This window comes from Gracilinanus agilis, chromosome 3, assembly GCF_016433145.1.
Source record: "Gracilinanus agilis isolate LMUSP501 chromosome 3, AgileGrace, whole genome shotgun sequence".
Lineage (NCBI taxonomy): Eukaryota > Metazoa > Chordata > Mammalia > Didelphimorphia > Didelphidae > Gracilinanus > Gracilinanus agilis.
The window spans coordinates 27,208,642-27,277,833 of record NC_058132.1 but is presented as its reverse complement, the minus strand read 5'-3'; the positions used below and the strand labels follow the sequence as shown (position 1 = coordinate 27,277,833).

Sequence of the window (69,192 nt, the reverse complement as noted above, 5' to 3'; positions counted from 1 at the left end):
GAATGATATAAATATGAATGAAATAAATATATAAATATGAATGATATAAAAATGAATGAAATAAAACCCAAACCCCAAATCATATGCCCATATAAACAAGTAATAAGTCATGTTTTTCTTTTGTGTTTCTGCTCCCACAGTTCTTTCTCTTGATGTGGATATTCTTTCTCATAAGTCCCTTGGGATTGTCCTGGATCATTGCATTGCTACTAGTAGCAAAGTCCATTACATTGGATCATTCCCTTAATGCTTCACTTTCTGTGTACAATGAAGAACATTTATTTTAGATAAACTTGAAGTAAAAATTTTAGAACCCATTAGGATAAGTAAGTAACCAGGAAACTTGTTTGGGTTATGGATTTTAAAAGAATGAAACTGAAACACTGAGAGAACAAGTTTTCTCTCAACTGTAATGAGTGGGATTTTTTTTTTTTTTTTTTGCCATTTAAGACAAAAGGTTTATGGGAGGCATACCTCTTATTACTGTAAGTTTTGAATTACAATTAAAGATCTTTTCCCCTGCCTTCCTTTGGTGATAAATTCCTATAATCAGCACAGAATGCAAAACATAAAATGAAAGTTTCCACTTTCCATTAAATGCAAGGGAGCTGATATCTCAAGATCTCTTTATCATCTCCGATAATCTGATAAGGACAGTTTAGTTGATAAGGAAGTAAGGGACACTGAACATCTTTTAGAGTGATTCCAGATCATCATGCCACACACTGCTACTTCATTTAGTGACCTCATCAGCTCCCTTGCATTTAATGATTACCTCCATGCTGATGATTCTCAAATCTCCCTTTCCTATCCCAGTCTCTCTGCTGACCTCCAATCTGGCATTTCCAGGTGCCTTTCAGATGAACTGGATGTCTAGTTGACAACTTAAACTTGATATATCCAAAATAAAACTCATCTTTCCACCAAACCCTCCTCCCTACCCTGCCATCACTCTAGGGCAGCGGTCGGCAACCTTTTTGGCCGTGAGAGCCATAAATGCCACATTTTTTTTAAACCCTTACCTTCCGTCTTGGAGTCAATACTGTGTATTGGCTCCAAGGCAGAAGAGTGAGTGGTAAGGGTAGGCAATGGGGGTTAAGTGACTTGCCCAGGGCCACACAGCTGGGAAGTGTCTGAGGTCAGATTTGAACCTAGGACCTCCCGCACATTTTTTAAAATGTAATTTCATGAGAGCCGTACAGTGCTCACAGTGCGCGCTCCTGTAACAGTGCCTGAAAAAAAATTGACTTTATGGCTCCTACAGAAAGAGCCATATCTGGCCCTCAAAAGAGTCAGATATGGCTCAAGAGCCATACATTGCTGACCCCTGCTCTAAGGGGTAACGCTGTCCTCCCATCCTCCCAGTCCCTCATGCTGACAACCTATGAGTCGTCCTGGCCTCCTCACTATCTCTTACCCCTCCCATAGCCAAGCTGTCCTAACACCTCTGCAATAGCGTTCTCATAATCTCCCTTTTCTCCCCTGCCAAACTGGAATCAGAGGATAAAAGTGAAGAAAAACAGTGGTTTATTCCTTTCATAAAGGAAGCACTCTGGCTTTGGGTTCAAGAGTAGGAATTGACTAAGCTTGGAAAATAACAATATAGGTCCCTATTCACAAAACCCCCTTTCCCCTTCCTCCTTCTCCTCCTCCCTTCCCTTTGTCCTGTCACCTCTGGTTTGGAGCTATAATTTACAGTCTGTAACTCACTGGCTTCTAGCTCAGAAAAGTTCAAAGAATAGTGAGATACTAAACTATCCAAAGGAAGAGTTACATTTCACATTTCTTTGATATCCTTAAGAGATAAAAAAGTAACTGAATTGTTAATTGCCCTTGAATTGGGGCCTTTCCTTTCTTGTTATCATCTATTGAAGTTTCAGGGGCTGATAGATTAATAATCACTGCGAGGTCTGAGATTTTAAGCAAGCTGCCCTGCTGATCTTAATTGGGCCTATTTAGACAAGCCAAATGCTTTATTTGAGAAAGACACATCCTTATCCCACTCAGTCCCCCTTTTTCTTTATTAGCGATGTGCTTTCTCATTCCATTGTTGAAGGATTGCTTTAGCTTCCTTTTCCAAATCAAAAATTTCCCCATTTATCTTTTCTAAATCTTGGATTTTTTGTTTCCTCAGAATCATCATTCTCAAGATTATTTGTTGGGGCAGGGAAGTTCTAGAACAGTGATTCCCAAATGGGCAGACTTATCGGGTTAAGATGGTGGCTGAGTAGAAGCTGGGCCACTTTCTCTCCTTACCAACCAATATAGTATACATCCAAAGGACAAGAAAACAAAATCCAGATGAAAGAAGGGACCCCACAATAGGGCGCAGTATCAAAGGTACGTGGGATTTGGGCACTTCCACGCTATAAGGGGGGAAATAGCTCCCATCAAAAAACGAGCGGATCAACCCTCCCCCACCCACAGTACCAGAGTCAGAGGCTGTGCTTAGAGTTAGAGAGAGGAGGGGGCACAGAATCTAGCTCCTTAGCAGCTACTAGGAACTTGCCCCTGAGAGAAGCAAGACCAGAGACCCTAGGAGGCTGGAAAACTTAAGACCTTGGACATGGGAATGGGGCTGAGAGAGGCAGCAGCAGCACCCAGCGAGCTCAGACTCAGGGGAAAATCTCAGGTGGAGGAGCAAGCGTGGGCCAAGTCCCAAGCTCTGAGCAGCTGGCTAGGACCACGGGGGCTTGACCCTGAAAATAGCTAGACCAGAGACCCCAAGAGGGTCCCCAGAGAAGCCAAGAAACTCACAAAGCAGCCTCAGGCAAAAAAAACTGCTCCCTAACTCCATACAAAGAGAATCAGATTGCCTTACTCAGACTTCTGGCAGATAAAGCATAATGATGCCAATCAAGACCCAAGAAATAAGAAGACCAAGAAAAAATCTCAAACACTTGATAACTTCTGCACAGAAAAAAAAAACAGAAAAGAGAGGAGGACAAACAATTAAAGACATCCATCCTTCCCAAAAAAAATGAAAATGAGTCACAAGATCTTGAAGAATTCAAATCTGAGATTATGAGAAAGATGGAAGAGATCGGGCCAGAAAATAACAGTTTAAAAGGCAGAATTTCACAATTGGAAAGTGAGGCTCAGAAATCAAATGAATTGATAAGCAAACTGAAGACCAGAAATGACCAACTGGAAGTCTTGAAGAACCAGATAGACCAGATTGAAAAGGAAAACCAGTCTCTAAAGGCTGGGATTGGGCAATTAGAAGCCAATGGTCTCTCAAGACAGAAAGAACAAATAAAGCAAAGTCAAAAGACTGATAAAATAGAAGGAAACATGAAATACCTCACTGAGAAATTGACAGATCAAGAAAACAGGTCTAGAAGAGACAATTTGAGAATCATTGGTTTTCCTGAAAAACCAGAAATTAATAGAAATTTGGATTCTATAACAAAGTGGGCACCACTGCCCCCTGGTGGGTGCTACAGCGATCCAGGGAGTGGTGATGGCCACAGGTGCATTTATCTTTCCTATTAATTGCTATTAGAATTTAAAAAAATTAATTTCCAGGAGCACTAAGTAATATTTTTTTTCTGGAAAGGGGGCAGCAGGCCAAAAAAGTTTGGGAACCACTGGTCTAGAAGATACTATATACATATTTTCTACAATTCTCTGAATGAGAGCCATAAGACAGAGGTTTAAACATAGAAGTATCAGAATAATGCCCAGGATTTCAAATATTATGGGTACAAACTTCATCCAGGGGCCTGAGAAAAAGGAATCCCACCAGCTGACCCAGGAAGTAGAGTCCACTCCCAAGTTTCTGTTTAATTCTTCTGAAAGGGCAATTAGTCCTTGGAGAACTTTGGTCATTGATCCATCTGATGCAGTGTTATTGGGAGTATAGGTACAGCAGCTCCCTCCTAACATGACACAAACTTTACCTTCCTTAGTTAATATCATATCTAAAACTAATATATTTTCCCATGCCATTCAACTGGTGGCACCCAGTTGTTGGGACAAACCTCTGACTGCGTTCCAGGTATAGATTATAAATCTTTGTTGGTTATAATAGATGTAATCGATCTAGTCTACATTCTTATTTATGGTGACCCTGGGGCTCTGGGTACTGTCTGGTTTTGACTGGGGACAGGGTTTTGACTCTGTTATATTTGGTGCTTAACTCTGTGTTGCAGCCAATTATTATGGATTTTATCTCTTTCCTGATTGAAGACTTGGTTTTTCTGACTACTTTAATAGTTCTGTGTTTTTCCAAGTTGACACAGTGGTCCACCAAACACCTAGCCAATGGGCACATGGATGCCCCACTTGAAGGAGAGGAGGGCTTAGGTACTTCTTGTGGTATCATAATGTGGTCCAGTGGTCCATAAGGAGGCATGGGTCCATTTCTACAGTTTGATACTCCAACCCAGGTCAAAGTTGGATTATTTTGCCTATGCTCCGTGATCCTTACCATGTCTCATCCCTAGATCTGATGTCACTGATGCTTGCACCTATACCTATCACTATATTTGACATTATAATGATCCATTCTAATGCTAGCATCCATTCCTGTTTCATTTTGGTACCCAAGCTAAATGGGGACAGTTGAGGCACAGATAAAATGCAGGGAACTTTAGTAAAAGATCCCTGCTGCTACCAGTGTGTTACTGGAAATTTTGGTGTCCTTTAACTACATTTCCCATGAGCCCACTGGCTTCTTGTCCTTACGCAATGACATAGAAGGATAAAACTGAGGGGCTGTTTTTCACTTCCTCTTTGATCTCTATCCACCATGGTGGCAGCAGGAGTACCTTTTAAACAGCTTAAGCTAGCATGGCACGTGGCTTTATTTTCTAGTGATTACTAATAAATCTTTAAAAACCCGTAATAATTTTAAAGTTATCATTTTTATATTGATTTTATTTTTTACATCAGCAATACTATTCAACTATCTCACTCAGAGAGGGAGAGAAAAATAGGTAAGATTACACAGATGATTCAGTGTGGGATTCAGTTCCAGGAGTAATTTCTCAAAAATAAGATGGTATCTATATATGGATCCTATATATATATATAGACCAAGGAATCAATTAAATTGGTCTGCTAATCCTATCAGATCTTCTAGTAGATTTTCCATTTTCCTCTTGATGTTTCTGGCTTGGAAACTACTCAGAGGAATGTTAACAAATCCAATCCCCAGTCCTAATGGGACCTCCCTTAGTAGATACTGCTTCACTACGCCCCCTCCCCACCAAGAGGCAGATTTTTCTTTTCTTTTTTTTTTAATCTCAAATTTTTATTTAATTAATTAAGAATATTTTTCCATGGTTACATGATTCATGTTCTTTCCATCCCCTCCAACCCCGTCCCCCCTCAATAGCCAATGAGCAATTCCACTGGGTTTTACATGTATCATTGATCAAGACCTATTTCCATATTATTGATAATTGCACTAGGGTGATCAGTCTACATCCCCAATCATATTCCCATCAACCCATGTGTTCAAGCAGTTGTTTTTCTTCTGTGTTTCTACTCCCACAGTTCTTTCTCTGGGTGTGGATAGTGCTCTTTCTCATAAATCCCTCAGAGAAGTCCATTACATTGGATTGTGCCACAGTGAACAATGTTCTCCTGGCTCTGCTCCTTTCACTCTGCATCAATTCCTGGAGGTCGTTCCAGTTCACATGGAGTTCCTCCAGTTCATTATTCCTTTGAGTACAATAGTATTCCATCACCAGCAGATACCACAATTTGTTCAGCCATTCCCCAACTGAAGGACATCCAAGGGGCAGATTTTTCTGATCCTCTACTAATTATTTAAGTTCTAGACACAGAGGTCTATAGAGAGTGGGTGGGGAGGCTGAACTCTCTTCAGGTGAAGTGCTGATGCATGAGGAATAGGAGGAGAAGGAGGTTGTGGAGGAAGAGAGGGAGCCAGAGCTGTAGATATGGAGGAGGAAGAGTTTCGAGAGGAACCCATGAATTTTTGTCCTCATCCTCACTACACGATTCCAATACTCCTCCTTTTTCCCTTTGAGAACAAAAGTTCCCACCTCTGGCAACAGAGGGTAGCATAAGCACACTCTTCCTCACTTTGGGGCTGTTTATTATTAATGTAAAGATTTAAAAGTTGACGTACTCAATCCTCTGGGGAGCTGAATCTTGGTCAAAAAACAGCACTCTTGTCAAGGGGAATCCCTGCCCATATTAAACAACAGTATTTAATCATTAATTTTGTATCCTTATTCTTATATTTTGGCAAACTATTCCAAGCCTCTAATCTAATCCCTAAGTGGCTATTTATAGACACCTCTAATAATGATAAATTTCTTCTCTCATTTTTGCTGCCTTTTAAAATTGAAACTCTTTGGCCCATTCTATTTTTTTAAAATAATTTTTTATTTTTAGAAAAAATTTCCCTGGTTACATGTCATGTTTTTACTTTACCCTTCACCCCCTCCTCCCCCCCCCCACCTTAGCTAATTCGCAATTCCACTGGTGTGGTCAGTCAAGACTTATTTACACATTATTGATAGTTACATGGGTGTGGTCTTTTCAGGTCTACATCCCCAATCATGTTCTCATCAACCCAAGTGTTCAAGCAGTTGTTTTTCTTCTGTGTTTCTACTCCTGCAGTTCTTCCTCTGGGTGTGGATAGTGTTCCTTTCCATAAATCCCTCCGAATTGTCTTAGGTCATTGCATTGCTGCTAGTACAGATGCCCATTACATTCGATTTTACCATAATATATCAGTCTCTGTGTACAATGTTCTTCTGGCTCTGCTCCTTTCACTTTGCTTCAATTCCTGGAGGTCTTTCCAGTTCACAAGGAGTTCCTCCAGTTTGTTATTCCTTTGAGCACAATAGTATTCCATCACCAACATATACAACAATTTATTCAGCCATTCCCCAATTGAAGGGCATACCCTTGCTTTCCAGTTTTTTGCCACCACAAAGAGTGCAGCTGTAAATATTTTTGTGCAAGTCTATCTATGATCTCTTTGGGGTACAAACCCAGCAATGGTATGGCTGGATCAAAGGGCAGGCAGTCTTTTATCACTCTTTGGGCATAGTTCCAAATTGCCCTCCAGAATGGTTGGATCAGTTCACAACTCCACCAGCAATGCATTAATGTCTTTGGCCCATTCTTGATGTTTGATGTTTGCCTGTCTTGGAATCAAGATGTCTAGAACTTTTTCAGTTCCCTACCAGCAGCAAATCCTCAACTCATGTACTCAGGGACTTGTCAGCCCAAGTATTTGGTGAACCAACCGGGCCCTAGCTTGCCCACCCCAAACTGACTCTGTTTGAGATATCCTCCAAAGCAGGAAAAATTACTAGTCATGTCCCCCTGGACTTCTCAGTCCAAGAGATCCTATGATCTATCAAGAGTATTTCAATCTTGCAAATTCTCAACAAACTTGGGATGCTCTAGGATCATTTGGTCAAAAGAGCCCCCTCCTTCTCTGCCCCACTCCCCTGGATCTCTTGTACAACACAACTCTGGTCTCCCCCCTTTTCTAGACAGTCCCCTCTCTGATACCCTGAAAGCTCATACTCAGCTGTCATCTCATACTGAAACTTCCATCAGCACCTGAAATCTCCTTATCCTAGAACATCCCTCAATGTTGGCCCTCTTCTCCCATTGGTCAGTTCCTCCTGGGTCCTCCATTTTGGGAAGGGGTCCAGGCCAACCTTCTTTTTTCTCCTGGTTTTGACTTTTTGTACTTTGACACCATCCTTTTTCTTCCCTCCCATCCTTTTCAGGTTTTCTTCCCTCCCACCCTCCCATCTTTATCTTATCTTCAGTCAGTCAATCATTAAACATTTTTTTGGTACCAGGCACAGTGCTAAGTGCTAGGGATTCAGAAAGAGGCAAAAAATAGTTTCTGCTCTCAAGGAGATTACAGTCTAAGGGGGAGATAACATGCAAACAAAGATAGCTCTTTATGGGATTAATGGGAAATAATTAACAAAAGGAAGGCACTAGAATGAAGAGGAGTTGGAAAAGGTTTCCAGTAAAAATATGACTTTACTTGGGGTCTTAGAATATAAGTCAGAGACTTGTCCAGAAAAGGGGGGAGGCAAGAGTTGTATATGTATACAAGAGATCCAGGGGAGTGGGGCAGAGCAGGAAGGGGCTCTTTTGATCAAATGACCCTAGAGCATCCCAAGTCTGTTGAGAATTTGTAAGATTGAAATACTCTGGATAAGTCTTGAAGTCAGAGACTGTCTCTCTTTTGCCCTTATTTAGATTCCCAGCATTCTCCAAAATCTTTTAGATATCCCATCAGTCCATTCTTTTAGTAGTTCTAAGCTAGCAAATAATACAATGCTCTTAAAGCACTGAACACAGTGCTTGGCACATAGTAAGTGCTTAGCCAAAGCTTGTTCTTTCCCTCTTAGTATCTCCCTACTTACTTTAGATTTGGTCTTATTTATGGACAACTTTTATTCTGTTCTATACAGGACAAAGACAAATCTGATGCTACGCTACTGTCAATTTGAAAATATATGATGAGTGGGGCTAAAATGTAAATACTCTTTGACCAGACATTTGACTTCTAGGTATGTTGTGCCCTAAGGAAGCCAATGAAAAAAGGAAGGGCCCCCTTGGCACCAAACTATTAAAGTGGCATACATCTTTTTTTTTCCTAGTAGCAAAGAACTGTAAACAAAGTAGATGCCCATCAATTGGAAATTGGCTAAGCATGAATATGTTTCACTACAAAATGTAGTGAAAGATGAAATGGTGGATAGGTTGACTACAGAAAAACATGAAGTTACTTGAAGTGATTCAAAGTGCAATACCGAGAACTAGAAAAGCAGCATACTGAATGACTCCAGTGACATAAATGGAAAGAAAAAAAATATGAAAGAAAACCTAATGTGGTCAAATTATCATGACCATACCTAGTTCCAAGGAAGACTGAAAATCAACAACTAGACTATACACTAAGACAACTTTTGGATTTTAAAGTAAAGAATCTTACTTCTGAACTTCTGAACCAGCTTTCTGAGGTAATAGGTGGAGTCCTCCCTTCAAAGCTGGGAGTTGTCTTGATGGGCTTTGTGGTGACTCCTGACTTCCAGAAGACCAGCTTCTGGTCTAGACTGAAGTCAGAGGCAGGCAGATCAGAGGGGCTTGGGAAAGGGACATAACAAGGAACATAAACTGAAGTGGGAAAGGGCTCTTTTGCCTCCGAACCACAGACAGGAGATGGAGAGGAGAGTGCCAGCTTGGGCAAAGTGGCTTGAGGGCTAGTAAGGGGAATCCTGGCACATCCAAAGTCTGGCTCTGAACTGGTGCAATGGGCTCAGGGAAGAGTCTGCTAAGAGTATGTCCCAGCCACATGTGGTTGGTGCCTTCTTTTTCTCTGGCCCACTTTTTTTTTTAACAAATTATTATAAATTAAGATACAGTCTCCAGAGAATTTTAATCTTAGCAATATGTGTGAGAATGATCCTCTCTCATTTCTGTGCAGAGGTGGGGGGTGTATAGGTGTGGAACTTTGTGCTATATGCAGACTTAATTGAAATATTAGTTACTTTTGCCAACTCCTCCTCCTTCTCCTTTTTTATTCTTTGTTTTAAAGGATGGTACTCTGGGTGGTGGTGATACATTGGGAAATATAGGTGAGAGAAAAACAAATAATCATAATAGTTGTTGGGTTGTTTTTTGTTTTTAAAGAAAAATAGGATACTAAGTCCAACTCCCTCTTCCTCAAGAAGAGTCTCAGATCTTTGGCTTAACTTCGAAAGTTAATGGTTCAGGGGCAGCTGGGTAGCTCAGTGGATGGAGATCCAGGCCTAAAGATGGGAGGTCCTAGGTTAAAATCCGGCCTCAGACACTTCCCAGATGTGTGACCCTGGGCAAGTCACTTCACCCCTATTGCCTACCCTTACCACTCTTCTGCCTTGGAGCCAATACACAGTATTGACTCCAGGATGGAAGGTAAGGGTTAAAAAAAAAGTTAATGGGTCCTCTTCTTCATTTTCTCCTGAATCATTCTACCCTCTAGCTAACTAGCATGACATAGGAAGGAATCTCCCTACTTTGTCTACTTTTTCTTTTATGGTTTTTCCATGGAACTCCTTCCATTTCTAAAAAGAATGTGACTAATTCCCCCTGAAACCCTAGAGAAGGTGGGTCTTCTAGAGGAATGACCAACATCTCCTTTGAATATAAATATATTAATAGGTAGGTTCATACTATGAGGGATCTGATAAGAAATTGGACATCATTCACTTTCTTTTCACGTCCTCCTTGTTCTCCATACTTGTAGGAGATTGATCATTCTTCCTAGGAATTAATTTGGAGATCAGTTGTGGCAATTTGCCATACTACACAAGGTTAAGAGTCAGTGTTGGAAGGGAAGAGAAAGGAGGTCTAGAGTCTAATGGGAGAAAATGGGAGAGCATGTTAAGGGTAACTGGCTGAGAAACTGGCCAGGGTACCTGCTGATGGTAAAATGGCCAAAGGATAGGAACAGGCAATTCTCAAAGTAACAAATTCAAGCTATCGATAGCTTTAAGGAAAACATGCTAGAAATTCCTGATAATTTGAGAAATACATATTAAAGTAATTCTGCAGTTCTCCCTCAGTCAGCTAGTCAATCAACATATATTAAGCATCCTATGTTTCAAGCCCTGTGGTAAGCACTAGGGAAACAAATACAAATAAAAAGACAGGTACATACCCAACAGATTGGCAAAGTTAACATATGGTGGAGAGGCCATGGGAGAATGGGCACAGTGATGGATGTTGGTGGAATGATGAACTGGTTCACTTGTTCTGGAAGGCAATTTGGAGTGATGCCTATCTCCTGAGGAGGTCAAAGAAAGAGAAAAAGGTCCTAAATGTACAAAAATATTTACGGCAGCTCTTTTGGCAGTTTCAAAAAATGTAAAGTTTTCATCAAATGGATAATAATTTTACATACATATATATGTAATATATATGCACACACCATGTAATAATACATGAAACTGATGTAGTGTTACAGTGCTCTAGGGAATGATGAAGGGGACAGTTTCAAAGAAAACTTGGGGAGTTACATGAACTGATTCAAAGTGACTTGAACAGAACCAGTAAAATGATTTATACGATCAAATCAACATTGTAAAACTAAACAATTTTCAAAATCTTGATCAAAACTATGATCAAGGGGGCAGCTGGGTAGCTCAGTGGAGTAAGAGTCAGGCCTAGAGACAGGAGGTCCTGGGTTCAAACCCGGCCTCAGCCACTTCCCAGCTGTGTGACCTTGGGCAAGTCACATTGCCCACCCTTACCAATCTTCCACCTATGAGACAATACACCGAAGTACAAGGGTTAAATATATATATATATATATATATAAAATATATAAAAAAAAAACTATGATCAAATCAATATGGTCCAAGGAGGACCAATAATGCTACCCACCGGAGAGATGATAAACATAACCAATATTGGGAATTTGTTTTGGTTTACTGTGTTTGTTACCAATATTTTGTTTTCCTTTCTGTCACTGGGGGGTGGGGTGGGGTGGTAGTGAAGGAAGGAGTGGATGAGAGGGAAACAAAGGGAGAATTTATTAAGCACCACCTTTGTACCGGAGCACTGAGGTTACAAAAAGTCAAAAGACAATCTCTGTCCTTAAGGAGCTTACAATCTAATAAGGGAGATGATATGCAAGCAAAAACATTCCAGGAAGCCTATATATAGAATAAATAGGACATAATTAACAGAGAGAAAGCACTGGGATTAAGAGGGGGTAGGGGAAAGCATCTTATAGAAGTGGAATTTTAGTTGGAACTTTAAGAAAACCAGGGAGGTCAGTAGTCAAGAGCTGAAGAGGAAGAAAGTTCCAGGCATGGGAGACAGCCAGAGAAAATGCTCAAAGAGAGCCGAGTGGTGGTGTATCTTCTCTGAGGAACAGCCAGGAGAGTAGTGTTACTGAATCTGAGACTAGTGTTGTGATGTAGTGTGGGACAAGACTGGAGAAGTAGGAGGTGTGGCTGATTCTGGAGGTGATAGGGAGCCAATGGAATTTACTGAGTAGCAGAATGACAGTGTCTGAATGGAGGATGCTTTAAGGGGAGAGACTTGAAGCAAAAAGACCCTTCAGCAGCTACAGTAATTGTTTAGGTGTGCCATCACCAAGTCTTGCACCAGGATGAGGGCAGTGTCAAAGGAGAGAAGGGGGCTTCTGAGAGAGAGGGATGTTGCTGAGGTGACAGGACTGGTCTCACCAATAGCTTGATTATGGGAGGGGTGAGAGACAGTGAGGAGGCCAGGAGATTGTGAGCATGTGCTGGGAGGATGGGAGGATGGGAGGACAGTGTCTCCTTCTAGGGAGGGTAGGGAGGAGGGTTAGGGGGAAAGATGAGTCTTGTTTTGAAATATATTGAGTTTAAGATGTCAACTGGGCATGCAGTTCATCTGAAAGGCACCTGGAGATGCCAGATTGGAGGTCAGCAGAGAGACTGGGGCAGGAAAGTGTCAAAAGCAAATTTCTCTCTCTCCCCTGTAGACCTGGAGGTCAAATACCACTGAGTAAATTCACGTATAGATAAGCCCTCAGAGAAAGGAAGTTAAAGGACCAAGGAACCAATGAGACAGGAAACTGATTCCATAGGCACTTGCCCCTTGGGCAGCCCAGGCAAATTAAGAAACTAAGGTTGGTTCCTTAGATGTCACCAATGAGAGTTAGTGGGTGAAGAAAAGAGCTTATAAGTGGAGACCAGGAGGTCTTTGGGGCTTGCTCATGGAGAGGCTGAGGGGACCCCTGTCAGAGTTCAGCTAGAAGCTCACAAAAGGTGACCATAGATTAGAAAATGAAGTAACCTTCTACCTCTCCTCTACTTTTCCCTCTCTTTACTACTACTACTACTTCTACTAGTACTACTAGTACTACTACCACCACCACCACCACCACCACCACTACTACTTTGATTTAATAAAGTTATTAAGCTACTATCAGCCTCATAATTTTAGATATCACAAAAGGGAGATCTGAGAATCATCAGCATGGAAGTAGTCATTAAATTCGAGAGACCTGATGAGGTTACCAAGGGTAGTAGCAGGGTTTGAAGAAGAGAAAAGGGTCCAGGCTAGCCCTCTGAGGGACACCTACAGTTAGAGGTACAGGACCCCTCGGAGGGCTCAGCAAAGGAGATTGAGAAGGAATAGTCAAATGGGAAGGAAGAAAACTAGGAGACAGTGGTATCCCCCAAACCTAGAGAGGAGATAGTTTTGAGGAGGAGAGAGTGACCAAGGATGCCAAAAGCTGCAGAAAGGTGGAAGGAGAATGAGGACAGAGGAGAAGGTCACAAATATTGGAAAGTCTCAAAAACCTTGGAAGGTAAAGGCTATTATTAACCCTCTTTTACAGTTAAGGAAACTGAGGCATACAGCGCTAGTAAGAGTCTGAAGTGGGATTTGCTCAATAAATGGAAAAAACAAAATGTAATTACAAATAAATCCCGGCCAAGCAAAATGCAATCCCAGCCAGAAGCACGCGTGAATTTTGAAGAAGTTGAATGTCTCTCCTCCCTCCGCTCCCCCCCTCCTCCCCGCCCCAAATGTTAACTGGTTGGCACAGAGAGGCTTGAGGGACCACCTTCATCTGAAAGTCTCCATCTTTTCTCAGGCGGTCTCTTAGAGACACAGCGAGGAGGTTCGCGCGGGGTTCCAGGGGCACGTGCTGGAGGGAGTCAGCGGCGAACCGTTAACCGCTTAACCTTTTGGCTGCCAGAAACTGGTCACCAGAAGGGTTGTAGGGGAGGGGAAGGATCTGGACCTTCTGGGTGTGTCTGGTCCTCCTGCCCTGGCCTGGAGGTGGAGGGAGAGAAGGAAGACTGGAGGAAGGGAGGGGAAGAAAGCAATAGGCGGGAGTGTGAGGAGAGTGGCTGGAGAGGGGCAAGAGGAGAGAATCTGCCTGGAGAGAGAGGCGGGGTTTAGGGAGAGTAAAGCGCAGTGAATCTTCGGTCTGGTCTGGTCTGCCAGTGCCCCTCCCCAGCCTTCCACGAATGGCCTAGAGCGAATAAGTCCCTGTGCCAGGTTCAGTTTCCCCAGTGGGTGAAAAGGGGCGATTACTACCTTCCTGGGTGTTAAGAATTCTTTCGTTTTGAGACTGTCTCGTTGTGGGTGCGGGGGAGGGAGAGGACCAGGGGAAGGACAGGCTGCGCCTCCCCTTCCCTGGTTTCCCCCCATGACTCCCTGCCTGTGCTCCCTAGCTCTGCACTCCCACGCTGATGGCGCCCCTATCAGTGCTGCTGCTGCTGCTGCTGCCGCCACCACCAGTCCGGTTGTGGGCACAGCTGGAGGACCGGTGCAAATGGAATGTGGTACTCAACAAGTACCAGTCCTTGGGACAGGGCAGCGAAAAGTTTTTCGAACAGCTTCCAGTTTCCTTGTATGAACTCTTCAAGAACCTGAATGATTTGCCTGTAGACCGATCTGAGGTACATAACTGGGCCAGGCTGCCCCTCCAGTCTTTTCTCTCCTCTCACTTCCGTCCTCTCCACTCTCCTTCTGCCTCACTCTCTGCCTTTCCATCTTTCCCACTGGCCTCCGACCCTCCAACCTTCCATTTGTCCCACTTGGCTCCTGTCTGTCACCCGGGACCTCTCATGTGAAATGAGGGAGTTGGACAGGGTGGGCTCCGAGTTCCCTTCCGACTCTTCACCTCATCTCCAGGCTTCCTTCTCTCCTTCCATCCCGCCCCATTCATCCCTCTGCCCTGCCATCTACCCTTCCGTCTTCCCATCTGTCAGGCACTGTATTCTCTCATTGGTCCCTTGCCCTTTCGTGCCTTCAGGACCCTGGAGACACCTCCCACCCTCCCAGAGCCCTGAACATCTCTTGCTCTGGGCTTTCTTTGTACTAGGGCATGGGAGGGGAAGAGGGGCATTTCAAAGGAGAATAGGGACAAGGTGGGGAGGTTAGAGCGAACCAGGCTGAGCTGGATGTATCCCTTCTCTCCAGACGTACATGGGCTTCCCTTACTATCTGAAGATTACTTTAAACTGCTATTTGAAGGTGAGGATTCAAGAATGAGGGAAGAATGGCACAAGGGGGGTGGAGGGAAATATCCTGATTTAGGGATGGAGCAATGAGGGTTGCTGATGGGTGGGGAAATCATTTTAGGATGAGTCCAGGAGGTTGGTTGGCCTCTGCATCACCCAAACCATCTTTGGGGGACCCACCCATCAGAGCATGGCTTGCAGTCCGTAGCATCTTCCCCACTTCCTACCCAACTCTCCCCGCCTACCAAAAGAGCTTCTGGGTACTACCAGTCCTGCTCCCCAACCCCAACCAGTCTTCATCTTTTAACCCTTAGTGCTTCCCTAGAATGGAGAGTTCTTGGATGATTCCCTGGAGGTTGAGGGTAGCCTCGTTTCCTCTGGCAGATGGGGAATTCCATCACTGAAGGTCATTTCCTGTGTGGCCTCTTCCAGGAGACTGGCTGTTAAAGGGGATAACTTTAGCTAGGAAAGGGCTGAGGAGGGGAGAGGTGAGAAATCCCAGAAGGAAACTTTGATCCTGGAGGGCTCACCTAACCTTCAAAGATGGTGCTCTCTTGACCCACAGGGTACTCTCCTCTCCATTTTCCAGGAATGAAGCCAGGATATTCACCTGGGTTCTTGCCTGGTAGTATTCTTTTCTCTGTTCAACTCTACCTGCTTCAGCCAAAGGAGATGGATCAGAGGCCTTTCTCTAAGACCAGGGCTCGGGCCTAGTCACATGGTGGGTGAGATAGGGCAGCTCTGCCCATGGCCCTAGACCCTAAGTCAATGTTACTCTCACCCTGGCCTGCTTTCAGGACAAGGGGACCATAATCCGTGGGAGTCACCTTACTGGAACGAACCCCAAAGTTCGGATCTCCTTCTACACCCCTGTGAACTTCCGGAGCTGGAAGTCTGAAAGATTGCAACTGGACATGGAAGGAGCACCACTCAAAAGTGAGAGGCCTCCCTGAGCAATGGCCTGGGCACGATGGGGATGGGATGGGGGCGTGGGGTGGGGGATAGGAGGGACATCATCTTGGAGAAGGAGGCTCCAGAGGGCTCTTTCCAAGAAGTAGGACCAGTTGAGGAGTAGCTCTGTCTTTTGCCCATTTGGTACCTGGGCCATGCGTGTGTGGATTGAGAGGAGGCCTGCACAGCAGGCCTGGTGAGGTAGACTTCCTTGAATGCTCATCTGCCTCCCGCTCCCTAGCCCAGAGTCAGCTGCAGGTCCCAAAGACCTCGGTATCCCACACCAGCTGGCACCTTGGACTTTTACTTTGATTGCCCTCGGGTGGCTTTTGTGTCAACTCTTGACCCCTGGGTTTTGTCATATTTGGGGAGGGTAGAGTGGCCCATTCTTTGGAAAGCTGGGCTTGTTAGACCAAGCTAGTTCCCTGTGGGAACCCCTATCCAGTAGAAGAAAGAGGGAAGAAGAAGCTTAGCCCACAAAAGTCTGGCACTTTGCATCAAGGCCCCGATCCCTGATAGGATTCTGCTGAGGAGGGAAGATGAGGCAGTGCTGGCTGGGTGAGGGTGGCCCCCAGGCCTGTGCCCACCTCATTCCATCTCTCACCTGATAGGGTCGTGTTTGGCTGAGGAGACATGTGATTTGAATTGGTTCACCCCAATGCCCATGAAGAATGGCAGTCTCGTGATGGAAGTTGAAATCATCTCTAACCACTTGGGAGAGCTCGTTGAAAATGCCAGGTGGGTGCACGGTGCCAGGGATCTGCAGAGACCAGGGGATGGTGGGGACACAGCTGGCCCTCCCTCTCAGCCCTGACAGAGGGCTAGACTAAGTAAGTAAGCAGAGTCTCCAGAGCAGAAATGACTGGAGATTACCTCAACCTGACCTATACCCTGCCCTCATTTTACAGATTAGGAAACTGGGGTCCAGAGAGACTAATTAAAAGATGAAAAGAATATAAGCTCTTTGAGGGCTTAGAACCTCAGAAGTGAGTAATAACTGCTTGTTCAATTGAGCTGGATTAAAAGAAAACTAGACTTTGAAGGGAGCTCAGGGGCTTAGAGCTGGGGGTTTGCTTTATAGTTAAACCTCTGGCAGCTAATGAGAGATTAGCAAATAAAATAGCTTAGAGGTGGCAGTATCCAAGGCCACAGAGATTCTAGGTGTCAAAGGCAGGAATTTGAACTCACATCCTCTGACTTCAAATCCAGTGGTCTTATCACTACACCAGGATGCCTCCTGTCAGAATCGGGGACACGAGGCTTCAGAGGGCCAGTATCTGGGTTCGGGTTCGGGGTGAGAAGTCTCTCTTGAGTCTGCCAAGAGCCTAAGAGGTTGCTCTCTCCCTCTGCAGATTCTTGATAAATATCAATGGGTTTATGAAAAGAGAGAAGGGCAAACTGATTTTTACCCTGGGAACTCAGGTGAGAGAAAGTAGGGGAAGGGGGGGTGGGAGCAAAGCTGAGGGGCATTGGGTGTGGGGAAGATGATCCCTCCTGGCTAGCATAAGAGAAGCCATGTCTTTCTTCTTTCTTCTTTCTTCTCCCATTGTGTCCCTTGGGCCTCTCCTCTTAGACCAGGGGCATAACCCACAGAGACTTTATCAACACTGAGTCTAAGCCTGTCTGGGCTACTATGGGCCAGGCTCCTGTGCTGATCCTTGGAGGCATTCCAGATGAGAAGATGATTCTCATCTCTGACTCTAGCTTTGATGAGATCACCCTGGTGGAGGTGAGGGAAGCTGAGTGGCAGCTGACTGTGTGGGTGGGAAGGTGGGGAAGAGTGGACATTCTCTAGATCTGGGAAGTGAGGGAGGGATATGAAGGAAGGAGACACTGATCCTCAAGAATGGAGCATGGCAAGGCCACACCAAGCCAAGGGGCATGCAGCCTCATCCCTCTGCTAAAGAGATATTGTGGTGTATTGGGGTCAGAGTAAGAGGATTTGAGCCTCCAAGCTGCCCTTGAATTGCCAAGTCCCTCATCCAAGTCTCTTCATTCTCCCCTCTCAGACCTCAGTGTCTTTATAAATGATGGGGCTGGCTACAATGATGATGGGGTGGCCTCTATGTCTCTTTCCTGCTTTCAATCTTGTGATCTTCCATTCCTCCACTGGTGGGTTCAGTTGAACATTGATAGCTGCTGGCTGGGCTCACTTCAGTGCCCTCAGGAACAGTTCACAGCTTCCATCTTTGACGCCATCTGCACCGAAAGCACCCTCTTCATCCGACAGAACCAGCTTATCTACTATTTCACTGGAGAATACGTATCCTTGAAAGCCCCTGGAAGCAGTAAGAATTTGGGGATTGGAAGAGCATAGGATTTGGGCCCTCTCTCTTGGTTCTAGCTTCTCCCCCTTCCCACCCTGGAACAGACTAGTTTTTCTGAGCCTGAGGTCTGATCCCAGCACAAAAGAGTACAGAGGGTGCAGAATCCTAACCCAGATGTTGAGGAGGAGCCAGCTGGGGTGATTGAGGGGAAGAGTGCCAAGGAGAATGAGGATCAGTTGGCTCAATTTACAAGAAGGGCAGTGAACTTTTGGGATGTCTGATGGGGTCCTTCCATGGAGAAAGTAGGCATGTCTGTGGTCACCTTATTGAGAAGAGAGGGGATGGCCAGTGGGCATGCCCAATGTCTCCAAGAGGAGGAACTCCAAAGGCTACCTGTAAGTTCATCTAATTGATAGAGGAGCTCCTCTAACTGATCAGAGAACACTCCCCCCCCCCCAGGAAGAATCAGGTGTTGATGGGGAGTCGAATGAGTATGCTGGGGAGCTGTTGGAGGGTTCCTAAAGGAAACTAAGCCACACTTAAATAGTCCTGAGGTTTCTGGGACTCAGTTCCATCTTGGAGGAGGTGAGGGAGACTTCCAGCCCTGAGAAAAGTCCTCCCTTTCCCCTCCCTAGGCAATTGGGTCCGAGTCTTGCATAATCGGTGTATCAAGAGACTCTGTCCTGTGGAAACACCTCTCAACGGCTCTGAGTATGTCTTGGCCTTGACCGGGGGCAATGAAGAGGGCTTCTTCTTCTTGGGTACCATCACAGGTAGCCACCTTAAACTTCTTTTCTCTCAAAAGTGATTCCTAGCCCCTGAAATGATGGGATGGTGATGTGTGATCCCAGGCCCAGTCAGGACCTCATTTTCTTGGTCCCCACCCCTCTCTTCTTCTTGATTCAAACAAGATTTTATTTATTTAAAAAAATTTTAGAACCCTTACCATCTATCTTCAAATCAATACTGTGTATTCATTCCGAGGCAGAAGAGCAGTAAGGGCTAGGCAATGGCAGCTAAATGACTTGCCTAGGGTCACAAAGCTAGAAAGGGAATTTAAGAGTACCTTCAAGGCCCTAGCTACCTAGCTGAATGCAATGTGTTTTTTTTCAATTCATAAGGCAAAATAATAATAATAATCAAGACAGTAGGATGAAAATTTTACTTCAAAGTAAAATTACGCTGTTTATAATCTTATATAAAATGCATTTGCACAGTTAGAATTAGAGCTAATTGTAAAAAATCCTTTTTACATCAATTGATAACACCTGGACCTTCTTATGTTTGAGCTGCTTCTAATGGTTCAGGGTATCCCCTTTGTCATTTATTACCTGTGTAATCTTGAGCAAGTCTCTATCTCCCTGGGCCTTAGCTTCTTCATTCATAAAAGGGTTGGACTAGATGGCCTCTGAAATTCCTTCCAATTGAGATCTTTCCTACGTTTACTTTTGAGTTTGAAATGCCCATGATGGAATGAAAATTGGTTCCTTCATTCTATTGGGGAATACATCATGCACAGATATAAGTAAATATAGGATAAATTGGGAGAGAGAGCCTTAATGAGTGGTTACTGGAGGTAGGCTGATTGAGAAAGATTCTCTGCAAGAAGCAACACCTCAGTGGGGACATCTGAAGCAAGATAGAGAATCAGGATGGGGAATATTAGTACTATATTCTAATTTTGGCAGTAATGTTGATTGGTTGAAGGGGAATAATTAGAAACCAGCCTGAAGAGATGGCTCAGAGAAAACTGCAAAGGGCTTTAAATGCCAGGCAGAGGGATATTTCTTTCATTGAGGCAATGGGGATGAAAATTCAATGGTTTTTCAATAGGAATGTGAGCAGGGGAGATCTGTGCTTTAGGAAGATTAATAGGTAGCTGTATAGAGGATGGAATGGAAGGGAGATCCTTGAAGCAGAGAGACCAATTAAGAACCTTTTATGAGTACAAGAGCTTGAATGTCATGGTATATTGAACAAGGAAGTGAAGAGAAAGAGATGAATTTGAGAGGCATGGAGATAAGACTCAGTGGCTACTTGGATATAAGAGAAAATGTAGAGGGAAGAACTAAGGATGATTTTATATTATAAACCAAGGTAACTGGGAAAATGACAATATCCATAACAGAAATGAGGAAATTTGGAGGAGGGGTGGGGTTCCAGGAAAGAGAACAAGTTTCACTTTGAGTTTGAGATGCCTATTGGGTATCCAGACGAAGGTGTCTAGTAAGAAGTTGGTGATGTGGTCTTGAGGTTTATGAGAGACTAGGGCTAGACACGGCATGTAGATCTGGGAGTCATCTTCATATGAATGCTGTTTGTACCCATGGTAACTAATAAGAGTTGACCAATTCAGAGAGCTTAGAGAGACAGTCGTGATGGAAGAGTAAAGTGAGCATTTTTGCTAAGCTTTCCCAATATTCTCCTCTAAGCAACTTAAAAAAATATATCAAATCTAATTTTAAGTGGTATAACCAACAAAAAGTCAGAGCGAGTAATTTTTTCTTCCCTAGGTAGCTCAGGAAGACAGAAAGAGAGGACTAGAGACACTAGGGTTGGGGTGGGGTAAATGCAACATTAGCTGTGGGCTTTGGAGGCACTGCAGGAGTACCAACAACAGCAACAGAAATACCATAAGTACTCGGTACTAGAAAGACTGTAATGTTATTGCATGCTTGGTCAGAAAATAATTGCAGGGGATTCCTATAGCTAGCACTGTGTGCAGAACCAGGTGCTATTTGACAAGTCTATTGCCCATCACTCAATTCTGTGTTGTAGTTCCAGGGTAGAGAGTAGGGTTTGCAGTCTTAAGGGAGCTAGGGTCCTACCTGAGCACAAACCAGGAAGGTAGTAACCAGAACTCACCTTAGATCAGACCACTTTGGAACTTCTAAAAACTTACTGGGGTCTCCAAGACCTAGCCATGAAAATAGCCCAACACAAAATCTTGAAGCTCAGGTCAGTCACCCTCCCTACACCCAGATGCCAGAGAGGAACAGAGACCAACTCTAAAATGAAGTTGAAAGTTAAGAAATAGCCTTAAAACATGAACAAACAAGTATAACAACAACAAAAAAAAACAACTACCTGACCATAAAAAGTTTCTGCGGTAACAGAGAAACTCAGAAGACAATGACTTGAACACATCAACCAGGAAAGCCTCAAAAGAAAAATGTAGATTGGGCACAATCCCTCCACACCCCTCCTCCCTGCAATTCCTAGAAAAACTAAAGGAAGAGATTTTTTTAGTGATAGGAGATAGAGAGGGAAAATTGGAAAAAGAAATTAGAAGAATGGAGGAAAATTGTGAAAAGAGCACAACTTAGTAAAAGATATGTAAAAAATGGTAAAGAAAATAGCTTTTTAAAATTCAGAATTGGTCAAATGGTGAAAGAAATACAAACCACAACGAAAGAAAGAACTTAAAAATTAGAATTTTACAAGCTAATAACTCCCTGATACATGGGGAGGGGGGAACCAAAGTCAAAAGATTGAAAAAAAATAGAATAAAATGTGAAAAATCTCATAGGAAAAAACAATTGACCTAGAAAATAGATCATGGAGAAAAAATTTTAAGAATTATTAGACTACCCGAAAGTTGTAATGAAGGAAAATGCCTAGACATTAGATTTTAAGACATAAAGGAAAACTGCCCAAATATCATAGACTCGGAGGACAAGGTAGAAATGAGAACAATTCACCAATCACTTCCTGAAAGAGATCACAAAATAAAAACTCCCAGATATATTGTAGCCAAATTCCAGTACTTTGAGGACAAGGAGAAAATACTGAAAGCATCTAGAAAAAACCATTCAAATACCATGAAGCCACAGTCAGAAACACACAAGATTTAGCAACTATCATGACAAAGAAATGGAAGATTAAGAAAATATTTCATAAGGTAAAGCCACTAGGATTACAACCCAGAATAACCTATTCAGCAAAACAGCATAATTCTATGAGGGAAAAATTGAATTTTAATGCAATAGAAAACTTCCAAATATTCCTGATAAAAGACCTGTATTGAAAAGAAAATTTGATAGTTAAACACAACTCACAAGAAAAGCATAACAAAGTAAACATGACTGAGAAATCATAGGGACCTTAAGTTTAATAACCTCTTTATACTCCCAAATGGAAACTATCAATATTTTGGCAGTTAGATGTATTTTACTTAGAGGGGATGGGCGTGAGTCTATTTTGTTGAGTTGAACTCAAAAGAAAATGGAAAGCTGAGAACTATGTGCTGTTAGAAGGGAGAAGGAAAAGCATCTTAAAAGAGTATTTACAAGGAAGAGTTTTTACATTGAAGGGAAAATAGGTGTGAGTGGGAAGGCCTAGGACAGAGGTAATCCTTGAACCTCACTATCATCTGAATTGATTCAAAGAGGGAATATATACTCGAATATATACTCAAGTATGGAGAGTCATTTTACCCAAGAGGGATATAGGAGGGGAAGAGACTATGAGAACAGGGTGGTGATGATAAGAGAGAGAGTAGAATAAGGAAGGCAATAGAAGTAAACAGACTTTTGAGAAGGGGAGGGGATAAAAAAAAATAGAAAGATAAATAGAAGAGAATAGGTTGGAGAAATATACACCATCATAACTGTGAATATGAATGAGATTAACTTGCCCATAAAATGGAGCAGGATATCAGAAAGGATTAGAAACAAGAAGCAATGACCACAGCAATCTGATGTTTGACAAAATAAACCCCCAAATCCTAGCTTTTGGAATAAGAATTCAGTATTTGACAATAACTCTGGGAAAACTGGAAAACAGTATTGCAGAAACTATGTATTTCATACCCTATAGGGCCTATACCATGATAAGGTCAAAATGGACATATGATTTAGATGTAAAGAGTGATATTATAAGTCAATTAGGGGAACATAGAATAGTTTCCCTGTAACATCTATGGAGAAGGGAAGAATTTGTGACCAAACAAAGAGATAAACATTACAAGATATAAAATGAATAATTGTGATTATATTAAATTAAAATGGTTTTGTATAAACAAAACCAATGTAACCAGGATTAGAAGAAAAACAAAGTGGGGGGAAATTTTTATAGCAAAGTTCTCTGATAAAGGCCTCATTTCTCAAATATATAGAAAGCTGAGTCAAATTTATAAGAACACAAGTCATTCCCCAATCAGGAAATGTTCAAAGGAAATGAACAAGCAATCATCTGGTGAAGAAATCACATCTATCAGTAATCATGAAAACATGTGTAAATCACTCTTGATTAGAGAAATTCAAATTAAAGCAACCTTGAGGTACCACCTCACACCTATCAGACTGATCAATTTGACAGTAAAGGAAAATGATAAATGTTGAATTGGAAGTGGCAAAAGTGAGACACTAATGCATTGTTGGTTAAGATGTGAACTAATTAAAACCATTCAGGTGAGCAATTTGGAACTATGCCTAAAATACTATAAAATTGTGTATACCCCTTCATCCAGTAATGCCACTTCTAGGTCTGTATCCCAAAGATTTTTTTAAAAGGGTGAGGAAGGACTTCCTTGTATAAAAATATTTGTGCCAGCTCTTTTTGTGGTGGCAAAGAATTGGATATTGAGGGGAAATCCATCAATTGGAGAATGACTGAACAAGTTGTAGTTTATGATGGTGATGGAATACTGTTGTGCTTTAAGAAATGATGAGCAGGATGATTTCAGAAAAAGCTGGAAAAACCTACATGAACAGATACAGAATAAAGTAAGCAGAACCAAGATAACATTGTACACAGTAACAGCAAGTTTGTATGATGATCAACTGTAAAAGATTTGGCTACTCTCAGCAATACAATAATTCAGGACAATTTTGAAGTACTTTGACAAAGAATGCTAACAACCTCCAGAGAAAGAACTCTTAGAGTTAGAATGCAAATCAAAACATACGATTTTTTACTTTAGTTCATTTGAGTTTTTAGTTCTATTTGCATATCCTCTAACAACAAAGACAAGTATGGAAATATGTTTTGCATGATAATAAAAGTATAATCCAGTTCAAATTGCTTAGCATGGGGTGGGGGGTATTGGAAGGAAGAAAGACATTTTGGATCTTGTAATTTTGGAAAAAATGTTAAAAATTCTTATTACATATAATTGGGAAAGTAAAATATTAAAAAAATATATATAAAAAGAAACAAGATAGCCTCTGTTGTCCACAAGAGATAAATGAAACAGAAAGATTCACAGTTAAAATAAGGGGCTGGTGCAGAATCTATTATGTTTTCATTGAAGTGACAATAAAAGTCAGTGGTAGGAATCATGATCTCAGACAAAGCAAAAGCAAAACCAGACCTAATGAAAAGAGATTATCATGGAAATTACATTTTGTTAAAAGGTACCATAGTTAATGCACCAAATGGTATAGCAATCAAATTCTTAAAGGAAAAGCTAAATTAATTATAGTAGGAAGTAGTAAAAAGTCTACTAGTGGGGGACCTCAATTTACCTCTCTCAAATAAGTTAGAAAGTCAAATAGAAAATTTTAAAAGTTCTTACTTTCTGTCTCTAGGCCACTTAGCTGTCCCCTAGAATTTTTTAAAAGTTAGATATGATAGACTTCTGGAGAATATTGAATGGGAATAGAAAAGCATATATTTTCCCCTTCTAGCTATACATGGCATTTTCACAATTGACCATGCATTAGAGCATAAAAACCTCACATAGAAATTCAGAAAAGCAGAAATTTTAAATGCGCCCTTTTGAGACCATAATGAAATAAAAAATACATTCTATAGAAGACCTTGGAGATATATTCTAAAAATTAATTGGAAACTAAATTATCTAATCCTAGTGAATGAGTGGGTCAAACAAGTTATAGAAGTAATAATTTCTTTAAAGGTATTGACAAAAGTGAGGCCACCTAACAATTTGTGGAATGCAGCAAAGGCTGCATTTCCACCAAGGGAAATTTTATATCTGTAAAATCTATATTAAAATATATTAAAAAGAGTAAGTAGGTCAATGAATTGGGCATAGAACTAAAAAACATTTTTTAATCTCAAATACCAAAATAGTAATCTTGAAAATGAAAGAGATGAAAAAATTGAACATTTTAAATATTTTATTTTCCCCCAAGTACTGTAGGAATTAAATTTTAATGGTTTGACTAAAATATATGAAAATTATAAATATGGTAGTTGTTGACTTAAAATATTATAGCTCAAAGTCAAAATGACTTTTAATAGCTTTTATTTACAAAAGAGGTGGAAACGGTGAAAGTAGAGAAATACAAAAAAGAACAGAGAAGATGTCTAGCCTATCACATTAAATATTGCTCTGGTGACTGATCCAGGCACAACTTGTTAACCCTCTCAACCACAGTTAAACTCTCTGGAAGTGAGGAAAGGAAAGCCAGCTATTTACTCACCCAAGTTCCCTCCAAGAGGCAGGTCAAGATGACTCAAGCTGAAGATGACTCCTGAAGCCAACTCTTCCCTGAAGCCAACTCTCTTCTTGAAGCTGATTTCCTTCTTGAAGCTGACCTCCCAGCCCCAGAAATTCAAGGCCTTTTATAATGGCTTCTTGTCCCTTCCCCTCTTCACAGGGGCCAAATTGCCCAGCACTGCCCAGGGGGAAAGTGTCTTGTGGGATCCACTTCTCACCTCTGAAGGTGTTAATTCTTATTATAGGCCTCTGAAGGTATAAATGTAGGATTCGCATGTTTCTGAATGATTGGGTTTACTTAGTGGTTAGTTAGGTACTAAGTAGGGGTACTAAAAGAGTCAGTGTTAACTCAAAGTAAACAAAGAGAATAAAGAATTCCCTTTTACAAGTGTTAACATAGACAAAGAGAAAAAAGAATTCCCTTTCACAATTCCCCTTGTGATCCTTTGGGAGACTAGTCTCCCCAATGGATCATTTAAACATAACTATTATACCATTTTTAATATTAAATTTTTTTGAATCATAAATTCTCTCCTTCCCTCTCTCCCTGAACTGGTAAGCAATTTGATATAGATTTTACATGTGCTATTATGTAAAACATTTGACCGTATTAATCATTTTGTGGAAGAGATCTCCCAAAAAGGAAGGAAGGAAAGAGAAAGAAAGTAGATAAAATGTTTTTTGGTCTGGACTCGGGCTCCATCAGTTCTTTCTCTGAAGACAGATGTCATTTTTTATCATAAGTCTTTGGGATTGTCTTGGATCTTGTATTGCTGAGAAGAGCTAGTTCATTCATAATTTATCAAAAAATGTTGCTATTATTGTGTATAATGTTGTCCTAATTCTGCTTACTTCATTCTATTTCAGTTCATGTAAGTCCATCCAGGATTTTTGGAAATAATCCTGTCAATCATTTCTTATGCCATAATAGTATACCATTATAATCATATGATAGGTGATAGATGATGAATGGCTGAATGTGAGGGCCAGGTCTGGAGAGGGAGGGGAGGGAGGAGAGAGATAGAGTCAGGGGGAGGCCAGCTCCTTGCAAGTGAAAGATAGTGAAAGAAAGAAAAAGATAGAAAAATAAAGAACAAGCACCTAAATAACTGAGAGATAAGCTGAGTGGGTAAAACACATAACACAAAGATTGTGGCGCAATCCTCCATTTATTATGACAAAAAGAAAGGTTTTTTATGGAAAGTAGCATATAAGCATTACATCGTTTTTTAGGGGTATAACTTACCCACAGAATATTTTTTATGAAAAGGCTTTACCGAAAACATTTCTAGGATGCTTCTACAAATAGAGGAATATTGAAAGCAACTTTGGGGTATACAGGAATCAGGGGAAAAGAGAGTCTGGTTCTTTTGGCTATGACATTACAAAAGCTTCTTTGGTCATCAAAATAATGAACAACTCAAGGATTATCATGAAGGAAGCTTTCAGGAGATGTCTTTAGCTAGACAATACTTTTGAGCTGCTATTTTGAGATCCTGGGCTTGCCATGAAATCCCAGGCAACCTCATAAGCATGTCTTTTTTTTTTTTTTTAAACCCTCACCTTCTGTCTTGGAGTATTGTGTATTGGCTCCAAGGCAGAAGAGTGGTAAGGGTAGGCAATGGGGGTCAAATGACTTACCCAGGGTCACACAGCTAGGAAGTGTCTGAGGCCAGATTTGAACCCAGGACCTCTCATTTCTAGGCCTGGCTCTCAATCCACTGAGCTACCCAGTTGCCCCCAAGCATGTCTTTTATGACTGCTTTTCCTCAGTGGATTTAATTTGTCTTAGGTTCCTTCATATATCCTCACAATCGTATACCAAACTTGTTCAGCCATTCCCCAAATGGTGAACATTCCTCTATTTCCTGTTCTTTGCTACCACAAAAAGAGCTGCCATAAGTATTTTCATACAAATAGGTCCTTTTCCTTTAAAAAAATATCATTTTGGAATTTGGGATAAAAAAATATCATTGGGATACTTGATCTAGTACTAGTATACCTGGCTCAAAGGGTATGCATGGTTTTAGAGCCCTTTTGTGATAGTTCCAAATTGCTCTACAGAATGGTTGGATCAATTACTGTCCCAATTTTCCCACATCCCCTCCAACATTGATCATTTTCCTTTTCTGTCATTTTAGTCAATCCAATAGGTGTGAGGTAGTACCTCAGAATTTTGCATTTCACTAATCGGTAGTGATTTTTAGAGCATTTTTAAAAATATGACTATAGATAGCTCCAATTTCTTCATTTGAAAACTTGCTGCAAGAAATTTTCCCAGCTTCCTGCTTTTCTTCTAATCTTAGTTGCATTTGTTTTATTTGTACAAAACCTCTTTAATACAATCAAAATACAATCAAAATTGTCCATTTTACATTTTATAATGCTCTCTACCTCTTTAATCCTAAATTCTTGCTTTATCCATAGATCTGACAGGTAGACTATTCTATGCTCCTCTAATTTGCTTATAAGTATCACTCTTTAGATCATTTATTTAGATCATTTATCCATGTTGACCTCATCTTGTTACACAGTATGAGATGTTCATCTATTCCCAGGCTCTACCATACTATTTTCCAATCTTCCCAACAGTTGTTGTGAAACGGGGAATTCTTGTCCCAAAAGTTTGGATCTTTTGATTTATCAAACACTAAATTATTATGGTCATTTATTACTTGATGTTGTGTACCTAATCTATTCCACTGACTATCACTCTGTTTCTTAGCCAGTACCAGATTGTTTGATGATTACTGCTTTGTAAATCAGCTTGAGTTCTGGTACATGTGTCCTTCCTTCACATTTTTTCCCATTGATTCTCTTGATATTCTTGACTTTTTGCTCTTTCAGATAAACTTTGTTATTATTTTTTTCTAGCTTTATAAAATAATTTTGGGGCAGTTTGATTGATATGGCACTGAATAAGTGAATTAGGTTAGGCAAAATTGTCATTTTCATCTTATATGCTCAGCCTGCCCATTAGCAATTAATATTTTTCCAGTTCTTTAGACTGGACTCATTTTGTATGAAATGTATTTTGAAATTGTTTTGGAAGGTAGAATCCCAAGTATTTTATATTTACTGTTAATTAAAATGGAATTTCTTTCCCTCTCTCTTGGCTTGCTGGTATTTACTGTTAATATATATAAATGCAGATGGTGTATGTGGGCTTATTTTTGATCCTGCAGCCTTGCTAAAGTTATTCATTTTCCTTTTCATATTCATATTCATTCATTTCAACTAATTTTTCAGTTGGTTCTCTAGGATTCTTTAAGTATATCTTCATAACATCTAGAAAGAGTGATAATTTTGTTTCTTCATTGCCTAGTTTAATTCTTTCAATTTCTTTTTCTTCTCTTATTGCTATAGCTTGCATTTCTAATACAATATTGAATAGTGATGGCAATAATAGGCATCCCCAATCTTATCAGTAACTTGTCCTCATTTTAGATACTGGTTGGATAGATACTACTTATCATCATAGGGAAAGCTTTTGTTCCTATGCTCTCTAGTGCTTTTCAGAGGAATGGGTGTTTTAGTTTGTCAAAAGTTTTTTCTTCATCTCTCAAGATAATCATATCATTTCTGTTAGTTTTGTTATTGATATGATCAGTTATGCTGATAGTTTTTCTAATATTGAATCATCTCTGCATTCCTGATATAAAACCCACCCAGTCATCAGAATATATTGTGATATATTGTTATAATGTCCTTGCTAATATTTTGTTACAAATTTTTGCATTAATATTTCATTAGGAAAATTGGTCTATAGCAGTGGTTCCCAAACTTTTTTGGCCTACTGCCCCCTTTCCAGAAAAAATATTACTTGGCGCCCCTGGAAATTAATTTTTAAAAAATTTTAATAGCAATTAATAGGAAAGATAAATGCACCTGTGGCCATCACCACTCCCCTGGATCGCTGCAGCACCCACCAGGGGGCGGTAGCACCCACTTTGGAAATCACTGGTCTATAGTTTTCCTTCTGTTTTTGCTTTTCCTTGCTTAGATATCAGTATCTTACTTGTGTCATATAAGGAATTTGGTAATATTCCTTCTTTGACTATTTTTCCAAATTGTTTATATATTATTAGAATTGGCTGTTCTTTAAATGTTTTGGAGAATTCACTTGTGAATCCATTTGGCCCTGGGAATTTTTTCTTGCAGGTGTGTGTGTTCATTTTGTCTAATTTCTTTTTCTGAGATAGAATTATTTAAATATTCTATATCCTCTTCTGTTACTTGGGATAGTTTATATTGTAGCATTCAAATTTGTACCCAGTAAAGAATATGAGGACTTTTCTCTAAGAATAGCATTGTTCATTAATGGGGGCATGCAATTCCCACTGACAAAAATGGACTCTTTTTACAGCCACCTTCCATGAAAAAGAAACAAGTGAGTCCTGCCTCTTGTTTATAAAGGGAGTCATGTTCTCTTTCTGATTGGTCTGACTGTCAGACTCAGAACAATCCCCTGACAGTTTCCATGTTTTAAAAGAGTACATAGGCTTAGAGACCTCAATTTCCCCCTCTTTACTTCAATCCAAGAGAGATGGATCCTTATTGGGATTTTTCTAGGAAAGCTAGCACAAGCTTTACCCAGCCACATGGCCAGACCGCCATCACAATTCAATATTAATTTTCCACATTCCCTCCCCTGATTTGCTAAGAGACATAGTCTCTCCAGTGAATCATTCCAGATATAATATCTGTACATTTCAGGATTGGCTCATTAGAATATGTAAGGTACTATACATTTCATGGAGGGTCTGCCTGTGATGCTTGAGTGTTTATCATGATGTTAAAAGTGATTAATAGACATGTCGACAGATAGCCATTAAGGAGGCACCCCCCTTTTTGGCATGAGGGTCTTGCAAAATAAAATCACAGCACATGGGAAAGACATGAAAGGGATAGGTGACCCAACCTCCACTGTTCAGTCTGCTATAGCCAAGGACTCAGAGTCTCATGCTACAGCTGTCTAATTTCTGGGGATATTGTCTGTTGCTGCCATCTTCCAATTCTTAGATTCTTAGGCCTTCTGGAGTCATGCTGGTCTGAGAGCAGTTTCTCTTGCAGATCTGCTTTTTTCCTGGTCACTGATAACTTCTTTCCCTAAAATTGCTTGGAAAAGAAATCTTAACAAAATTTAATACAGTCACTAAAATTTTGCATTGCCAATAGGAAGGTCATATAGTGAGAACTGACTGAAACTTCAGCATTCTAATTCTGTTAACATAAAGGATATTCAATTATGAACCTCTGCACTTGAGTACCTGAGATGTTTTTCAGCCTTAATCTATTAGTTAAGGATTTAATATTTTTCCCACATATTTCACCAATAACCTGCCATGATTATAGATAGTTGTTATAAAAGGAAAAAGAGGGACATGTCTATAGCAGACATGTCTCTAGTCTGATATGAGTTCCAGGCAAAAGACATAGAGACAACTAGCTACATTCATAGAAATTCCATCAGCCAGTCTCAGAATCAGCTAGTTGGGAATATTTTCCATTTAAGAGGAAATGTATTACTAGGGAAATCAAAGCATGCAAAGAGTTGCTTGAGAGGGACAGAGTCAAGATGATGGTATAGGAGCAGCAAAAGCCAAAATTGCTCTATCTTTCCATACCAGTCTTTAAAAGGGGCTTTAAAAAGACAGGGACCCAAACCCAAAAACAAGATGGAGTCAGTCACAGGCCTCTCCTGCTGAATGCAACTTGAAGGAAAGGCAGAGAGAGTTGATTTTCATAGAATAAGGGTGGGAGGGACTGGAAACAAAACTGCACTCAGAGAAGTCCTGGGATCTACAATTAGGCATAGGCTGACTTTGAGTTCCTAGAACAGGGGCTGCACCAGTGGAGGAGTACCTCAGGCACACCCCTTCCCTTGAGGTCCTGTCCTGACAACAGCTGGCAAGAAGGATGAGGGGTCTCTCTGTCTGGGCACTTTTGGACCTCAGTGGTTGGCTACATTGAAGACTTGGCCCTGGGGCAGATTAGCTCAACCAGCTTGATTCAATAAACCAGCAGTTTGCAGTCTATGGGCAAAAAGACCCAATAAAAACAAAAGGCTGAAAAATGAGTAAGTAACAGAAAAAGAAAACTAACAAAAGCTTCTATGGAAAAAGACCAGAGAGCAGAACCAACAGAGGATGATGGAATACAAGGAACTATAAGCAAAACCTCAACAACAACAAAAAACCTGGTAATTGAGCTCATACTCTGGAAGATCTCAAAAAAGAATTAAAAAATAAAATAAGACAGGTTGAAGAAAATGAGAAAAAGAAAACAGTAGCTTAAAAAGCAAAATTGTAAAAAGAGGCACAAAGGTCATATGAAGGAAACAATTTCTTAAAAACCAAAATTGACATACTGGAAAAAGAAGCAAAAAAAAATCCAATGAAGAAAAGAGTGACATGAGAAGAATGGACCTAATGGAAAAGGAGGATCAAAAAAATCATGAAAGAAATTAAAAATTGAAACTGGACAAATAGAAACTAATGACTTCATGAGACATCAAGAAACAATAAAATCAAATCAAAAGAATGAAAAAATAGAAGAAAACATGAAATATCTCATTGAAAAAACAACTGACCTGGAAAATAGATCCAGGAGAGACAATTTTAAGAATTGTTGGACTTCCTGAAAGTCATGACCAAAAAAGCCCACAAAACCCTAGACATCATATTACAAGAAATTATACAAGGAAACTACCCTGATATTCTTGAAGAAGGTAAACTAGAGTGAAAGAATCTACAGATCACCTCCTGCAATAAATCCCCAAATGACAACTCCCAGGAATGTTAGAGCCAAGTTCAAGAGCTCCCAGGCCAAGGAGAAAATATTGCTATTGACCAGAAAGAAACAATTCAGATATCATGGAGCACTAGTCAGGATTACACAGGATCTGATAGCTTCCACATTGAAGGACTGGAAGGCTTGGAATATGATATTCCAGAATGCAAGGGAACTGGGTTTACAATCAAGAATCACCTATCTATCAAAACTGATGATATTCTTTCAAGAGAAAGTATGGTCATTTAATAAAATAGAAAATTTCCAAACATTCTTGAAGAACAGACTAGACTTAAACAGAAAATTTGATGTACAAATACAAAATTCAAAAGAAGCATAACAAGATAAAACATGTAAAGGCTTAGACAAGGATAAATTGTTTATATTCCTATTTGGAAAGATGATATCTGTAAGTCTTGAAAATTGTTATCATTATCATAGTTGTTGGAAGAAGTATACATAGAGGGTGTAGTAGTAAGCTATTTAGGTTGATATCTCAAAAAAGTGAAAATTAGGAGTGAAAAAGTTGATAGTACTTTGAGAAATGGGAAGAGAGAAGTAAAGTGGGGTAATTGTATCACATAAAGAAGCACAGGGGATTGGGAATAATACAATGGAAGGGAGGAAGAGGGTGGTTATGGGTAATACTTAAACCTTACTCTCATTGGAATTGGCTCAGAGAGGGAAGAACAGTCAGATTCATTAGGGTATAGAATCCTATCTTACCCTATAGAGAAGTAGGAGGGGAATAAGAAGGGAGGTGGAGCAAAGAGGAGCAAAATAAGGGAAAGAGAAGGGAGGGGACTGATTAAAAGCAAAACACTTAAGGTGGAGGGAAAGAGTGAAAGGAGAAAGGTCAAGATTAAAAGAGGAAGTCAAAATGTAGAGGAATACACAGATAGGAATCATAATTGTAAATATAAATGAGATGAACTTGCCCATAAGATGGAAGCAGATAGCAGAATGTATTAAAAACCAGAATCCTACCCTATGTTGTTTACAAGAAACACATCTGAGGCAGGTAGACATGCACAAAATAAAGATAAGAGGTTGGAGCAGAACCTATTGAACTTCAACTGAGAAAAAGAAGGCAAGAGGAGCAATTATGATCTCAGATAAAGATAAAGCAAAAATAGATCTGATTAAAAGAGATAAGGAAGGAAATTATATCTTGATAAAAGACAGTATAGATAATGAAGAAATATCAGTAGTGAAGATATATGTACCAAATGATACAGCATCCAGATTTTTAAAGGAGAAACTAAAGGCGCTTAAGGAGGAAATAGATTGTAAAACTATACTAGTGGGGAACTTCAACCTTCCCCTATCAGAACTAGATAAATTGAACCAAAATAAAAAAATAAGAAAGAAGTAAAGGAAGTGAATGAAATTTTAGAAAAAATTAGAGGTAATAGATGGAGAAAATCAAATAGAGATACAAAGTAATATACCTTTTCAGCAGCACATGGCACATACACAAAGATTGACCCTGTACTAGGGCATAAAAACAAATGCAGAAAAGCAGAAATAATAAATTCAACTTTTTCATATGATGTGATTAAAATTAATATTGGTTCACAGAGAATCAAAAAATTGTTCCTCTAATTCTTCAAAACTAGTGGGTTGAAGAACAAATCATACAAGTAATTGCTGATTTAGTTGAAGAGAACAACAATGAGGAGACAACATATCAAAATTTATGGGATACAGCCAAAGCGCAGTACTCGGGAGAAAATTTATATCCCCGAGTACTTATATCAACAAAATAGAGAAATGGGAGATCAATGAATTGGTCAGGCAACTAAAAAAAACTAGAAAAAGAAATTAAAAATCCCCAGATAAAGGCTAATTTGGAAATCCTAAAAAATCAAAGGAGAAATTAATAAAATTGAAAGTAAAAGAACTATTGAACTAATAAGACTAAGAGCTGGTTCTACAAATAAAATAGATAATATATTGGTTAATTTGATTTAAAAAAAGAGAAGAGAATCAAATCACCAGTATCAAAAATGAAAAGGGGGATTTCACCTCTAATGAGGAGGAAATGAAGGCAATTATTAGGAGCTATTTTGCCCAATTATATGACAACAATATGACAATCTAGGTGAAATGGATAAATATTTCCAAAAATATAAATTGCCTAGATTAACAAAAGAGGAAATAGAATACTTATAAAATTCTATCTCAGAAAAAAACTTGAACAATCCATCAATGAACTCCCCAGGAAAAAAAATCCTCAGGGCCAGATGGATTCACAAGTGAATTCTATCAAACATTTAAAAAATAACTAATTCCAATAAAAACTATTGAACAAAATAAGCAAAGAAGGAGCCTTACCAAATGATTTTTATGACACAAATATGGTACTGATACCGAAGCCAGGAAGACCAAAAGCAGAGAAAGAAAATTATGGACCAACCTCCTTAATGAACATAGATGCAAAAATCTTAAATAAAATAAAATCTGGAATTATAATAAATTAAATTAAATACTAGCAAAGAGACTATAGCAATTTATCACAAAGATTGTTCACTATGACCAGGTGGGATTTATACCAGGAATGCAGGGCTGATTGATGATATTAGGAAAACCATCTGCATAATTGACCATATCAATAATCAAACTAACAGAAACCACATGATTATCTCAATAGATGCAAAGAAGGCCTTAGACAAAATACCACCACCAATTCGTATTGAAAACAATAGAAAGCACAGGAATAAAAAGGGCCTTTCCTCAAAATAAGTAGTATTTATTTAAAGCTATCGGTGAGTATCATCTACAGTGGTGATAAATTAGAAGCCTTCACACTAACATCAGGAGTGAGGCAAGGATGCCCATTATCACCGCTATTTAATATTGTACTAGAAATTCTAGCTATAGCAATTGGAGAAGAAAAATAAATTGGAGAAATTAAAGTAGACAATGAGGAAATGAAACTCTTTGCAGATGATACGATGGTATACTTGGAGTCCTGGAAAATCATCTAAAAAGCTAGTGGAAATAATGACTTTAGAAAAGTTGCAGAATACAAAATAAATCGACATAAATCATCAGCATTTCTATATATTTCCAACAAAAATCAGCAAGAGTTAGAAAGAGAAACTCTATTTCAAATCCTTCAACTACAAGACAGGGTCATTCAGTCAATCCACAAGCATCTATTATTAAGCACCTGCTTTGTGATGAAGGAACAAAGCAAAACAGCCCCCTTCTTCAAGTATCTTAGCTCCTATCAATGGGTTCTGGAACAAGGAGGCTCCTTCATCCAGTCCCCAAATTTTGTTATTGTTAAATTTGGATAGTAATGCCTCACAGAGCTTTAGCAAGGATAAGGCAGGTGGTATGCTAGCCCAGAGCACAAAAAACAAAGACACCAAAAACACTATTTCTTATCCCAAGAATGGCAGGTCATTGTACATTCTTGCTTAGTTTCTGGCATAGATGGCTGGCACAGAGGTATGTGCTTTTATCTCTCCCTGGCTCCCCACCTTCAGGGTGCTTGACAGTAAGGCCTGGGGGCAGTGCCATGCTGGCGACACAGGGTATCTAAATCCAGGTCTTGAGATAGATGGGGGTTAGACCCCACTGCATGGAGGCAGTATCAGAGCACCCAGTAGGAGGTGATTGCAAGGCTGGAGGCTTAGGGTTCAACAGTGACACCCAAAGGAAAAACAAAGTAGTTTGTGAGAGTGATTCCCACACCACTCTTAGACTGGGGACAAAGTCTGGCACATCCTTCTGAGAATTCCTGTTGGTCCTGTATCTCTAACTGCACTTTGGGTATAGTATGCTCACAGCTTTCCTTTACTAGGTATTAGTGGCTGCTCATCCTGGATCATTCTTTTTCTTTATTTTTTTAGACCCTTACCTTCTGTCTTAGAGTCGATACTGTGTATTGATTCCAAGGCAGAGCAGTAAGGGCTAAGGCAATGGGAGTTAAGTGACTTGCTCAGGGTCATACAGCTGGGAAGTGTCTGAGGGCAGATTTGAAACCAAGACCTTTTGTCTCCAAGGCCTGGCTCTCAATCCACTGAGCCACCTAGCTGCCAACTCCTGGACCATTCTTAAATCTAGGGAGTGACAGGGAAGCTAATGAACCCTAGGGCTGACCCCTGAACTTATGCCTCATTCCTCCCTCCTTCCCCAGATGGCATTGTGACTTTTAAGATGTTTCCTCTAGAAAAATCGCTTTGTCAATACTTCAAAGGTTTGGTGCTTGCCTGGAGCAGCCTGTGGGAAGCTGCTCATCCTACCCATCTCCCAGAATGGGCTGGGTGGGAGGAGGGGGAGATATGGTGGTGCTGGATGATGGTGCTCCCAGGGGGAGGCATCTGGGACCTAGGGCTGGGGAAGCAGTGTGGGGTAGTGGAAACAGAGGGATGGATTTGGTTGGTCCTGGTTCTGTCACTGACTAGCTTTGTGACCTTGACTTGTGCTTCAGTTCTCTCATCTATAAGATGAGGGTGTGGGGCTCAGTGACCTTTAAGGTCTTTTAACTTTCTTGTCCAAGGACCTGGGAAGGCCATCATCCCTGGGAAGGTCCCAAGCTCTGGGGAGGGGAGTCTTGCAGAGGCTATTTGGAACCACAGGGGAGACCCTGAAACCCTAAGGGAGCTGTTGGTGCCCAAATGGATTCTGGGTGATTTTTGGGAGGGGCCAAGGGTTTCCAGTGGACAATGTCAGACCAGCAGCTCTGACCACCTCCCTGCAGTTGATAGCTGTAAGCTTCTCTGGGTGGTGTACAACACGGCGAGGAACAATTTTATGCTTCTCATGGAATTCACCCAAGGCAAAGTCAGAGATGCCTGGCTCATGGAATATATCGCATACATTGACAACAGCGTTGTGGACACGGTCTTCAAGCTCTATGATATTCCTCCATTTGTCCCTAATGGTAGGAGAAGGGATCTGAGAGGTTGAGGGGGTGTATCAAAAGGCTAGAGACCCGGGGAAATCTGGGTAGGGAGAGAGGGCTGGCTTGGACTGAAGGTGAGAGGCTGGAGTGCTGGGGGCTTGGGGGAAGAAGAGAGAGAGGGGGTTTCTGTGCTGGGTGAGGGAAGTGGGCTGAGAACTGGGAAGTTTGCTGCAGCAATGCTGGATCCTTGGGCAGATGGGGGCTTGGATTTTGTGATGCTGCTGGGCATGGAGACGTACACTGACTATCCTCTGATCATCAAGGGTCTGTGGATCAATCCTTTCTCCAACATGATGTTCATTTGGGGCAATGCTATTCTGCAGAGGTGAGGGCAAAGGGGAAACTGGATGGGGGAGGACATCCAGGCCAGTAACCATGTACAAATGCAGGATTCTCTGAGTTTTAGGGGGCCAGAACCCTCCCCCTCTAACCTCATCCTTCCTTTAGGAGTTAGCTATAGCCCTCTTCTCATCATGTCCGAAGTCACCTAGGTGACTAGAATTTGTCATGGTGGAATTGGATGGAGGGCTAGGCTTGGAGTAAGGAAGACCCAAGTTGAAATCTAACCTCAGTTTCCTTGTCTGTATAAGATGGGAACAATAATAGCACCTGCCTCCCAGGGTAGTTGAGAAGATATGAAATGAAACAGTATTTGTAAAGCTCTGGTAAACCTAAAAATATGACATAAATGCTAGTAGTTGTTACTGAGTCAAAATTCTGGCCCCTAAGACTCTGGGCTCCCTAAATGGAGCTCTGAGTTCAAGTTCTGGCCTCTGACTCATTAGGTGATTCAAGCTCTCTGTTTTCCCATTTGTCCTATAGGGACATTGGATTCTGTGATTCCTTGACTTTTTAGCCTGGGGAGTTTGGGGTAGAAAGGGTTAGGGGAGGTAGGGAGGAAGGGGCAGGAGCTGTAGGGGGTCAGGCAGAGAGAGGCTAAGTGCTTTGGGCTCCTCCTCTCAGATGCCCTTAAGCAAGCATGAGTTCCCCACCTTATCTCCTGACAGCTATGACTATAAGAATTTCATTTACCTGGCGGAATTCCCCAAGGAGTCCACCATAAAGTACCTGGCCAGCAACTACCAAGGCGAAGTGGCCTGTGTCACTGAGACTGAGGAGGTGAGGAACACAGGATGTTCTGCCTTCCTATTCTCTTCCCCCTGCTGACCTTAAGGCCTCTCCCTGGGGGCTCCCTGTCCCTTTGCCTGACCCAAGGGCTCCTAACTCCCTTGCCTAGGGCACTACCCTCCCCAATCCACCAAGGAATCTAGCTAGGCCCCCTAAACTCCTGTCCTCCCTCACTTTCTCCCTTCTTGTCCCTCCTGGGTTCTCTGCCCCCAGATCTGGTTCATTGTTGAAGGAAGCATCAAGGTGTATAAACTGTACCCATCAGAGGGCTGGGACACACTTTTCGCCCTTTCCCAGATGGAGGCCTCCAGCCTATATTTACGTAATGAGACCTCAGTCAGTGTCTTTTATGATGTTATGGGTCTGCAGCAGGTGAGTAGGACAGAATGTGGATGTTCCAAACTGGTCTGGCCACCCAAGAAGGGATCCATCCATACAAGGCTGAAATGACCTTGCTTCCTCTTTTCTTCTCCCCCACAGCTAGTCTACCAGGTTGATAAACAAGGGAATGGAAAGCTACTGAAAAGGCTACTGCCAGTGAACCAGATCTTGGTGTATCAGCAGCTCTCTATGACTACTCACGATGAAACTGAAACGTGAGGGAGCTTAAATCCACCCACCCATCTTGAATGGCAGAGTGGTGGGATGGGGGTAATGGTGGGGAAGGAGTGGATAATGGAGAAGTTGCCAGAGCCCAGAACTCCCGAGGGTCCCTCCCGTGCAAAGTCACCTGAAGGAGCCCTTTAATGTCCAGCTCAGGTGCCATCTTCTCCATAAAGCCTTCTGGGTTTCCACCAGGTGAAAGCACCCCCAATTCTTCTCATGCTCTTCTCTCACAATGATCTCACTATCTTGTGTCAGTTATTTTTTTTCACTTCTTCTTTCCTCCTCCTTGTTCTCTGGCTAGAGCCTAAATCATATCACTATTTCCATTTATCAAGTATTTGACGAATACATAAATATATGAATGGACGAATGGATGGCTGGGTTACTATGTAGATGGATGGGTGAATAGATGGATACACAGGAGAAGGATGGATGAATGAGTGCATGAGGGAATATATGAATGGACTAATGAATGAGTAGTTGATATATATAAGGATAGAAAGATAAAATGATGGATAAATCAATGGATAGATACTGACATGGATTTATAGATATTATGGACAGATATATGGATGAATGGATGAATGGATGGATAAATGACATGTGAATAAAAGAAGCTAAGGGAGGGACCATTTGCTCTGGTTGGGGCAAGGCTCTTCTCCAATCTCCTTCCCTCTGCCCTTTCTAGGTCCAAAGGCAGCATCCTTTCCTACAGTGCGGTCTGCCCTTTCCAGCTGATGCAGCTGAGGGACCTGCCAACCCCACAAATATTCACAAGGCAGGAGCGATATCATGCAGATGCCCCTTTTGTGAGTTCCATAAGTGGCTTCCACAATAAATTCTCCTTGGCCATCTACCAGGGCCTCATCTACTATCTTCTCTGGCTCCATTCCAAGTATAATAAGGTATGTGCAGATAGATCTAGGAGAAGTACAAAGCAGGACCGAGGCAGTTGGAGAACTCGAGGAGTTTCCTTCCCCAGCACCTGCCTGTACCTTCTCTGTTGCCTTTCTAGCCCTATGCTGATCCTGTCCATGACCCTACCTGGAGTTGGTGGAAGGAGGAGAAGACAGATAAGGTGAAAGAGATGGAAAGGCATAGCTCTTCAGCCCCATTTTCCTCACTCTATCCATTCTTTTGGAGGGATGGAATGGAGGGAGGGAGGTCTGGAATGTGTGTAGGCCAGACTTGGGGAATCAAAGAGTTCTCAGCAGTGTACTGCAAGAGAGCTGGTTGTTAAATTTTCCGTGTGAGCATTTATAGCATGGAAATGAGCTGTTCAACCAGCTACCAGCACACCACTCCACAGACTCTGGGACTCTGGGATCTGGGACAGGTGGTATAGTTAGGAACACTTTGATGCTGATATGGCACTGGCAAGTGCTTAGGGAAATGCCACAAGAATCTGTACTTGGCTCTGTGCTAATTAGCATTTGTATCAATCACTTGGATAAAGGCTCAATATCATCATGAAACCTGAAGCTGACAGACAGGAGAGCTAGCTTACAAATTGGATGATTGAATGTACTAAAAAGATCTGGGTCAGCAAGAGCACTGGACTGAAGCTAATATGAAGAAATTCAGGAGAGAATAAATGTAGACTTTGAACACTTAGGTTCAAAAAGTCAGTGTCTCAAGGGCAAGGTAGGGGGAAAAAAGACCTTAGTGTCTTGTTAGCTAAATATAAATTTCCCTTTTTGATATGACAGTCAAAAATGCCAATGCTATTTTTGGTTTCATTAAGGGAAAAAAAAGGAAGATCATAGGGAGTCCACCTGTACTCTGCCCCAGTCAGACTACACCTGGACAGTTGTGTTTGGTCCTCAGTTCCACATTTCCTTAATGCACTGACAAATTGCCATAGTCTAGAGGAGGGCATGAGGGATGGTGAGGGTACTGGAGATAATGCTATGGGAGAATCTGTTGAAGGAACTGGCTATGTTTAGCCTGGGAAAGAGGAGAAACAGCTGGATTTCATGTTCAGAGAACAGCTGCTGTGTAAAAAAAAAAAAAAGATTCAACTGATTCAGAGAGCTGAACTGGGAATAGTTGAGAGGGAAGGAGGAGAGAGGTAGGGAAAGGAAAATGCTAACAATTGGGTCTTTCCACTAGAACAGCTAAGCTAAGTGGTGGTGGGGGGGGAGTAGGGAAGGGAGCAGAGAAGGAATACCCTGGAGCAGGTAGGATAGAATTCTTCTTTGGGTTCAAGAGTTTCTTTCTAGCTCTTGAAATCCTGGGATCCTTAGAGCTATGAGGGCTGATAGGATGTTAGGGAGCTGGCCAGAGCCTGACCAATCCCTGCTTGGTCTTGGCAGAATTTTTTTGTCTATCTAGCCAGTAACTTTCAAAGTACATATGGCTTGTACATTAACATGGACAGCTATGTCAAGAGTTACAAGCAGGAGAAGTCAGATAGACTGCCCCAATACATCTACCTGGACAAAGGGGACATCTACAGCTTCTCTGTTTACCTCACCTCTCCTCAGTCAATGCAAGGTAGGGTTCCTAAGGGTTGGGCTGCCAGGCAAGAGGATGGGAGCAGAGTCTCTGAGTCACTGGCCCACCCTTGTTTCCCTCTTCCCAAACAGTCAGTAGCATGACGAGCAGGGGTAATTTGCGTCTGGCTGTGGTGGTGGCTGACCCCATGTGTGTGGCAACAGATGTGGAGAAGCATAATCTCATTAACCACAATGCCATCCTCTTCAAGGTGGGAAAAGCATGCATATGTGTGTGTGTTAGGCTGTGTGTATATTCCTCTGTGCATGTATCTGTGTCTGTGTCTTTTAGCTACAATTCAGTGAACCTGAATGCTTGGCCAAGGATGGAGGCCACATCCTAGGCACCAGATGAGGAAAATGGCTCAGAAAACTAAAGAAATGGTCTAGGGTCCAGACCAGGGCAGGTCTCAGTTGCAAGACCCAAGGCTTTTGGCCAGTAGAGTGCCTCAACTCACAATTCAGTACCATAAGTCAGTATTAGGTGTCTTTTATATGCCAGAGACTGTGAAAGACCTGGGGAACAAAGTCAAACAACAAAGCAGTTGTTTTTCTTCTCATGGAGTTTACATTCCACTGAAGATAGGGGCACAAACACACACATATGTAGGCACCCAGTCATCCTCACAGAAGAGTTGTGATTGCATAGTCTAGCCAGGATGGGCTTTGGGGAGCCTGGACAGAGTCAGATCTCTCCTTCCTTCTCCTCTCCTGAAGAGGACGATGGATGAAGAGGGAGAGGGATTCTGGGTCCTTAATGTCTTCCCCTCAACCTGACCAGGTGTCTATCCAGGACAAAAAGGCATGCTTTGATCAAGGAATCAGTGGACACAACCTGATGAAAACATCTGTACTCATCAAGGTGGGAGACAGGGAGGAGCCACCCTTCTGTCTACTGGGTGGGGGGTGGCTCCCAAATGACAGGATTGGCAGAAGAAAGTCTCTAGTTGACACTAAGGAGCCAAGCACACTTTGTGCCTGGCCTGGGGAGCCCAGCTTACCTCCCTCCTTGGTGCCCTCAGTCTTGATAAGAGAAGTCATCTGAAAGTGGATGACAGTAAGTGAAACAGAATTGGGGTCAGGGCGCTGTCCAGCACTGATCAGTCCTCTCTACAGGTGGTTGATTCGGCTGGGAAGTGCTTTCTTAAGACCCGATCAGGATATGAGATGCTGGTAACTAATTGAGAAGAGATCACTGGAGCCTGACAGGCTCTTGGGGACAGGAGACACACCAGGCTGGACTCTTGGGGACAGGAGACACACCAGGCTGGACTCTGGTCTTCACAAGGTTGAGGAGGAAAAAAGAATTCATTCATTCTCCTACTCCCTCAAAACTTACTCGTACTCTCTCCCTGATGTGGACATGGCAAAAAAACCGATGCAATGGTCTTTGTCTTTGGGTGGTTTCAAGTCATCCTTCATTCTCCAGTCAAAATGTTCCCTGCCCTTCAGATCCCAGAGGATGAGGGGGAAGGAACCTTAGAAGTTCCAGGCACATGCCCCATTTCCCTCTTTCTCCATCAGCTCTACATATTAGTGGACAGTATGCAGCTATAGAAACTCCTCATGCTGGGAAGATTTGCTTCTGACCTAGAAGGATCTCAGTGGGTTCCCTGAGAGAGGGGCATATAGTGTTCCTGCTTCTTCATGGCTTGGTCTAAGAGGGACAGTAAGGGAGTGGGAGTAATGGATGGATTTGGTGTTTTTCTCTTTAGTCTCCTAACCCTTCTCTTTTCCTTTCTGTCTTTTTTCCACTTCCTTGGGCAGGGCAATAACATGATACCTATATTAATTGGCTGCCCCCTGGGCAAGCGGTTGGCCTTCGACATCACTGCTACCCTTAAGTACAACAAGGAAGAAAATAAGAGATACTTTGACTGCGTGCACCCAGACCCTGAAATGCCTTGCTTCTTATTCACTGATCGTGAGAGTGGGGCCCCTGCCCAGCCCCCCAGCCCATGACCTTCCACCAGCCTAGTACTACCTCTCTCCTCTACCAGTATTTCACTTTTTCCCCCAATTCAGCCTTGCCTTTTCCTCCCATAGCTTTTGTCCCTTTCTTCCTGATCCAAGACATGGTGACTGGTGAGTCAGGAAGCTTCAATGGCAGGTGAGCCCCCTGCCTTGCCTTTCCTGGATGCCATTTGGGGAGGCCTGGGGAAAAAAAAAACCAACTATTTCCCTAGATGTTTCCTAGGGAATAAAAAGGTATTAGATAGATGCCAACTATGGGATACAACCCATACCCCAGGAGGTGCTCTTTCCTTAAATTCTCCAAGGCTATCTTCTTCTCTGTAGACCTCCCCTCCTGGGCTCTGCCTCCTGAACCACTGGGTGTGTGTTATTTTGGAGGGTGAAGGGGCAGGTTGGAGGAGAGAGGTAGTGGGGTGAGGACAACACTGTCTCTTCCTTTTCCAGAGCAGGGAAGAGTTTCTGGGGGAAGGAAGGGGACTGACTGACTGGTTGGCTGGCCCTTTATTGTCCAAGTCCCTATATCTCTGGTACAGCTACATTCTGAAGGTGATTGGTGGAGGAATTTCCCTGGATAACATCACGGATTACTCAGAGGCTGACATCTACCGATACAACAGCCCTGAGGACAAGTAACTATTGACTTCAAACCCATGGGGCTCCATGAATCCCTCCCCTATAATGTCAGTCATCCTCGGTTTACTCTTTCCAAACTCTTTTTACTTATAGGGCTTGTGGACTCAGAAAGGCAGATACATGTATAGACAGATAAACTTTTGTTGTTGTTGTTTAGTCATGTCAATCATGTCCAACTCTACTGGAGTGGTTTGCTATTACCTTCTCCAGCTCATTTTGCAGATGAGAAAACTGAGGCAAACAGGGTGAAGTGACTTGACCAGGATCACACAGTAAGTGTCTGAAGTCAGATTTAAAGTCAGGCCTTCCTGACTTCAGACTCCAGCATTCTGTTCATAGCCCCAAGATAAACTTCAGCCTCTGCAAATACTGGCATGGGTGCCTCCATCTACTAATCACAGTATCTCTGAGTTGGCAGGGACCTAATTAGCCATCTAGTCTGACCTGTAGACCTGACTAGCAATCCCATCTGTGACCACCTCGTCAAGTGGTCTTCCAATCTTTGTTTGTAGACTTTCATTAAGGGAGTGTTCACCACCTCCAGAAACCTTCAGCTGCATTCTGGGACTCTTCTTCTGATTAAGAGGCTTTCCTTTCTTTGGGATGAAACCCAATGCCACTTCTATCCACCTCTCCTCATGCACAGAATCAGATTTTGAGCTGAAAGGGTCGAACCCCCTCCTTTTAGAGATGAAGACTCTGAGGTCTAGAAGAGTAATTTGTCCAAGCTCATCTATCTAATATGTATCAGAGCTGGGATTCAGACTATCTAAATCTAGCCCCTGACCCATTGCCCATGCTTGGCTAAAGTGGGGCCAAACGATCCCTCTAATCTCTTCTGTCCACATGACAGTCCCACAATTCCTTGAAGACAGCTCTCGTGGCCCCTCTGGGTGTTCCCTTCCCCAAATTAAACATTCATAGAATCATAGATTTAGAGCCAAAGATCAGTGGCCACATCTGCTGGGCTCAATAAGTATTTGTGAAGAGTGCCTGCTCTGAGCTGAGGCCCTGGGCATGCCTATGTCCAAACATGTGCATCTTATGGGGGAATCACTAGATGGCCCCAACCTGAACCAGAACATGGTCTTTCCTCTCTCCCTAGATCTGAAAGCCACATCTGGACCATCTTAGGCGAGGAAAGAAAAATCGGTTCCTACTTTATCCTGCAGCATAATACCTCTGGTGTTCAGTATGCAAAACTCTGGTCCTTGAACCCTTCTTTCTGCCCACCCAGTATCTATTGACTATTCCCAGCACTTGGGTACAGGGATGGAGCTCTCTGCCCCGCCCCCTTTATCTGTAGCCTGCTCCTGGCCACCTTTCAGGATAGATGGATGGGGTGGGAGTGGGAAGCTCCCTTGGACGGGCAAGGCCATGACACCAAAATTCTCTCTAGGTGGCTGTGCCTGCAGAACTCTCCCTGTCATGATATTATACCTAGTCATATCTATTCCCCTGAATTCTTTTTCAAAATCATGGTGAGCAACAGGTAAGATCCTAAAGGAAAGTGAGGGTGGGATGAAGTGGAAACAAATAGAGCCTACAGTTTCCTCCTTGGGCCCAGCCTCATCCAGGAACAAACCCTGTTGCCCCTCTCTCCTGACCAGGGATGTGGACAAGAGCACCTACTGTGATTATCAGGTCATCTTCTTACTCCATGTCCATGGCCTTCCACTCAGCAACAACAGGGCCCTCTGGTATCTATGGGTGAGCCTCTCTTCTCCCCACCCTTTCCTCTCTCAAGAACTCCAATTCCTTTACCAATCTTCCCCAATCTGGTATGGTAGGAAAAGATCTAGGCCTAGAATTGGAGGACCTGCAGAACAGAATCTTGGCTTTGCCATTTCCCTATGTGACCTTGGCCAAGTTGTTTGATGACCTCTTCTGGCCTTAATTTCCTCATCTCTAAAATGAGGTAATTGGATTAGATATCCAATATGGCCTACTTTCTATGCTCCTAGGGATGAGGTTTTCCACACCTACTCCCTCCAAGCCCTAAATGACTGATTCCTTCATTGCCTTTGTTTTTGTTATCTATAACTCCTCCCCTTTCCCTCCCCTTCATCATCATCACCTCTTCCCTAAAGCCTTTAGGGGTCCTTCCCTATCCCCAGCCTTTCATCTCATCTCTTTTGGAGTTCTCAGAGATTCTTTGCTTCATTACCTGCTTTGCCCAACTGTCCTCAGGCTCAGTCCCTACCTTCTTGCCCCTACTAGTTAACCCTGTATGTGATCTTGGGCCTTCTCTTCTTCTACATCCTATGTTGCTTCCTCTTTGTACATGTAAAGAGATTCTGGAACAAAATCAAGGCTAAGTTCACTGATATCATGACTACAGGTGAGGCTTGGGTCAGTTGGCCAGAGAGGATGGAGGGAGACTAGCTAGGGGTGGGAAGCAGGGGCTAGCCAGCCAGAACTGAGGGCATGGATTGGGGGCTATCCAGGGACAGGGGCAAGGGCACTGGGAGGCTAACCCACCAGGCCTGGCTCTTTTCCATACAGAATCTTTCTACTCATACTCATCATCTTCCTCCATGCCTTCCATGGTCAGCTCTAAGTTCAGTCAGGTGCAGAGCAATGACGGAGAGAGGGCTTCTGTTCTCAAGCCAAGAGAGAAGAAAAAAACTTGAGGCTCTGATAGCCTTTGGCTATACTTTCCAGTTTCTCCTTATTTTTCTTGGCCTCTGCCCTTCCCTCTTCCTCTCCATCCCTTCTAGCCAATCTTTTTTCCATTTCAGGATCTCCCCAGCCCTCCCAGGATACCCCATTCCTCTCTAACCTTTCCAACCTCTTCCAAGTCCTTCTTTTGCTTCCCAAGCTCCCCTGTCCTCTTTTATCCCTTCTGACATCCCCCCTTCCAGTCTCCCACATCCTCTGGACCATTAAATAAAAAGCCACCTCTATGGAATGGATGTAACTCCTCTACTGTCTGGGCCATGAAAAGTCAGAAGAAGCCATATCCTTCCAAGACCTTGGACATGTTTTGGCAGAGAGAGAGGGAGACCGGAGGACAAGGGACCAGAGAAAAGGACGGGAGGGCCTCTGTCCTTATAAGGGCTCAGTGCTGGCCTATGCTTGAGAAATGACAGGTAAACTGATGCTCAGTATCTTCTAGAAGAGCCTGAAAGGAGCACATGGAGGTAGGGATGGGGTGATGGCTGTTGGAGCACTTTTCTACTTGACTTTCCTTACTGCCTGTGCCTTACTACAGACCTCTCTCTCTTTCATCTTCTCTCTCTCTCTCTCTCTCTCTCTCTCTCTCTCTCTCTCTCTCTCCCTCTCTTCCTCTCTTCCTCCTCTCCCTCTCTCACTCTCTAGTCTAGTCTAGCCAGGACTCCAACTATCAAGAGCTCTCTGCCAAAAGCAAAGCAAAGCAGCTAATTGCTTCTCTTGACTGCCTTAATTATAATTAATGACAAAATTATATACATATATATTTAAAATCATTATTTGGGACAAGATGGATGCCACCTTGAATGACAGGGCTGGCAGTTGATAGTTTCAGAATGTTCCCAGGTGTCATGAGCCAGAGGCAAAAATTGGTTGGCTCCACCCTATAAATACCCCCTAAGGAACAACAGTTGGGAGCTCAAAGCTCAAAGCTGAGACCTCAGATTTGAGCAGGCTTTTCTTGGAGCAAGAACTGGGACAGAGGGAGGCAAAGGGTGGAAGGGGTAGGCCTGAAACCTGTAACCTGTACCTGACTGAGAGAGAGCTAGTGATCAATCAATACCATTGATACTAGAGCTGAGACAGTATATAGATCATCTATCAACATCATCATCAATAGCCTTCCCTAATCTCTGGCTTGGCTGTGGCCAGCTCAAGTCAGAGTTAGTGAGTGGGTGAAGACCTCTAGCTTCTACCAGCCTAGCAATATCCAGACTTGATCAACAATTAGTTTAGTAGCCAAACAAATAACAGTAGAGTTCCCAGATCCTCAAACCTATTACCTTGTTTTCCTTTCCCCATTAATAGTTTTAATAGAGTGACTTACCAACAAGTACCTTTCCTGAGTGGTTATTCTAACAAAGCCCTTGGGAAAGGGAGAATCAATCCGCAGTCAGATAACAATGTTTCCAATAGCCAATCAATAGCTTTATCAACAACTAATCCAACCTCAGGTTGGGCCTAGTGAGGTTAACCATCTGTTTAACCTCTCAAAGGTCCTAACCTGGGCAACTGTTAGAAGGAAACAACTGACAGCTTTAATCAAACCTGTCAGGGAGGAGAGGTATAGATTACATCCATAGCTATTGTGAGAGGAGTATGTGTTTCCTCCCTCACCAACTATAGCCAGTTTAGGCCTTGGGCACCTGATCCCTCTTCCATTCATATATCTCCGAGATCTAAATACCATCCATCCTCCCAAGATCTATAGGGAGATCTATAAAGATATTATCAGGCTTTTCATTTCTTTTTAACTATATATATATATATATATATATATATATAAAAACAGAAGCAAGGGCAGGTAATGGAGGATAAAGAATGCAATGGTCCTGTGAAAAGTGTCTACAGGGGCACAACTGGGTAGCTCAGTGGATTGAGAGTCAGGCCTAGAGACAGGAGGTCCTGGGTTCAAACCTGGCCTCAGACACTTCCCAGCTGTGTGACCCTGGGCAAGTCACTTCACCCCCATTGCCTACCCTTACCACTCTTCTGCCTTGGAGCCAATACACAGTATTGACTCCAAGACGGAAGGTGAGGGTTAAAAAAAAAAAAAGTGTCTACAGATCTAAATGGGAGAAATATCAATTGCTCATGGATACACTGAGCCAATATCATGAAAAAAACACTGCCTAAATGAATTCATACATTCAATGTCGGGCCAGCCAAATTACCAAAGGATGATTTAGTGGAGTTAGAACAAGAATATTCATCTGAAGAGGAGGTCCAGAATCTCGAGAGATAAAAAAAAAAGGGAATGAAAGGAAGCTTTAGTAATACCAGATCTCAAACTCAAAGCAGTTATCAAAATAATTTGGTACTAGGTTTTAATAAAAATATAAAGGGGCAACTAGGTGGGTCAGTAGATGGAGAACCAGGCCTAGAGATGAAGGGGGGGGTGGGTCCTGGGTTTAAATATTGTCATAAACTAATTAGTTGGGTGACACTGGGCAAGTTACTTTATCTCCGTTGCCTAGCCCTTACCACTCTTCTGCCTTGGAACCAATACTGAGGATGGACTTGAAGAAGGTAAGGATTGAAAAAATAAAAATAAATGATTTGGTACTTGGCAAGAAATAGATCATTGGAAAAGACTGGGGGCACAGGAGATATAAGCAAACAGAATTTAGTGTTTCATAATACCATGTATAGAGCACTTTGCAAATATCTGATTCGCACAACTCTGGGAGTCGGGTGCTTTTGCTCCCATTTTACAGATAAAACTGAGGTTCAGGGAATTTAAGGGTCACACAGATAAGTGAGGATGGATTTTTACTGAGATCTTCCCGAGTTCACCATGCCTGGTACACATTAGGCACCGAATAATGTTTAATGATTGAGGATAACATACAAATGGGAGCTGATAAGGGTGGAAGGGAAGAAAATGGATGGTGTCAAAAGTACAAAAAGTCAAAACCCAAACCGGGAGCAAAATGAAGGTTGGCCTGGCCTCTTTCTAAAATGGAGGCCCCAGGAGGAATTCACCAGTGGGAGAAAAGGGCCAATATTGAGGGATGTTAAAGGATGAGATGATTTCAGTTGTTGGAAGTTAGATGGTACCTGAAGCATGGCGTGGAAATCTGGAAAATGTGAGTACTTGGGAATGAAGAAGGGCAAATGTTCCAATTTTCAAAAATGGAAGAGAATGGAATCTTCCAATCAGCAGTCAGTGGGCTTGACTTTGGTGTCTGGCAAAATCTACATGTTTTCCAAAAGATAATTGAGAAAAAGTAGATTTCACAGAAGACCTATCTGGCTTTTTCGAGCAGAGATCATATCAGATCTCATTTTCTTTTTGATAACATTGCCAAATGACTTCCAGAGGCACCTCATTCCCCTTTTTAACCAAACTTTTTTAAACTTGATTTTCCTTTTTTTGAACAATCTAAATTCTCAAAGAAACTTTTCCTTATAAAAAAGTCACTTCAACTTCTATTCATTGGTTAGAACAGGTTGTGCCATCTGTTCCCTGGCACACAACAAAATTCCTACCATGGGACAGTCGTTCAAATGTGTTATATTCATATCCTGGGAAATGATGGATGTCACCTTGAATGTCAGGGAAGGCAGTTGAAAGACATGGAATGTTCCCAAGTGCCATGAGCCAGGGGGAAGCATCGGTTGGCCTGGCAGTATAAATCTCCCTGAAAGGGGTCTTTTGGTCTTTTGGGCTTGGGTCTTTGAGCTCTTTTAAGTCTTTAGGTCTCTTGATCCTTCTATCTCTTTAAGTCTCTAGGTCTCTGGGTGATGAAGGGAGGTTGGGAGGTCTATGAAGAAGAGGGTAGGAAGAATCTGAATATTTCCTGAGGACTGTGAGAGCTAGTGCATCACCAAACACTGATGAGAAAGCTGAGAGAGTAAGATCACCAACACAGCTGCATCAACAACAGACCCTATTCTCTGGCTTGGCTGTAGCCAAGCTGGGCCAGAGGTGTGTAGTGGAGAATAAAGCTCCAGCTTCTATTAGATCAATAGCCTCCAGTCCTGATTGTCAACTAGTTATAGATATTAGATTGACAGGGTCCCCAATCCCCATTCCTTGTCCCGTTTATCCTTTCCCTGATTATAGATTATAGAGTTTTACAAGTACCTTCCTGAGTGGTCTTTATATCACGACCCTTGGGGAGGGAGTCAACGAAGTCGGATATCAAACGTGATCCAAGGCAAATCAAAAGCCCTATATTTATCCAACCCCAGGTTGGACCTTAAAGGGTTACCCATCTACCTAACCTCTTGGGGACCTCCCTGGGCAACTGTTGGAGAAAAGGGGAAATTATAACTATCAAGGGTGATCAGGGTAGGTGTCCATATGCAACTAGAGAGAATACATATACACTCGTCACTATATCGCCCTAGGCCCTTTTGGTTTATAACAAATGTGAGAAGACCATATTCCTTAAGAGGTTACTTCTCTAGACTAATCTGTCCCAAGTGCCTCATATAAGATGACCTCAATTTCTTTCTTGGACCTCTTGATAATATCAAGCTTATCAGTCCATTCTAGAGAACTATGGACCAGTTTATCAAGCATCTCTCCAGAGGGTCATATGAAATCCCTCTTATCCAAACCAAAGGAGGGAAGAATACACATAGAGTTGGACATAGAAATACATTTCATGCACCAGGGAAATGGGAAAGAGGACAGAAGGGAGAGGGCAGATTAAGAGGTGGGATTAATTCAAAAGAAAAAAATCACTAAAGAACGAACAGAATGGAGTGTTAGATTTGGAGTCGGACTTTGGTTCAAATTTCTTCTTGGTCTATTAGCATGTGGCCTTTGGAAGGTCACTTTACATTTGGGAGCCTTGGTTTCCTCATCTATAAAAGGAGGGGATTGGACTATATGGCTTCTAAGGCCCATCCATGATCTTGTGAACTGTATAATTAGGATTTGCTCACCAGGAGACTAAATCCCAGCTTCCCGTGTTCCTCCTCACATTATGGCGTTTTGGAGATAGTTTGCGACCCCACCTGTCTCTTTCCCTCAAACTTGGTCAGGAAAGCTTTCTTTACTCGGGTTTTTACTTTTGTCCTTTTATTCTACTTCAAGTGATTATTAATCTTATAAAATATAATACTTGGAGTTATTGGATATTTTAATCTTGCATTTTTGGCAAGCCACTACAGAAGATAGAATCCTTGATCTTTTAAGATAGCGTTTGAGTATAGTTTTCCTGGTAGTGGGGACCCACCTACCATGAGAGTCACTGTTCCCATGCTGCTGCCTCCCATGGCTGATTCCCCAAGTCTCCCATGTAGAAAGTAAAGTATAAGTTTCCCCAATATTGCTAACAGCTGAGCTAACACTGATTCCCTGCTTCTGGTTGAGGCTACACCTCTCCCCACCCCCATGTGGGTCTCAAGCACAGGGTAGCCACTTGAAGTTCTATCTTGCAGCTGAGAAGGCTTTTAGATCAGAAGTTCAGCAAGAAGAGCAGCTCCTAACATGCTGCCCACCCCACCCCTGGCTGAGAGAGTGGAAACTGAGGGGTTAGCCCACACAGAGATCTCCTGTGCCACCCTCTACACCCTAAAACCCAGCATAATGGTGTGTGTGGGGGGACAGGTAGCACGTTGGTGGATTTGAAGCCAGAATTTTTGGAAATTGGCCTCTGGGGTTTCCTGACCCAAACATTAGGTAGAGCCTGTATTCCATAGTCAAATACCCTTTTATTCTCCTTGGTGGTTTTTCCCCTAGGGGGAAGGGAAGGAAGACTATTCTTTCAAACCCCTTAGCTAACTCCTGAGGTTTTTTACCTTCAGGAAAGTGTCTTTTATTTTCCCTGTAACCAAAAGCCATAGAGCTTATCCGAGGAGTAACAATGTTATCAAGCATGGCTCAAACTCTAAGGCGGTGATAGCAAACCTATGACATGCATTATGACATGCGTAGCCATTTTCAATGACGTGGCCACATGCAATCGCGTACAGAAGTATGGGACCACATGCCAAGAATGAAACATTTGCTGTAGTATAGTGTAGACACTCTGTGCACTATAGCTAACAATTCTACCTATATTTACCTATTTTGGTTTATTAGTTACATATTACAAATATACATATTTGTTATTTAAACTATAAATATCACAAAATTATGTATTTTTTTTCCTTGAAGTGACATACCTTCCAAGTTAATCTTGGTTTTTTTGGCAAATTTTGACACAAGCCCAAAAGGTTGCCCATCACTGCTCTAAGGGAACGGTTTTTATTCCCAGAAAATTTTACTGAGAAAAGTTTACAAATTCAGATTGGCTCTTATTAGTTCTGTTCCTGGGAGCCTTTGTTCCTTCTCAGGAGTAAATGCCAGGAAGCTAGCCGCCTTAAATTATAGACTCAAATGGACAATTTTGAAAGAATCTTGAGTGATCTCAAGATACCAAGGGAAGATCCCTCCTTATCTATGCCTCATGTAGAATACCTCCTCTCTTGTCTTGTGCAGCTCTCCCCGCCTCTATTCCTCTGATCCTGCCTCCCCATCTCTAAACTAACCCCTACCCTTCCCCTTTCTCTGTAGCAACACAGACATCCAGCTAAGAGAGAAAAACCACAAATCAGTTAAAGGCCTTTTCCCCTTAAGGGAAGTACCCACCTTAAATAAAACTCGGGATATAATTTCCCTAAGACACCACACACCTTCCTCCTCCCCCCCCCAAGATATTAAGAGATTCAAAAGACTCTTTTTGAAGATGAGCCTACTGTAATAAGAACCTTGACAACATTTTTCATATGTATGATCCTGCATATCAAGATGTGGAAATTTTGCTCCAAGCTTTTTTGACAGAGAAAAATAAAATGCCTTTTGTTAATAAAGCCCAGGGAAAGAAAGTCGGAGCAAGACCCTAGATGGGATGTTAATGATGAGGAAGATTATTTACAACTATGCCAGGTTATTACTAAAAACGAGAGATTGTTCTGATAGCCTGGGTACATGGACCATAAGACTATGAAAGTCTTAAGCAATCAGAGGAGGAAAGTCCCAGTTTATGGATAGACTTAATGAGCTGAGAGATAGATACATAGATCTAGATCTCTCCAAAGAGACAAATAGACAAATTAGGAGACAGTTTGCAAATAACTGTTGCAAAGTGGTCAAAGATTATTTTAAGACAAAAGTGGCCTAATATGGACCTTGAGGAATTGAGAGTCACAGTTTATGTATCTAAAGGCCATGAACAGAAAAATGAGACCAATGAATTAGAGACATTAAGGAAAGAAAGAAAAACTTTAGCTGAAAAAGAAAAAAAAAATGGGTCAAGCAGTGGCCATTTCTCTTTTTCAGAAATCCAAAAAGCAATCATTTACATGTCATTTCTGTGCAAGAAGGTGTCACATAATGATGAACTGTAAGAAGTGGAATCAGGTGATTAGAAATAACATATAAATAATCCAAAAGAGGCAAATAACTCACACCAAAATATCCATCAAGAACAGATCCAAAGTCAGACTTGTCCACACTATATAATCAGGGTGAAAATGCCCCTCAGCATGATGTATCCCAGAGAAATATCCAAGGATCTTTATGAAAGTGTGTGTGTGTGTGGGGGGGGGTAAGCATGCTGGAATCAGAGAGTGAAACCTTTGATTTTCCAGACCCTAATGTTTTGATGCCAGTTATCCATTCCCCCCCCCATAGTGATGAACCTCATATAACTCTGAAAGTTGGAAATACATATTATGATTGCATCTTAGACACTAGAGCCTCCAGATCAACATTGATGAGTACACTTGAGTCTGATTGTGATTGCATTGGCTCACTAAATGTAGAGGGGGCCACCCCTAAAGTTCCCAAAGCTTTTGCCCTTGAATAGTGTCAGTGGGACCCCTATTAGTAGAACATTTTTTCCTACTAATGCCTAGCTCCCCTACAAATTTGCTAGGGAGAGATATTTTATGAAGCTTAGAGCCATAATAACTTGCTATCTCAATGAATCTATGTCACTAGAATTGCCTGAAGAATCCTTAAATTTGCTCCCTGTACTTCTCTCAGTCAGGAGATGAAGGAGCCTCCTACCTTTGAAATCACAGCTGATATACCTGATTCTTGCTGGGCCACATAAACCAATATCTGCCTAATTAAATCATCTGTTCCTGTACAAATCAAAACAGAAGGTGGCCCACCTCTTTCTATTCCTCAATATCCTCTATCAAAAGAGGCAATTGAGGGAATTATCACACTGATATATTCATTAATTGAGCAAGGAAATAATTCCATGCAAATATGAATATAATACAACCATCTTACTTATAAAAAGCCAAAATTAGGCACTGATGGGAAAACAGTCTGTAGATTTATCCAGGATTTAAGGGCTGTAAATAATATCATAGACATCCTGTGGTTCCAAACACAGCCACAATTATCTCCTTTATTCCCAGCACAACCAAATATTTCACTATGGTAGGTTTGTGTTCAGCATTCTTCTCAATCCCTATTCATGAGAATTCCAGGAATATATTTGCATTCACCTTGAAAGTTTCCCAATGGACTTGGTGTCATTTGCCCCAAGGGTACATGGACAGTTCCATTTTGTTCTCACAGATTTTAACTCAAGATTTAGCAAATAAGGAGAGATGTTTGATACTATTTGTAGATGATTTGCTCTTGGCCTCACCAAATGCAACAGTATACCAGGAAGATAATAAACATCTCCTTTTAGAGCTACATAAGAGAGGCCACAAGGTCTCAAAGGCAAAGGTCCAGTGGTGCCTTTCCAAAGTGAAAAATTAGGTTTTATTTTAACTGCTGGTGCTCACTCCATTTCCACTAAGTGCACTGAAGATATTCAGAAATTGAGCACACCCTCCTCTAAGAAATAGTTGAGGGCAATTCTTGGAGCAACAGGGTTTTGTAGGCAGAGGATCCCTAGCTATGGGGAAATGACTAAAACCCTTATAGCACTGACAAAAAATTCAGTCCCTGAACTGCTTAAATTAGAGGCAGAACACCTGTCGGCTCTTTCTAACTTAAAACAGGCTCTCCTGTCTGCCCCTGCTTCAGGCATCTCAGATTACAACAAGCCATTTACTTTGTATGTACAGGAACAGAGAGGGGTAGCTTCAGGTGTTCTAACTCAAACTTTGGGACCTGCTCAGTTCCTGGTTGCTTATTATTCTGCCTAGCTGGTCCCAGTACCTTCAGGAACACCACCATGTCTTAGGGACATAGCTGCCACATTCTTTCTAGTAACTAAATCTGCTAATTTAGTCTTGTGATGCCCTTTAACCATAATGTGCCCACATGAAGTCAAAGCATTGTTGCTAAGACATAGAACACAAGCATTTTCTGATTAGAGACTTGCAAGGTATGATGTAACCTTATTAGGTAATGAAAATATTACTTTGAAATGCTGTACAGTTCTAAATCTTGCAACTTTGCTTCCTGGTTTATCAGTTTCAGGAGAAACTTTACACTGTTGTAAATCTTTAGTATCCATGGCAAAAAAAACAAAACAAAACAAAAAAAACACAAGATAATCTACTACACTCCTTTAGACAATCCAGATTTAGTCTTATTCACTGATGGTTCTTTTTTCATGAGGGATGGCATATGCTACACTGGAGCTGCTGTAGTCACAGAATTTGCCACACTGTGGTCAGCTTCATTGCCCTCAAATATAAGTGCTCAAGGTGCAGAACTGATAGCTCTGAAGCATGCCTGTACAACTGCCAAAGATAAGAAGGCAACAATTTACACTGACTCTAGATATGCATTTGGAATACGTAATGCAGTGGGTATGCTACGACTTCAAAGGGGATTTTTAACCTCAGCTGGAAAATGTATAGCAAATGCAGAAATTATTAATGATGTTCTTTAAGCCCTTCAGCTCCCTGTAGTTCATTGCCCTGCCCATACAGGTGGCACTGACCCTGTCTCTAGGAGGAATGCCTGGGCAGATACTGCTGCAAAGCTAGCAGTCTTAGAAGGGCCTGAGTTACTTTTAACATTGGCAACTAGTGATGACTTAAATTTGTCCCTTTCTTATAATGAAAAGGAAGTGGAAAAATGGAAGCATAAATTTAAAGCCAAATTGATGAATGGAATATGAGTATCATCTGAAGGAAAATCCCTCCTCCCTAGAAGTTTTTATCACCAAATATTCCAAGCCATTTACAAAAATTGGTCACTTTGGTACCCAGGGCATTGTGGACTCTGTTAAAAGAGTATGGATAGCCCCTGGCATAACTGCCATAGCCTCTAAATTGTGTACAGCCTGCCCTACCTGCCAAGCATTCCATCAGCACTCCTTTCTTGGCAAAGCTTTTGGTGGGTGTCCTCTGGCTTACATGCCTTTTGAACACCTGCAAATTGATTTTATCACTATGCCAAAAGCTGGACAGTATAAATTTTGTCTGGTTATAGTGGATCAGCTGACTAAATGGCCTGAAGCATTTCCTACCACTCGAGCTACAGTAGCTTTTGTTGCCAGGGTGCTTTTAAGAGAGATTATTCCTCACTTAGGCTTGCCAGCATTGATTCATATAGGGGAACTCATTTTACCGATTTAGTTTTGTCTCAGATTTATTCTTGTTTGCAGATAACTCCCAAATTCCATGTACCATACCATCCCCAGAGCTCAGACCAAGTTAAGAGAATGAATAGAGATCTTAACACTACGACTGACAAATTATGTACAGAGATTCATTTAAAATGGCCTGATATTCTCCCCCTAGCCCTTTTTTATCTTCAAAGCAGGCCCAAGGGAGATCTACATATCTCACCATTTGAGATGTTTTTTGGACATCCCCCTATGCAGACTAAGCCTTTCTCTCCTGAATACACATCATTACTAGGGGGAGATATTTCTATTGCCTCATATATACAGGACTTACAGATCAAATTGCAAGAACTCCATGAATCTTGAGCTGCTGTACAAACAGGACATATAGACTTCTCACTCCATGTCTTGCACCCAGGTGACAAGGTGTACATAAAGAACTTCCAGCACACTGGGGCAACTCGGCCTGCCTGGGAAGGTCCATTCCAAGTCCTGTTAACCACTCTGATAGCTATCAAAATTAGAGAAAAGGACTCTTGGATCCATTATGTGAAGATAGGTTTAGTACTATCCTGCTTATTTTAAGATTTAATCACCAAAGGTGTAAACACTACCACTTAATTCTTAAGTGAGGGAGGTCTGTGACCCACGTGTGCAAGAGTGAGTATCGAATCAGAATTGACTGACTGCCCCCTGGGCAGTTTTAAGCAAAGCCTTTGCTGTAATTGGTACATGTGAAATGAGGGGAAGGCACAGGAAGCGAAGAAAGAAATGGCCTGGATAAAAAGAAAGAACTTCTGGGACTCACTCTCTTTGGTCTGGAACTGGGCCTGGAGTTGCTCTGGCTCAGACTTTGGATGTGGTGAGACTGTTCTTAAATATCTCCCTTTATACTACACGTGAGTGAAAAAGGCTAACTTGGGGGGCATATGGGTAGCTCAGTTGATTGAGAGCCAGGCCTAGAGATGGGAGGTCCTAGGTTCAAATATGGCCTCAGACACTTCCCAGCTGTGTGACCCTGGGCAAGTCACTTGACTCCCATTGCCTACCCTTACCATTCTTCTGCCTTGGAGCCAATACATAGTATTGACTCCAAGACGTAAGGTAAGAGTTTAAAAAAAAAAAAAAGGCTGACTCCCTTAGCTTCCCTGGAGATAGATACTAGCATCCGGAGGGGCCCTTGATTAGGAGAAGACCTCATGGTTAAAACCCTTGTTAATTGACTTTTAGACTCTTCAGCTAGGGCCTCTGGAGCCCCGCCAGAGTAAAACCAAGACTTGAACAGATAACAGTTCATTAAGCTAGATCTCTTACTCTACTCTCTTCTCATTTCTCTACATTCACTCTCTCCTATATTTTAAAAATCATTTTAGAATTGACATTTTTCAATTCTTGGCCACCACCCCTTTAAATATTCAGTCCAACCAAAACCTTAATTTTACTCCTTACAATTGCTCACATGTAAAGAGAGTACCTTCTACAGATAATGGGTGACTATATCCTATCATGCTTATTTCTATTTGCTGATTGTTTTAAGATTTAATTTTATTTTTAAGTTTATATATTAATTTAATATATTATCATAATCTGTTTTGGCTATCACCTATATATTCTGTTGCACTGTCTTTATTTGTACCATCCTATGCCTGGACTGGAGAAAATACCATTATAAAAGTTCATAAACTAGTTAGGCAAAACTTGTATTAGTAACCCTTGGAGAAGTTGATATGCTCTTATGATTTTGGGAATTTTGGTACTTCTTTGAATGTGCATTAGCTGCTGTACTACTGTTTTAAAAAGCTGTTACTTGGTAGAAATCATGTGCACTCACACTGTGTATCATGGCCAAGTTAAAAAGGAAATAGATCTCATTTTTGGGTGAGAACCCTTTGTATTGTGCCTCTCCTTAGCTAACACGGTGTTTCATGGAATGCAAAATATATATTTTTGATTTTTTAAAATTTTTATTATTTTTTCCTTATATGTGCAATAGAGTATTTGAGTTTTCTTTTCTCTCTCATTTTTTGTATTAGAAGCACATGATACCAATATTAATGGTTTTTTGATGTTGCATTAGGATAAGTTTAAAATGTCCGTTAGTGCTAATGTCAATGGATACCCAAAAGTTTTAGACTATGAAAATCTACAATTGATTGTTAAATATTATGGGACTTTGATTAATGATTGTGTCTGATTCCAGAAGAAGGATAACAAAAGAGCCACTGCACAGTACCAAGGAGCACAAAGTTAACCTGTACAGTGCCTATGAGCACAAGGTCAAGGAGACCAACCAGTCCCAGTGGGGTTGATGAGATTCTGCACCAAGACAGGGGACTTGAACTTATTTTGAGATTCAAGGAAGTGACTGGTTGCAAGGTCAGATGCAAGATTCCTTCATGCCAGATCCACACTTCTACCAAGTACTCAGTTTGGCTGCCATTTTGGCTCCTCTGTCCCTAAGAGCAAAGGTAAAATCAGATCAGGAAATACTATTTCCTTTCTGCTTCAAAAATCTAGTCCCTTTTCTCTCTCTTTCATAGTGTGGCAATTTTCTGTAGTCCTGGCTGCTGATTGGGTAAGTGCATAATTGCTACTACAGGCTTGTGGGACATAAATCACTTTAATTGGGCCCTGGTTCAAGGACCTGTTATGGGCTTATTTTTTCCTTACTTTAGAATGTTTTTAATTGAAATTCTTTATTTAATTAATGAATTAAGAATATTTTTCCATGGTTACATGATTCATGTTCTTCCTCCTCCTCCAAACCCCCCCCCCCATAGCCGATGTGCAATTCCACTGGGTTTTACATATATCATTGATCAAGACCTATTTCCATATTACCATTGCACTAGGATGATCCTTTAGAGTCTACAACCCCAATCATATCCCCATCAACCCATGTGTTCAAGCAGTTGTTTTTCTTCTCTGTTTCTACTCCCACAGTTCTTCCTCTGAATGTGGATAGTGTGCTTTCTCATAAGTCTCTCAGAATTGTTCTGGATCATTGCATTGCTGCTAGTAGAGAAGTCCATTACATACAATTGTACCACAGTGTATCAGTCTTTGAGTATAAAGGCTCTTCTGGTTCTGCTCCTTTCACTCTGCATCAATTCCTGGAGGTCATTCCAGTTCACATGGAATTCCTCCAGTTCATCATTCCTTTGAGCACAATAGTATTCCATCACCAACAGATACCACAATTTGTTCAGCCATTCCCCAATTGAAAGATATTCTCTCATTTTCCAATTTTTTGCCACCTCAAAGAGTGCGGCTATAAATATTCTTGTACAAGTCTTTTGCCCTATGATCTCTTTAGGGTATAAACCCAGCAGTGGCATAGCTGGGTCAAAGGGCAGACAGTCTTTTAAAGCCCTTTGGGCATAGTTCCAAATTTCCATCCAGAATGGTTGGATCAATTCATAACTCCACCAGCAATGCATTAATGTCCCAGTTTTGCCACATCCTCTACAACATTTATTACTTTCCTTTGCTGTCATTTTAGCTAATCTGCTCTTACTTTAGAATTTTTACACATGAGACTTTGATATTTTATATTTCATCCAGAAGTTATTTTTTCCTTTTTTATTTGTTTTTTTTTTATGCTTTTGATTTTTCTTTTGACAATTGATTCATATACCTCATAGCTCAGCCATGTATCCTGGGGTGATCCATGTATTTTGGTCAACATCTTCCTCAGAAGGGATTGTATTATTGTCATAGAATTCTAGATTTATAAAAAGTTTGCTTGTTTGAGAGTAATTTTAGGATAAGAAACTTGCTACCTCCCCAAATCAAGAAAGTGAACTGTTTGGAGAAGGTGCCATGAAGAAGCCTGCAGAAAACACACACTGTACCAAAAGATCCAGAATGAACTTTGGGATATAGTGAAATTGAACTGTGGGGAGTTGAATGCATTTATTTTTAATGTAAACTCTTATGCTAAAGGGGACTGTTCCCTAATTGGCTCCTTGTGAATGTGCCTAGAAAACATTGGTTTTGTTCTCTTTGTCTTTTATTTCTTTTTTATTCCCAAATTATTGTAATTTCCCCTTAGAAAGTGTAATATTCTATGTACCTTTAGTTAAAGATCTTTAGAGATATAAGTTGGTTATGTGTACTGATTCATTGGGGAAACTAGGCATGTAAATCTGGGAGATTTTTACATGCTCATTTTCCAAGGGAATCACAGTGGGGATGATATAATTAGGATTTGCTCTCCAGGACTCTAAATCACAGCTTTCAATGTTCCTTAACATGTCACATCCTTATGTTTTAGAGATAAAGTTTGTGTGTGACTCCACCCCGTCTCACTTTTCCTGCAGAATGCAGCTGGGAAAGCTTTATTTACTCACGGTTTTACTTTTGTTCTTTTATTTCTTTTACTTCAAGTGATTATTAATAAATCTTATAAAATATAATATTTGGAGTTATTTGATATTAATTTTAATCTTGCAGAATTTTTCAAATGTGACATCCAGACCTGAGCCCAACATTCCAGATGAGACCTGATCAGGGTGCTTTACAACATAATTAATACTAATGTGGCTTAGGTTTGAAGTAGGGTTTTTTTTGTTTTTGTCATGTATCACTCAGATGACTCCTAAAGCTTATAGCCCACAGAAACTCCCAGATCATACCTCACCCATTTTGTTCTTGTAAAGTAAATATTCTGAAACTATAAGACTACATCAAGCCTTTTAAAAATTTCATTCTAATAATCTAACCTGCAAAGGTCTTTCTGGATCCCAATTCTGTCATCCCACTGGTTATTTGAACCTTTGATAAAGATGTCACATGAGTCTTCATCAAGTCATTGATAATAACATTTAGCTGTGCAGAACTAGGCATGAATCAGTAGAGATAGTCTCCTCTGGAGACCTCCTTCCAAATTATGATTGAATCATTAGTGGTTACTTTTTGGGTCTGTCCATTCAACCAGTTCTGAATCTGACTCCTGATGTGAAATGGCAGCCCATGGAGGTTGACCTTCATTCTGGAGGTAATGGCAAACCAATGGAAGATTTTGAGAAGGAGATTAACATGATATCTCAGGAAGACATGAAAGATAACATGATACAGTAGAAAGAACACAAGATTTGGAATCAGAGGACATTGCTTGAAAGCCCTATTCCGTTACTACTGTCAGTGTGGCTTCGGCCAGTCAGTTCATCTTTGGACCTTATTTTTGCATCTTTAGAGTGATAGACAGGATGAAGTGATTTTTAACATTTTATCCATCTCTAAATCTAGGACTCCATTATGGTTCAATGTCAACTTGGAAAGAGGTCACTGATGGAGTATTCCAGGGATCTGTGCTTGATCCTGTGATGTTTAACATTTTAATCACTGACTTAGATAAAGGTACATCTACTATGTGTATCATATTATCTGATGAAACCAAACTGAGGATAGCTTGCTGGCACACCAGATAACAATCAGGATCCAAAACATTATCCACAAGCACTAACTGAATCTAATGTGATCAAATACAATAGAGATAAATGTCAAATCATTGAGTTCTAAAAATAATCAATAAAAGTTTTAGATAGAGATACAGATAGGGAGTAGTGTGTCTGAAACAAGATCTGGGGATTTTAGTGAACAAAAAAATCAAGTAGATTCAGGAGCATGACAAAAGGGAAAAAAAGTGAATATTATTTGGGGCTGTATTGAGAGGTGTAGTATTCAGGGGTAGTAAGGATTATTCTGTATATGACTCCCAGTCAGAGCACATCTCAGATTTTGTCTGCTGTTCTTAATGTCACAGTTTTCAATTTGTAAATTATATGAGACTCCTACCCATTTCTGTAATGGATTGTGTTCAATTTGAAACTTAAGAACTGTCTGACTTCCCCTCTACAAAAGGAGAACTTATTTAAGGGAAGAGGAAAGTTAAGGCCTCAACCTTCCTAAGAATTCCTAGATAGATGAGTTACAATAACTTGGGAAAAATTCTGCCAGTTAGGCCCACAACTGAGGGATGAGAGTCTATAAGGACTGGAAAAATTACGAGAAAAGGATAAAATTGGTCATTATTATATGGGAAGAGATTCAAAGAGAAGACCTTGTAGGTTTCCCTTATCTGAAAACTTGCCAGTTTTCTTGAAATCATCTGTTTGAGAAAGTTTCTTGGGTTATGAAATTGTTAAACGATGAAATCAGGTTATTGAGAATTTTCAATTTTGTTCATAATATAGAAGTGATTTCTAATGATTGATCTTTATCCCAAGATGAGTTTAAGTTTCTGTAGAAGAAGAAAAGAACAAGTGAAGGATGTTAAGTTGTTTGATGGGTCATTAAGTCAGTAATCCTCCATTTGAGAGAAATGGCACAAGATACTAAGAGGGAGCATGATCCTGAATTGCAGGTATAGATATTAATATTTGGGAAAAAAAAGGCCTGGAGTATGACTTTGGCATGGGCAAAAGTAGGATTATCTTGACTCAGTTTCCCAATTATGTTACTTCCTTTAGAACAAAAGTGTTTCCTGTCTTTTTATTCCTTTTTGTTTTGTTTTATTTTGATTTGATTTTTATTCTTATCCTTTTGTGATTAGGGATTTATAGGTAAGTTTAATTTAGTTAACTCCATTTGAAATGCTTCACATTTTCATTTCACATTTCAGCAATATTTGTAGTTAGAATGTTCTACCCCTAAACTACATTACCCAGAATGCTTTTCTCTTTGTGCACATAGCATCTTCATGTAATGTTTATAAGTTCTCTCTTGCAACTGCAGCTTGGTTAGCACCTTTTACTCATCTTTTATTTTATTATTATTACTAAATCTTACTAAATATAATAGAATATTAGATATTAATTTTAATTCTCCCATTATGGCTTGCCACGAAGGAACAGAATTCTAAGACATTTTTAAGACTTTGAGAAAAGAATAGAGTAGATAAATTTTGCAAGCCAAATTTTCTCTCCTGCTGCTTCTCCCACCCATCTACTTGAGCCAGCCCTTCTGCCGCTGCTCCACCCACTACTGCTGCTCCACTGCAACCTTCCACTGCTATCTCTGAGTTGAGTCTCTGAGCAGAGGGTGATGTATAAAATCCTTCCACCACCACCACCACCCCTCTTCCTCCCCAATGTGGGTTTCCAGCCTGTCCTAGCCTTATTTTTCAGCAGGGGAACACAGCATGCAGAAAAAACCATGCTATTCAGCTCCACCCCTCTTCTAGTTTTGTTGTTGTTGTTGTAAGAATCAATTTATTTTTAGAAAAATTTTCCATGGTTACATGATTCATGTTTTTACTTTCCCCTTCACCCCCTCAAACTCCTACCCCACCAATAGCTAACTCGAATTTCCACTGGTGTTAACATGTGTCATCAATCAACACTTATTTACATATTATTGATAGTTGCATTGGTGTGGTCCTTTCAGGTCTTCATCCCCAATCATGTCCTCATCAACCCAAGTGTTCAAGCAGTTGTTTTTCTTCTGTTTCCTCTCCTACAGTCCTTCCTCTGAATGTGGGTAGCGTCTTTACCATAAATCCCTCAGAATTGTCCTGGGTCACTGCATTGCTGCTGGTACAGAAGTCCATTACATTCGATTTTGTCACAGTGTATCAGTCTCTGTGTACAATGTTCTCCTGGCTCTGCTTCTTTTACTCTGCATCAATTCCTGGAGATCATTCCAGTTCACATGGAATTCCTCCAGTTCTTTGTTCCTTTGAGCACAACAGTATTCCATCACCAATATATACCACAATTTGTTCAGCCATTCCCCAATTAAAGGGCATACCCTCGCTTTCCTTTTTTGCCACCACAAAGAGTGCAGCTATAAATATTTTTGTACAAGTCTATTTATCTATGATCTCTTTAGGGTATAAACCCAGCAGTGGTATGGCTGGATCAAAGGGCAGGCATTCTTTTATTGCTCTTTGGGCATAATTCCAAATTGCCATCCAGAATGGTTGGATCAGTTCACAACTCCACCAGCAGTGCATTAATGTCCCAATTTTGCACTTGTTACTTGTTAGCAGTTGTTACAGCTGATCTCTCTCTCTCTTTCTCTCTCTTTCTCTCTCTCTCTTATTTTATTAATGAATGATTATAACTCTGGCCAGCCTACCCTTTTTATTTGTAATAATATTGGCAAACCATGAAGCTGGAGAGAAGCACCCTCCTTATGGGTTTTATTTTGTTTTTTGTTTTTTCTTTCATTCTCTCTTTCACTCTTTCCTATTGTTATATTGAAACCCTGGGAGCCAGGAGTCCACACTGTTGATTGACAGGTGGATCCATTGGATATCAGAATGTTCTCAGAGGGCCGTGAGGACAGGGGAGAGAGCAGTTGGCCCAGGGGGGTATAAAACACCCTGGCAGCCCAGGAGGGGGTTCCTTTCCATCCCTGAGACCTGAGATCTGTGGATCCTGGTCTTTTGGGGATTGAGACTTGCTGGGCTCAACCTTGCAAGATCCTCCTGTTTGTTCCTGATAACATCATCAACCTGTACCCAGACCATCACTCCTCTGATTCTACTGCCCCTAGATATTAGGAAATCAATCATCTATAGTTATCTAGGTTTCCCAGGGCCTGGGAGGGTTCCAGGAAGTGGGCAGGAGAAGAAGAGGGTGGAAAGGGGTGGATATCCCAAAGACTGGTTAGGCATATCATCTAGCAAAGAAGAAGCTGAAACATCAAACAGCAGTTTGTCTACTCTGGGTTGGCTGTGGCCAGTCTGGATCAGAGGGCTAAGCATCTTGACTCATTACTTGCCTACAGTTTAAGGGTTTATCATTACCAAATTTAGTTAGGGTTTTCCCAATACCTCTATCCAATCCCTATACTCCATCTTTGTTAAATACAGTCAAAGCCTTTTAAAGTACCTTCCTGAAGTGGTTATTCATAGCTTCTTTGGGAAGGGAGATACGCAGTCAGAGACAAATTGTTACCAAGCCAAAAGAGCCCATTTACACTATCAATCAACCCCAGGTGGGACCTGAAGGGATATCATCCATTGACCTGCAGGATCCTGCCTGGGCACTGTTATAAAGGAGGGAGGTGTCACATCATCCTCTCCCTCTCCATCTATACAACATCTACATCTAGTCTTTATTTTATAACACTATCCCTCTTTTTGAGTTGTTCTCAAGAGCAGTTTGTTAGAAATTATTATTCTGAAGTTCTGAATTCAGGAGACTGGATCAGTGACTACATGATAACTCAGTGAGATCTTAATCTGATATTCTTTTAAATAGGATTAGTTATCCTAAGAGATTTAGAAAGTAGGAAAGCTTTTTCCAAGAGAGACTTTTTTTTTTTTAATGAAGATAGGATTTTGTTTTTTGCTTTAGAAAAGTCACTGCTTAAAGTGATTTGTAAAAACCATGTGGTCCTTTGAGAAGGAAATTTCAGATAGGTTTTTAAGTGAGGTCTTTTTAAGAAACAGATCAAAAGTTATGCATTAATAGTGTGAGAGGGAGAGTCCTTAGTAAGAATTTCTGTTTTTTTCTCCTTTATTAAGGTTGTTGGTGGTGGTTTGGTTTTTTTTTTAATGCTTAGACAATGGGTAATACTACTGGCACCCTGAAAATTCCTAAATGGATTCCTAATGAATTCCCATTGTATAAAGTATTGATTTCATGGGATGGTAAGAGTGTTCCCATAGAACCATGGATGATGAGGAAGGAAGCGAATTATTTCTATAAAGCTTGGACAAAAGGAATTTAAAATGGTGATAGAAGCAGATAATCCCAAAGAGATTTATTACAGGTTTATTTGGGGTCGTTTTATAGATCTGTTTACCAAGCCAATTTCTAACTATACCCCCCCAAATTTTCAGTTGAACCCCCAGTAATTCCTGAGTTGATATTAAGACCCAGCCCCTGTTTTATTTCATTCAGAAGGAAACAAGACTCTAAAAATGGCACCCTGGCTCCTTCTAGTCCCTTCCACCATAATTTGGGGGTCTCACCTTCCCCACCTCTTGATTTCCCTTCTCTTCCTCTAAACTCCTCTCCTATGCCCTGTCTTCCCTCCTTTGGCTCCTCCTATCCCTCCCGTTTCTTCTCCTCTTCTTCCTCTCCCCCACTCCACTCCACATGTAATGTGCTCCATTTCTACTCAAACTCCAGACTGGGTACTGGATACCAAAAAAACCCTTAAAGAAATGCATTTCCCCCCTGAGGGAAGTGTCCACACAGGATCAAAGAGGGAATTTAATAACCATAAGAAATCATATCCCTTTTTCTCTAGGAAATCTTGATAGATGGATAGATAACACCTCTTCCTTTGATGTTGAACCTTTGCTTGTAATTAGGAGGTTTAAAAATATATTTAGGAGGGGGCAGCTGGGTAGCTCAGTGGATTGAGAGCCAGGCCTAGAGACAGGAGGTCCTAGGTTCGAATCCGACCTCAGACACTTCCCAGCTGTGTGACCCTGGGCAAGTCACTTGACCCCCATTGCCTACCCTTACCAATCTTCCACCTATAAGTCAATACACAGAAGTTAAGGGTTTAAAAAATTAAAAAAAAAAAAAATATATATATATATATATATTTAGGACCTATAATCCAAATTGGACTGATATCATGGATCTCCTCTATGCTTTAACTGAGGGGGACAGACACATGATTTCTTCAACTGTGGATGGGTCTCAGGATGAGAATTATAGCAAAGTGACCTTTAAAAGAACCAAAACTGGACCCAAGCATAGCTGAGGACTATATGCAATAATATAAAGCCAGAGAGGCCTTACAGGATATGAAGCCTTGTTCATCAAGATCAGAGAACTGGGTAAAATGTGAATATATTAACCAGGAAAAAGATGAAAGACCAACCCACTTTTATGAGAAGGTTGTTGAATTAGGGGCTAGATATCTTGGACTAGATGTATCAAAACAGATTCTAGAATTATAGGAAATAATTTTGTAAATCACTCTTCCCAAGAAATTAGGGGATATTTTCAGAACAATTGCCCAGACTGGCTTAGCATGGACATGGAAAAATTAAATGGAACAGCAGTATATGTTTGTTTGTTTGTTTTAATTTAAATATTTTATTTTTTTAGAAAAATTTTCCATGGTTCCATGATTCATGTTTTTACTTTCCCCTTCACCCCCTTAAACTCCTACCCCACCAATAGCTAACTCGAATTTCCACTGGTTTTAACATATGTCATCAATCAATACCTATTTCCATATTATTGATAGTTGCATTGGTGTGGTCCTTTCAGGTCTACATCCCCAATCATGCCTGCATCAACCCATGTGTTCAAGCAGTTGTTTTTCTTCTGTTTCCACTCCTTTAGTTCTTCCTCTGAATGTGGAGAGCATTCTTTTCCATAAATCCCTCAGAATTGTCCTGGGTCATCGTATTGCTGCTAGTACAGAAGTCTATTACATTCGATTTTACCACAGTGTATCAGTAGTATATGTTTTTGAAGGTTATGAAAGGTGAGAAAGGAAAAAGCTAAAAAAGAGGAATTAGAAAAGATAGAATAAGGAAAATGAAGCAGTTACTTTACCTCCTATAACTGAGGAAGTCATAGCTCCTTTGAGAGAAATAGTAAGGATCCTGGCAGACAAAGGGTCAATACAATGCTATTTCTGTGGTAAGCAAGGCCATGTAGCTATAAACTGTAGGAAGAATCCAGGTAATAGGAACAGAGCTGGAGAAATAAAAATAATAATAGCACTTCTAACAGAGTTAATAATTCTAATGGAGTAAATCATAACTCGAACCATAACAGCTGTCATGGAACCTGTACTCATTGTGAGGGACCACAGAGAAATGACCAGAATGACCAGAGGTATGGCCAAAGTAATCAGGATTAAGGTCAGAGAAATAGCCAGGGGCATGGCCAAAGGAATCAGGATTTCTGATGGCAGAGGGAAGGGGAAGGAACCTCAAGGAGTCTAGAGGTGGTTTA

General features: G+C 41.3%; 1 protein-coding gene across 1 annotated transcript; it reads left to right on the top strand.

Moving 5' to 3' along the window:
• The first annotated feature begins 14,198 nt into the window (after positions 1 to 14,198).
• Positions 14,199 to 46,774, top strand: LOC123240886 (cation channel sperm-associated protein subunit gamma-like). The gene is made up of 28 exons (XM_044668599.1): positions 14,199 to 14,408; positions 14,932 to 14,985; positions 15,770 to 15,908; positions 16,535 to 16,661; positions 17,276 to 17,345; positions 17,497 to 17,652; positions 18,046 to 18,211; positions 18,826 to 18,963; positions 36,538 to 36,597; positions 37,102 to 37,284; positions 37,501 to 37,630; positions 38,313 to 38,424; positions 38,647 to 38,805; positions 38,914 to 39,029; positions 39,728 to 39,944; positions 40,055 to 40,117; positions 41,355 to 41,535; positions 41,628 to 41,746; positions 42,316 to 42,396; positions 42,651 to 42,707; positions 43,302 to 43,458; positions 43,581 to 43,644; positions 44,042 to 44,137; positions 45,247 to 45,333; positions 45,541 to 45,633; positions 45,752 to 45,851; positions 46,362 to 46,482; positions 46,647 to 46,774. The coding sequence occupies exons 1-28, from the start codon at positions 14,199 to 14,201 to the stop codon at positions 46,772 to 46,774; spliced, it is 3,384 nt and encodes a 1,127-aa protein (XP_044524534.1).
• Positions 46,775 to 69,192: the final 22,418 nt, after the last annotated feature.

Excerpts from the sequence above, each read along its gene's own strand:
- LOC123240886 (XM_044668599.1), top strand. The coding sequence starts at position 14,199 with ATGGCGCCCCTATCAGTGCTGCTGCTGCTGCTGCTGCCGCCACCACCA. Across the intron at positions 38,806-38,913 it reads ATGTTATGGGTCTGCAGCAG|CTAGTCTACCAGGTTGATAA; the intron begins GTGAGTAGGACA and ends TCTCCCCCACAG. Across the intron at positions 41,536-41,627 it reads CTCTCCTCAGTCAATGCAAG|TCAGTAGCATGACGAGCAGG; the intron begins GTAGGGTTCCTA and ends CTTCCCAAACAG.